We start from the raw sequence: 68,249 nt of genomic DNA, 5'->3' as shown, positions 1-68,249 counted from the left end.
CTTTGCTGACAGGAGAGAGCCACATGAGGGGCTTTAACTCATGAACCATGAGATCATGACCTGAGCTGAAGTCAGACGCTTAACTGACTGGGCCAACCAGGCGCCCCAGAAGAATACTTTCTAGATGTGTATATCCAATCTCTCCTAGATCCCCCCACAAGTAACTCAGATACCCAGTCATCTCCTAGATCTCACGCTGTGCTCTCCAGCCCAATCCATTTCCATCTCTGTTATCAGCACCCAAGTCAGAAACCCACCTCTTACCTCAATGGATTCACTTGTCTGAACTGCCTTTTATTGTTTCAACCACTCTCACTTCGTCATGCCAGGCACTGAATAGTGGCTGCGGATACAGAGGTAAACAAAAATCCCAGCTTTCCTGAAGCTGACATGTGTGGACTGGGAGGAGCAACCGTACATGCCTCAAAAAGAAAAAAGGTTGAAGGACAGGAATCCCCAGGGCTGCCTCTTGGGGCCTGTCCTCATAACCACCGTGCGCCATTTGAACCATCCCCACATGTCCTAATCCCAACTCAGGAGCTCCTCGGGCAGAGGGAAGAGAAGAATCCAGAAAGACTGTCAATGCTGAGGAAAACACGAAATCACTTCACTGTCCTGAGGCTGCTATTTGGAAATGCAGTTCTTTGTTCTGGATGAGCTCAGAAGTGTAGCTATGTAAGCTTAAGCCATGGGCTTATATGTGCACCACGGTTTATTTGTGAAATGGAGGGTTTTTTCGTTTTAATTTGAAGATCTAATTGGATCTATTAAATGATTGCTGAATTGGGCAGCACCCCATCTAGCAAATAGGTGCTCCTAAAATGGAGGATTTTAAAAACAATTTTATTAAGATATAACTCACATACCATATAAGTCACTCACTCTTTTATGACTGGTTTCACTCACTCAGCATTGTAAGTATTCAAGGTGTATCCGTATTGTAGCTTGCATCAGTACTTCATTCCTTTTTATTGCCAAACAGTACTCCATTATATGGACGTACCACATTGTGTTTATCCATTCTTCAGTTGCAGATGTTTAAGTTGTTTCTTTTAACTACTATGAATAATGTTGTGAATATCCGTGTACAAGTTTTGGTATGAACACATTTTTTTTCTAATTTTTTTAACGTTTATTTATTATTGAGAGACAGAGAGACACAGAGCATGAGCAGGGGAGGGGCAGAGAGAGGGAGACACAGAATCCGAAGCAGGCTCCAGGCTCTGAGCTGTCAGCACAGAGCCCGACACGGGGCTTGAACTCACAAACCGCGAGATCATGACCTGAGCCGAAGTCGGACGCTTAACTGACTGAGCCACCCAGGTGCCCCGAACACATTTTTTACCTTAGAGAGAGAGGGGAGAGGGGCAGAAGGAGAGACAGAGAATCCCAAGAAGGATCCATACTTGATTCTGCCACCCTGGGATCGTGACCTGAGCTGAAAACAAGAGTTGGACGCTCAACTGACCGTGCCACCCAGGCGCCCCAATATGAACACATTCTAAATTCTCTTAGGTATGTACCTTGGGTTGGAATTATTGGGTCCTATGGTAACTCTTAACTCTTAGTTTATCATTTTGGGGAATCGCCAAACTAGTTTCCAAAGTGGCTGCACTATTTTACATTCCTATCAGCAATGTCTGAAGATGGAGTTTTAATGGGTTCTCCTAGTATTACTGTGTGAATTCACTAAGTTAACTAGCACAAACTTCTTAGAACAGTGCCTGGCACAGAGAAGGTGCTCAAAAACTTATTGCTGTCCTGATCGGTGATGCCTTTCTGATCAGAAACTCTTAGAAGCAGATCTTAGAGCTCAATCAAGGAGAATGTTTACTTACATGCCGTTTGTTGGGAAGGCACGTCTTCCAAAACAGACTTTGAGGTGAGGAGCACATATGTAGTGGCACAGAAGGAAGAAGGAGCCTGAGCCAGTGAAGAACACAGATTAAGAGCCTTCTTCATCAGACAGATCAGAGTTTAAGTTTGGTCTCCACCAACCAGCTCTGTGAATTTGGTCTTTAGCTGGTTTCTACTTTCCAAAGAAAATGACAGTTCCAGCCCCCAGGTTCATTGTGATGGTTACATAGAATGATGCAGACAGAGGTACTTAGCACAGAATTGAGTACACAGTGGACGTTCACTAAATGAGAGTGTTGTTACTGATCGCAGTGGGAAAGATTATAAACAGGTTCCTTACTTCAAGATGGGTAGGTTGACGTTCAGAGAAATTTATTTATTTATTTATTTTTTTTCAACGTTTATTTATTTTTCGGACAGAGAGAGACAGAGCATGAACGGGGGAGGGGCAGAGAGAGGGAGACACAGAATCGGAAACAGGCTCCAGGCTCTGAGCCATTAGCCCAGAGCCTGACGCGGGGCTCGAACTCAGGGACCGCGAGATCGTGACCTGGCTGAAGTCGGACGCTTAACCGACTGCGCCACCCAGGCGCCCCCAGAGAAATTTATATGATGTATGGAGTTAGAAGAAAGACATACATATTTGGAAAGATTTAAAAAATAAGCTTGATTATTTTTTATTCTTTTTTTTTTTTTTAATTAGAGGTGGGAAGAGAGGAGCAGAGGGAGAGTGAGAGAGAATCTAAAGCAGGCTCCACTCCCAGCATGGACCCCCACGCAGGGCTCAATCCCATAACCCTGGGATCATGACCTGAGCTGACATCAAGAGTCAGACGCTCAACCAACTGAGCCACCCAGGTGCCCCTAAACTTACTATTAGAACACTCTTAGATGTACAAAAAAAAAATGGCAAAGATAGTAAAAGAGTACATAGATTTTTTATATCTCCTAAACTCAGTTTCCTGTATTAACACCTATTAACATCTCACATTTAAAAAAAATTTTTTTAAATGTTTGTTTTGAGAGAGAGAGAGAGAGAGAGAGAGAGCGCATGCAAGGTCGGGGGGGGGGGGGGGAGAGGCAGAGAGAGAAGGAGACACAGAATCCGAAGCAGGCTCCGAGCTGTCAGCACAGAGCCCGACACAGGGCTTGAACCCACTAACCATGAGATCATGACCTGAGCCGAAGTCGGACACTCAACCAACTGAGCCACCCAGGTGCCCCAACATCTCGCATTTGTTAGTTAATCAGTATTGATGTATTATTGACTTAAGTCCATACTTTATTCAGATTTCCTTAGCGTTTTTTTGTTTTTGAGAGAGAAGGTGTGAGGGGCAGAGAAAGAAAATCTCATGAGGGGCAAAGAGAGGGTGAGAGAGAGAGAGAAGCGGGGCTTGTGTTCACCCAAAGCGGGGCACGAACACACCTGAAGCAGGGCAAGAGCTCACCAGATGTAGGGCTCAGACTCATGAACCATGAGATCATGACAAGAACCGAAGTCAGATGCTTAAACAACTGAGCCACCAAAGCACCCCGGTTTTGTTTTGTTTTGTTTTGTTTTAATAATTTCATTCATGGGGCACCTGGGTGGCTCAGTCAGTTGAGCGTCAGATTTTGGCTCATGGTCTCACAGGTCGTGATCTCACAGTTTGTGGATTCGAGCCTCTGTGCTGACAGCTCAGAGCTTGGAGCTGTTTCGGATTCTGTGTTTCTCTTTCTCTCCGCCCCTCCCCTGCTCACACTCTCTCTCTCAAAAATAAATAAACATAAAAAAAACTTTCATTCATTTTTTTTGAGAGAGAGAAAGAGGGCGTGAGTGAGCAAGGGGCAGAGAGTGAAAGGGACAGAAAGAGAAGAGAGACAGAGAGAATCTCACAAGGGGCAGAGAGAAAGGGAGAGAGAGAGAATCCCATGCAGCCTCTGCACTGTCAGTGTGAAGCCCGAAGAGGGCTTAACCTGATGTGATGATCAAACTCATCATGAGATCATGACCTTGGCTGAAGTCGGATGCTCGCTCAACCAACTGAGCCACCAGGCACCCCAGATTTCCTTAGTTTTACCTAATATCGTTTGTGTTCCAGGATCCCACCACAAGGATACCACATTACACGGAGTCATCATGTCTTCTTAGACTCCTTTTAACCATGACTTTTCTAGACTTTCCTTGTTTTTGATGATCTTGACAGTTTTGAGGAGTATTCGTCAGGTATTTTAGAACATGTCCCTTACTTGGGCTTGTTGTCTTTCTTAGGATTAGACTGGAGTTACGGGTTTGGGGAGGAAGCAGAGGTAAAGTGCCGTTTTCATCACATCGTATGGACGGTACATGCCTTCGAGATGACTTATCACTGTGGCTGAGGGAGGGCTTATCAGCTTCCACTGCAAAATACTCTTTCCTCTCTTCTTTGCACATTTTACTCTGAGAGGAAGTCGCTCTGCACAGCCCTTACTATAAGACTTGAGAAATTATGGTCCACCTCCTTGAGGGCAGAGTATCCACACAAATTGCTTGGAATTCTTCTGCATGGGAAAGTTGTCTCTTCTTGCTTTATTTATTTATTCTATCATGTATTTATGCTATGATGGATTCATGGGTATTTCTTTTCTGCTTTAGGCCATACTCCAGTATTACTTTACTTATTACTCCCCAGTTTTCAGTTGGCTCCTATGCCCCCCCCCTTTCATTGTGGGGCTTTTTGCTTTTTTGGTATTTTTAGCCCAGACTTACTTTTTACTGTTTATCCTTTTGTATCTTTGGGTCTTTGTCTCCCAGTGTATGTATTACCTGTTCTTAAAAGTTAAAATAACTGCCAGTGTAATTAACATAAAAAGTCTTGTAGCTTGTAACAAAAGACAGAGTCAAAAGTGTCCTTCCTTCCCCTGATACCCTCCTGCCTTGCTCCATTTCTCCTTTCCAGAGATACCATGTTGATTTCCTGTTTGTTTCTCCAGCACAATTCTTTTTTTTTTCCTTCTTTTAAACAAATGTTTACATATAGTACACACTGTTCTGTGTGCTGCTTTTCTCAAGTAACTATCTCTTGCGGGTTATGGCTCGCCTTTGTAAGGCTATACCATAATATATTTAGCCATTCTCCATTAGTGAACATTTAGGTTCTTTCCAGTCTTTTACCACTGGAACAAGGAGTGCTGCAGTGAATACCCACCTCTTTGTGTACCTGAGCAAATAAATCTGCAGGATAAATTTCTAGGCAGAGATTTGCTGAGCCAAAGAGTCCATGCTTTCAAATTTTAGATGCTGCTGAGTTCCCCTGCACAAACCTTGTGTCAACTGCCAATTTTCATGCTCAGCGTTAAGAGAGGACCTGTTTTCCCATACGCTTGCTAACACAGAGAACTAACAAGCTTTTTGATTTTTGCCAATTCCACAGGTGAAAGATCGTGCCCTGTAGAATTTGAATCTGCATTTCTTTTAGTGTGAGTGAACCTGAACATCTTGCTGGACATTTAAAATTCTTTTGTGTTTTTGTTTTCTGTGAATTGCCTCTTCAAATGTCTACCCATTCCCCTCTCCCCCTGCTCTTTGGGTTTGTTTGTTTGTTTGTTTGTTTAATAACCTTTGCTTTTTTGCCTCAGTGAAAGCTACTCATTCATTTCTTCCATCAACAAATACTTATTTACCTACTGTATATCAGACTCTGTTTTAGCAATGTGACAGTGACCAGAAAGGGCAAAGGTATTTTTCTCTGGGAGATTAAAATTCTAGAGGGGGTAGATGGAGAGTAAAGGAATAAATACACGTTGGTTGGCAATACATGTTATGGAGAGAAAGTAAGGTATGGGCTAGAAAGTTCTGGGGTGCTGTTTTATATACAAGGATTAAAGAGAGTTTCTCAGAGGGATTTTAAGGGAGCAGAGGTGGGAATGAAATGAGGAAAGGAAGCGTGCAGTCATCTGGGAGAGGAATGCTTTAGGCAGAGGGAACAGCAGTGCGAAGTCCCTGAGGTGGAAATGTGCTAGGTGGGCTGGAGCCTGAGGGCTAGCATGGCTGGAGCAGGGTGAGCCAAGGGGTTTGGGAGATAAGTGGAGACCAGATCATGCAGGGCCTTGTAGGCCTTTGTAAGGACTTTGGCTTCTATTCTGAGTGAGGTGCTAGCCACTGCAAAGTTTGTTTATTTTGGCTGTACCTTTTTTTTTTTTTTTTTTTTGGAGAGTTTTAGAGCAGAGGAATGACATTATCCAATTTAGCTTCTTTTTTTTAAGTTTATTTATTTTGAGGGAGAGAGAGAACACGAGCAGGGGAGAGTCGGGGGAGGGGGGAGAAAGAGAATTCTAAGCAGGCTCCATACCATCAGCACGGAGCCTTACGCAGAGCTCAAACCCACGAATTGTGAGATCATGACCTGAGCTAAACCAAGAGTCGGAAGCTTAACCCACTGAGCCACCCAGGCAACCCCCCATAATTAGATTTTTTTTTAAATTTTTTTTAACGTTTATTTATTTTTGAGACAGAGAGAGACACAGCATAAACGGGGGAGGGGCAGAGAGAGACAGAGACACAGAATCAAAAGCAGGCTCCAGGCTCTGAGCCATCAGCCCAGAGCCCGACGCGGGGCTCACGCGGAGCTCGAACTCGCGGACCACGAGATCGTGACCTGAGCTGAAGTCGGACGCTTAACCGACTGAGCCACCCAGGCGCCCCAGATTTTTAAAGGACCATACAATAGCATGGTCTGTGAATTGAGACATTACAATACACATGTCACTGGGGCATTTCTCATCATTAGCCTGTTCTAACTGCAAAATGTAGGGGGATGGCCTGCTTTAAGCAAATCCAGTGTGTGAAATTTCAGATGGACCTGATTTTCTCTAAGGGAGTGGGCAGTCATTGCCATAGCCATGTGCTCAATTTGGCAGGGCTAATGTGGAGATCCCAAGCTTCTAGGCCCAGGGTTTTTGCTTGTGGATAACAAATAACCTACCTTTTTCCCCATTGGAAGGAATCGTCTCCCCAAAGCTCAGCAACCACTCTCTAGAAGTGCCTCCTGCTGACACCTTCATACAAAGCCATAAAAATTTGTGTTCAAGAATGTTCCCCGAATTAGTGGTAATAATTGAACAACTTTGTGAATATACTAAAAATGCTTGAGCTGTATACATGAAAGGGTTGGAATTTATGGTATATGGATTATAATTCTGTAATAACAACAACAATAAAGAACATTCCCAGAAACCCTGTTCACCGTAGCACGAAGACTGGGAACAACCCAAATGTCTATCCACAGAGATCTATTAAATAAACTCGTATGACCATCAGTGGGTAAACATGGAGATGTTAAAAAGAATGAGGTGTAAAAATTTTTTAAAAGGTGGGGGAACGCCTGGGTGGCTCAGTTGGTTGTGTGTCCAACTTTGGCTCAGGTCATGATCTTTACAGTTCGTGGGTTCGAGCCCTGCGACAGGCTCTGTGCTGACAGCTCAGAGCCTGGAGCCTGCACCAGATCTGATTCTGTGTCTCCCTCTCTCTGCCAGTCATATTCTGTCTCTCTCTCTCTCTCAAGAATTAACATTAAAAAAATTAAAAAGAATGATGTGTGTCTGCATTTGCAGAAACAGAGAAAGCTCTCTGTGATGTACTAAGTTTTTAAAAATTAAGTTGAGGAATGCCTGGGTGGCTCAGCTGGTTAAGCGTCCAACTCTTGCTTTCAGCTCAGGTCACGATCTCATGGTTCGTGGGACTGAGCCCTACATCAGGCTCCATGGTGACAGTGCAGAGTCTGCTTGGGATTCTCTCTCTCCTTCCCCCTCTGCCCTTCCCCTGCTGTCCAAATAAATAAATAAATAAATAAATAAATATGGGGCGCCTGGGTGGCGCAGTCGGTTGAGCGTCCGACTTCAGCCAGGTCACGATCTCGCGGTCCGGGAGTTCGAGCCCCGCGTCAGGCTCTGGGCTGATGGCTCAGAGCCTGGAGCCTGTTTCCGATTCTGTGTCTCCCTCTCTCTCTGCCCCTCCCCCGTTCATGCTCTGTCTCTCTCTGTCCCAAAAATAAATAAACGTTGAAAAAATAAATAAATAAATAAATAAATAAACAAACTTAAAGAAAAAAAGGATTACTGCTAATATTGGTCTACCTCCAGCACTGACTGCTTGGGTTGCCTATTTAATAGTAAGAATATAATCAATCTCACACTTATATAGAGAGGCAGGCAAGGCTGGTCTGATCATGTCCATTTTATACATAAGTACAATGAGGCACAAAGATGAAAAGGGCTTACAAAATTAGTGAAAAATTCAAGACAGGCAGAGTTTAGGGACGTACAGAATACAATTTTGAATCCTTGCTTTGCAGGCTATTTGCTTTGAGACTTTAGGCCAGTTACCTCTCTGAGCTCGAGGGACAAGGCTTCAGACCTCACAGGGCTTCAGGGATTAAGAGCTGCTGGAAAAGAAAAAGGCCTCCTATAGTGCTTGGAGCATGGCAGCTGTCCAGGAAATAGCTGCTATTAGGGTAATTATTCTGTAAATGTTCTGAATGATTATAATATTTATGGACTGAGGCATCGCCCGTGTTAGGAGCCGAGGTCAGATGAGAAATCAGGTCTTTGCGGTCTCTGACTCTTTCCCTAATACCAGTTCCTCGCCCTCCCGAGCCCCACTGTGAATGAGGAGGAGAGGCCCTCAGTGATGCAAATGAATGTTGACTTTTCATTAACAAAACAATGAGCCCGCTGACACAGACGAGGGAAATGTTTAAAACTTTGAAAGGAGAAAAATCAGTTCGCAAATGTGTGTTGATATACTCACACCCTGCTCTACTCCTCAATAAACATTTCCCAAGACCTGCTGAGACAACCCCAGGTTGATCTCCGGTTGAGGTCTCTAAAATGCTCTATGAACTGGGGTCTCACAGTGTCTCAGGCTAATGACGCTAACCCCTCAGGTTCGCTGGTGGGGGGCTTTGAACTGTGTAGGAAGAGCCTGGGAACTCTTAGAAACAAAGCAATTTTTCTTGTCTAAGGAAATCAGTTTATTTTACCCCAAACCTCCCCATCCCACCGTTAATTTCAGGAGAAGCGACTGTAGAGTCCCTGGAGGATGCTGACCTCAACATCTGGAGGTCACAGAGCCACTGTCAGTCTCCTGGGGAAGACCTGGGGGAGGAACATGGGGAGGAACAAGGAATGAGGACACCTACAAGCCATAGTGCGGGGGCGCAGGCCAGGCTGGTTAGGTAAGCCACAGAGAGATACTAAAACAACCCCACAACAAACCAAATACTGTTTTTCATATACGTGAAGATATTCACTACAAGTGTATCCACTAAAGTATTGTTTCTAGAACCTAGAGAATGAAAACAATTCCACTGTCCAAAATGGGAGATTGATTAAACACATCATTTGACATTCACAGAATGAAAGGACCAATATGGCTTTAAAATTTTTTTTAATTTTTAAAATTTTATGTGAGAGACACAGAGAGACAGAGAGAGAGAGAGACAGAGACAGAGACAGACAGACCATGAACAGGAGACAGGGGCAGAGGTCGAGAGAGAGAGAATCTCAAGCAGGCTTCATGCTCAATGGGGAGCCTGACACAGGGCTCCATCCCACGACACCGGGATCACAACCTGAGCCAAAATCAAGTCAGACCCTCAACCGACTGAGCTACCCAGGCACCCCTGGCTTTTAAAAATATAACATAGATCTGGGGCACCTGGATGGTTCGGTCGCTTGAGCGTCCAGCTCTTGATTTCAGCTCAGGTTGTGATCCCAAAGTTGTGGGATTGAGCCCTGCATCAGGCTCCATACTGAGCTTGGAGCCTGCTTGGGATTCTCTCTCTGCCTCGCCACCCCCCCCATCCCTTTCTCCTGCTCATGTACTCTCTCTCTCTAATAAACAAACAAACAAACAAACAAACAAACAAAGAGTTTTAAATATATGGTAGATCCTAACATGAAGATCTGGACTAATCTTCAAGATTTATTATTAAGGAAGTGGAGATATCTTGTGTTCATGGAGAAGAAAACTCAGGATTGTAAAGATACCATTTTCTCCAAATTGATTTGTAAGAGTCAATACAATGCTACTAAACTTAAAACAGGATTTTTTTTTTTATGAAACTCAACAAGTCAGTTAAAAAATATATAGGCAGTGTGGTGCCTGGCTGGCTCAGAAGAGCACGCGACTCTTGATCTGTAGGTCATGAGTTCAAGTCCCATGCTGGGTATAGGATTACTTTAAATAAATAAATAAATAAATAAATAAGAGAGAGGGAGAGAGAGGAGTAAAGGGCTAAGAACAGGAAGATGTTTCTAAAGAAGAATAGAGAAGGCTTGTTCTCTCAGGATTGTTAAAAAGCTATAGTAATGAATGGGGCGCCTGGGTGGCGCAGTGGGTTAAGCGTCCGACTTCAGCCAGGTCACGATCTCGCGGTCCGGGAGTTCGAGCCCCATGTCAGGCTCTGGGCTGATGGCTCAGAGCCTGGAGCCTGTTTCCGATTCTGTGTCTCCCTCTCTCTCTGCCCCTCCCCCGTTCATGCTCTGTCTCTCTCTGTCCCAAAAATAAATAAACGTTGAAAAAAAAAATTAAAAAAAAAAAAAGCTATAGTAATGAAGACAAGACAAGTTGGTGTTGGTAGCAATAGGAATTCACCAAAATCGACTAATGAATGTAAGAAGCTCTGACAAGTGATGGGGGGTGGCATAGCACATCAAAGAAGGGACTATTTGGGGCGCCTGGGTGGCTCAGTCAGTTGAGTGTCCGACTTCGGCTCGGGTCATGATCTCACGGTCCGTGAGTTCCAGCCCCGCATCAGCCTCTGTGCTCACAGCTGGGAGCCTGGAGCCTGGAACCTGCTTCCGATTCTGTGTTTCCCTCTCTCTCTCTGCCCCTCCCCTGTTCGTGCTCTGTCTCTCTCTGTCTCAAAAATAAACATTAAAAAATTTTTTTAAAAAGGAGGGATTATTTGATAAGTGGAATTTCTAAAGGGAATTTCTTTCCAGACTTGGGGTAACAAAGAATCTCTTAATTAAAACACAAAAGAGTAATCATAAAAGAAAATATTAATAAATAAAAATATATTAAAATTAAAAGAATTAAATTATAAGCTACAGATTTGAAGAAGATATGTGCAAACACATGTAATCACTCAAGGATACATATCGAGATACTCTGAACACCTTCTGCAAATCAATAAAGAGCATTAAGCCAGTGAAAAACAATGGGTAAAAAACTTGAATATGCACGTGAGAGAAGAGGAAACACGGTTGAAAATCGCATGAAGAGATCCATGCTCAGCATCACTAGTAATCAAGGAAGTACAAGGCACAACAAGCTGCTTTACTGGTTTATATGCAGTCTGTGGCACAAATTAAGAAGTCAAATAACACCAGGCGTTGGAGAAGAGAAATACGTCTTCTGTACATAGGGGGTGGGAATGTATATCCATTCAGCCATTTTGGAAAGGCAGTTTGTCATTTTCTTGTCAAATTGAATACTTACATACTTAAAACCCAGCAATTCCACTCTTGGGCAAATATCCAGGGGCAAGTGTTGCACCTGTGCTCCATGAGACATACATATGAATAATCATAACAGCAGTGAATAAATGGCAAAAAAAAAATAATAATAATAACACACTACCAGCAAAAGAAAGAACTCAACTGCCCTTCAACAGAAGAATGGATAAATACAGGAGTGCCTGGGTGGCTCAGTTGGTTAAGCGTTCCACTTCAGCTCAGGTCATGATCTCACAGTTCATGAGTTCAAGCCCTGCATCAGGCTCTGTGCTGACAGCTCAGAACCTGGAGTCTGCTTCAGATTCTGTGTCTCCCTCTCTCTCTGCTCATGCCCTGCTCACACTCTGTCTCTCAAAAAGTGAATAAACATTTAAAAATATTTAAAAATTGGGGCGCCTGGGTGGCGCAGTCGGTTAAGCATCCGACTTCAGCCAGGTCACGATCTCGCGGTCCGTGAGTTCGAGCCCCACGTCAGGCTCTGGGCTGATGGCTCAGAGCCTGGAGCCTGTTTCCGATTCTGTGTCTCCCTCTCTCTCTGCCCCTCCCCCGTTCATGCTCTGTCTCTCTCTGTCCCAAAAATAAATAAACGTTGAAAAAAAATTTTTTTTTTAATTTAAAAATTAAAATAAAAACAAGTTTTTTAATTCAGCACAGCTGATGTTTTCCAGCAGATGTTTGTTTTAAGAGCTTGCTAATTAGTGGTATTGATGAGGGAGGGGCAAGCAGGCACCCTTCATACCCTGCTGGTGGCAGAAAAGTGCAGCTACTTTGGAGGACAATATTTAGTAGTGTCTATGGAAATCTTAGATGCACATATTCTGATCTAGCAAGTCTCTTCCACTTTAAGAATTTTCTTTATGGGGCGCTTGACTGGCTCAGTCAGTAGAGCACGACGAGACTCTCAATCTCAGGGTCATGAGTTCAAGCGCTATGGTGGGCATAGAGATTACTTTAAAAAAAAAAGAATTTACAGATTCACTTGTACAGCTCAAGATCAAGTGTACAAGGTTGCTCATCATAGCGCAGTACAAAGTTAGCTACACACATGGTATATCCACCTATATTCAGCACCTATTTAAAAGTAAGAGATAAGTCTGTATGCATCAACCTGGAGAGACATTACACCTATTGAGTGTAAAAAGGCAAAATGTAGAACAATATATATAGTATGACATCATTTGCAGGCACAAAGACACAGATACTCATGGAAAATTGCTGAGCAAATTCAAACAATTGTTAACACCGGTACCTTCTGGGGAGTGGAATTGAAAAGGTGAAGGGAAGGACATACTGTCTGTTTTATATTTAATACTGGATTTTATTTTTTATGAACAGCATACACTTATTACTGCTATAATAGAAAAAATTTAGGGGCGCCTGGGTGGCTCAGTTGGTTAAGCGTCCAACTCTTTGTTTCGGCTCAGGTCATGATCTCACAGTTCATGAGTTCCAGCCCCAAGTCGGACTCTGTCCTGACAGTGTGGAGCCTGCTCCGGATTCTATCTCTCTCCCTCTCTCTGCCCCTCCCCCGCTCATGCGTGCATGCTCCCTCTCTCTCTCTCTCTCTCTCAACAAATAAACTTAAAAAATCTAATTTAGAAGTTCAAAACAAAATATTATATGTCAATTATATCTCAGTAAAGCTGGGGCTAGTTCATAAATTATAAAGAAGCAATGTGGTCCACCTGGCTGGCTCAGTCAGTGGAGCATGTAACTTGATCTTGGTCTTGGGGCTGTGAGTTCAAGCCCCATGTTGGGTGTAGAGATTACTTAAAATCTTTAAAGAAGAAGAAGAAGAAGAAGAAGAAGAAGAAGAAGAGTAAAGAGAAGCAATTTTTTTGTTAAGGAAAAACAAATTTAAAGAAAATACAGAAGCATATGAGGAAGAAAAGATGAGTTTTTGCCTTCTTATCCTCAACAAGATGTCACATTTAACAGTTTGGGTTATAATCTTTTAAAAATTTTGTCTGCTTGTGTGTGTATTTATATATACATATATATATGTATATATATTTTTTGTATATATATGTATATATATATATTTTCAAAATGAATCATCTAGGGGGTACCTGGGTGGATCATTCAGTTGAACATCGACTTTAGCTAAGGTCATTATCTCATGGTTTGTAAGTTTGAGGCCCGCATCAGGCTCGCTGCTGTCAGTGCAGAGCCTGCTTCTGATCCTCTGTCTCTCTCTCTCTCTCTACCCCTCCCCCACTCAAACCCTCTCTCTTAAAAATAAATAAAACATTTAGGGGCGCCTGGGTGGCGCAGTCGGTTGGGCGTCCGACTTCAGCCAGGTCATGATCTCACGGTCCGTGGGTTCGAGCCCCGCGTCGGGCTCTGGGCTGATGGCTCGGAGCCTGGAGCCTGTTTCCGATGCTGTGTCTCCCTCTCTCTCTGCCCCTCCCCCGTTCATGCTCTGTTTCTCTCTGTCCCAAAAATAAATAAAAAAAAAACGTTGAAAAAAAAAATTTAAAAAAAAAAAAAAAAAAAAAAAAAAAAAAAAAAAAAATAAAACATTTAGGGGCGCCTGGGTGGCGCAGTCGGTTAAGCGTCCGACTTCAGCCAGGTCACGATCTCGCGGTCCGTGAGTTCGAGCCCCGCGTCGGGCTCTGGGCTGATGGCTCAGAGCCTGGAGCCTGTTTCCCATTCTGTGTCTCCCTCTCTCTCTGCCCCTCCCCCGTTCATGCTCTGTCTCTCTCTGTCCCAAAAATAAATAAATGTTAAAAAAAATAAAATAAAATAAAATAAAATAAAACATTTAAAAAAATGGAATCATCTATGTTGTTAGTTTTTTTTTTACATTTTACCATGTCCACAGTTTATCTCTACAATATCATTTATTTCCAAAACCAGAAATAATTGTACATTTTTCTGATTAGACAAGTGTGATTCACAAAGAAAATATCTCTATAACTGTGTTGCTAAATAAGAAATGCAAGTTGTAGGACAATATGTACAGTATTATCTCATTTTTGTTTAAAAAAAGGAAGAAAACAGAACGTGTGTGCGTGTGCGTGTGTGTGTGTGAGAAGGTGTGAAAAACCAGTCTATGAGGATAGCCATTAAACTCTGTTCAGAGTATTTAAGTGTGGGGGAGATTGCAATGAGGTGGCTTGGGATATTTATAGTGTATTGCTTTCATAATAATGATGCATGTATGTGATCACAATTGTTTTAAAACTTCAGACAAGCATACAAAAATCTGAAATTCTCTCTAAATCCTACCACTCAGAGATACCCCCAGTCAATATACTAGTGCACATGCTTTCTTCTTTTCTTCTTTGCCTATAGAAAGAGCCCTGTGTCGAGCCCTGTGTCGGGCTCTGTCCTGACAGCTCAGAGCCTGGAGCCTGCTTCAGATTCTGTGTCTCCTTCTCTCTCTGCCCCTCACCCCTTATGCTCTGTCTCTGTCTCTCTTTCTCTCTCTCAAAAATAAACATTAAAAAAAACCCCACACAACTCTGTGCCCTGCTGTTTTCAATATGTTCCATGTCAGTACATCATTGTAATGACTACACATTATGCCATCATAACAACCATCCCATAATTTAATCATTCGATCCCTTGCTTTTGACGTTTTGTAAACTTTTTAATTGTAAAGTGTAACACACATTAGAAGAATGTATAAAATACATGTATTTTTTAAAAAGAGTAATAATTATAAAGCAAACATTTATGTTACCTCTTCACCAGAAAATTTATTTATTTATTTATTTGAGAGAGCTCGAGGGAGGGAGAGGGGCAGAGGGAGAGACAGAGAGAGAGAGAGAGAGAGAGAGAGAGAGAGGGAGGGAATCTTAAGCAGACTCCATGCTCATTGCGGCACCTGACTCAGGGTTCAATCTCACAACCATGAGATCACGAGCCAAAATCAAGAGTCGAATGCTTAAACGACTGTGCCACCCAGGTGCCTCTAGAAACATTTTAAAATTGTTTTTGGGGCGCCTGGGTGGCTTGGTCTGTTGAGTGGTTGACTCTTGGTTTCCACTCAGGTCATGATCTCACAGTTCATGGGATAGAGCCCTGTGTGGAGCTCTGTGCTGACAGCAGGAAACCTGCTTGGGATTCTCTCCACCGCCCCGCTCCTTCCCTGCTTGCGCGTGCGCTCTCTCTCTCTCTCTCTCAAAATAAATAAATAAACATTTAAAATGTTTTTTAACTTAGAATGCAAAGTATTTTATTTTTAAACTTCTAAATTTGAAAACAAAACAGCCTCGGTTAAATAATAGTTTTTCCAAAGCTCAATGTGTTCATTTGGAGTTCCATTTTTCTGCTTGCAGCACAAAACAACTTCCTACAACTCCTAGGCAGGAACACTACTGTTTTTGATGATCTGTGATTGGATGAAGGGATCAATCTCAGTTGGTAATATACTTTTATCCCCCCTTGGTAAGGGCTTAAAAAATTTCCAGAACAGATGCATTTTTCTAGTCTTGCACACAGACACTTTGATTCCAAATGTCTTCTGAGAGGCATATACCATATACAGAAACCCAGAAACCCATGTTCGTTTCTCACGTTCACATACTTCAGAAATTGGCGTGGACACACTCACCGTGCTGTGTCCATTCACTAACAGGAAGAACGCCTGATGAGCGTTGAGCTATAAAAGCCTCCTAATGATCTTGAGGAGCTCACGCAGGTTGACGTGATCAGGTACAAGGAACTTGGTTCTGTCCAGTACAGGAAGTTGCTTCTCACCCTTGAATCGGGTCTATTATCACCGGGATGTTCCTAAGATGCGGCTCTCGGATAAGTCGGACATGTACTCTTTGTTGGAAGGTGCTGCGCTGCTTGAAGGTCTTCTCCGACGGCCCTGCGCGGGAGGTGAGGTGGAGGGTCCCGGCTTTTCCACGCGGCGGCGGTGGCGCAGACTCGAACTGTTAGAAATTGTTTTTAAGTTTAGGGGCACCTGGGTGGTGCACTGGTCAGGGTGGAGGGATCGAGCCCTGCAACAGGTTCCGTGCTGAGCGTGGAGCCTGCTTAGGATTCTGTCTCTCCCTTTCTCTCTCTCTGCCTACCCCCACTGCTCGTGAGCTCTCTCTCAAAACAAACAAAAAACTACAATATTTTTAAAGTTTATTTACTTTGAGAGAGAGAGTGCGAGAGAGTGCAATGGGGGAGGGGCAGGAAGAGAGAGAGAAAGAGAGAGAGAGAGAGAGAGAATCCCAAGCAGGCTCTGCACAGCCACCACAGTGCCCAATGCAGGGCTGGAGCCTACAGACCTCAAGATCATGACCTGAGCTAAGATGGACTCTCAACTGACTGAGCCACCCAGCACCCCCCCCAATTGTCTTTTTAAAACATTTTTAATGTTTTTTTTTTTTAACGTTTATTTATTTTTGAGACAGAGAGAGACAGAGCATGAACGGGGGAGGGTCAGAGAGAGGGAGACACAGAATCTGAAACAGGCTCCAGGCTCTGAGCTGTCAGCACAGGGCCCGCGGGGCTCGAACTCACGGACCGCGAGATCATGACCTGAGCCGAAGTCGGCCGCTTAACCGACTGCGCCACCCAGGCAACCCCCAAAATTTTTAATGTTTTTAATGTTTATTTTTGAGAGAAAGACAGACAGTGAGTGGGGGAGGGTCAGAGAGAGAGAGGGAGACACAGAATCTGAAGCAGGCTTTAGGCTCCAGAGTTGTCAGCACAGGGCCGGCGGTGGGCTCCAACTCAGGAGCGTGAGATCGTGACCTGAGCTGTAATTGGATGCTTAACCAACTGAGCCACCTAGATGCTCAAAAATTGTTAAGTTTAAAAAAAATGAGAAAAGCACAATGAACACCTGTGTACTTTTCTCCTAGAATTAACAAACATGAATTCTGTTATTTTTTACTTCGTTTTTTTAAATTAACAAGACAACAAAATATAATGTATTTTATTCTTTTAAAAATTAAACAATTTGTTTTTATTTTTATAAGTAATCTCTACACCGTATGTGGGACTTGAACTCACAACCAAGAGATCAAGAGCCACATGCTCCACTGACTTAGCCAGCCAGGCACCACAGAATTTATTTTATTCTAACACCTTTAAAATTTATTTTTATTTTTTATTTTAGAGAGAGGGGAGGGGCAGAAGGAGAGAGAGAGAGAGAGAGAGAGAGAGAGAGAGAGAATCCTAGGGAGGCTCCACAGTCAGCTGTGTGTTGGGCTCGATCCCTTGACCCAGTATCACCACGAACAGAAATCAAGAGTGGGATGTCAACCGACAGAGCCACCCAAGTGCCCCATTCTAACACCTTTTTTAGAATAAAGTACTTGATGTTCACTCTTTTGTGAATACTTCAATGGACCAAGCCCAGTATTGACCTCAGCTCAATAGTCTCCTTTTGAGGTTTCAATAGCATTAGAGTTGGTCCTTTTAGTGAAGGTTCTTGTGTCTTTCCAACAAGACTTCATTAATCTTTGAAAAATTCTTGCCTCCAGAAGATATTATAGACTCACCTTGTACCTTTCAGCGTTAGTCACAGACTCGGCCTTTTCTGCAACTAGCCCTTATTCCTTTTAGAGACTATACTCTGGATGCTAAGATGCATTGTTGAAGTGCAGAATTGTCAGAATAAATGCAACTTGACAAATACAGGCAAAGTTCTCTTTGCTCTGAGAAATTATTGTGATCACTTTTACATTTCCCTGTTTATCATGAGGGTAACCGTCTTTTCGACATATTTACTGGCCACCTGAGTTTCCCTGCCTCCCAACTGCTGCTGCTTTGATCGTTTTTTCTGTTGTTAAACTTTTATGTCATGCCCAGAGGCGCCAGGCTGGGTTAGTAAACACAGCATAGGACTCTTAATCTCAGGGTCATGAGGTGAGTTCAAGCCCCTTGTTGGGCATGGAGCCTAGTTAAAATAAAATTTGAAAAGTCTCATGTCCTATCCATTTTTTTCCGTTTCTAAATAATGCTGTGATGAACATCTTTGTACATGCATATTTGCTCATCTTACTGACTAATTCCCTAGAGTGAGTTTCTAACATGGAATTTCTGGGGCAAAAGGTATATATTAAATTTACAATTTTTTTCTTTTTAAGAAACAATCTTTTAAAACTCAAAAAAAAAAAAAAAAAGATGCGTACATGTACACTCCCCCTGCAGCAGCCTGTGATCGCCTGTCTTCCCACACCCTTTCTAGAACTGAGTGCCACAATTTTAGTTTCCTTCTTTGAGGGTTGGGGATGTTTTCAGTTGGGGTGTTTGCTTAAGATTCAACATGTAAAGTCCCTGCACAGCGTTGGCTGTGTTCTCAAGAGGTCCCAGTCCTCTCAGAGAGAAGAGACGTGTTCTAGCAGCTCCCCACCCTCTCCTAGCCTCCTGGGACCTCAGCCACTTTACAGCTGCCTTCCGGAAGCTCCTCTCAGAGGTCCCCCCGGAAGAGCTGTTTGCTAAATCTGGCAACCCTACCCCCAGGTTCCCGTTCTACTCCCACCTAAACTGCAGCAGTCGCCTCCAGATCTCACCCCTACAGTCCATTCTCGACATGGCCTCTGCTCAAAGCCGTCCTGCTACACTCAGAATTCCATGGGAACTCCTTAGCTTGGCCTTCAAAGCCCCCGCCAAATCCAGGCCTGACCCTTCACTCAGACCTCACTGCCAACTGTTCCCCCTTCCCCTGCAGCCCCCTGGGCCTCCTGGTTGTTTCCTGTTAGGATAAGCTGGGCTGGCCTCAGAGTCTTTGTATTTATTTACCTCTGCTTAGAATGCTTTTTCCCCAAAGCATTCTCTGTTCAGATGTCACCACACCAGAGAGGGCCTTGCCAGACCCCCTTGTCTAAAACAGCACCTCCCATGCCCCAAACCTGCTTTATTTTTTTTTTCATAACACACAGTACCGCTCATTATTTTATACTTTGACTTGGCTGATGTATTTGTTCTTTGCTTTCCCTCACCAGGAATGTAAGATTGATAAAAGCTGGAACTGAGAGCATTTTCCTGGTGTGTTTTTCCAGTATTATCTCCCTGGTGCCTAGGATGATGCCTGGCACTTCTCAGACCTGGATCTGACAGGCTGTCCTGCACAGCAGTTAAGGGGATACCCGTGAGTCACTCTCTCTGGGTTCAAGCCCCTGCTCTGTTTGCTGCTTCCCAGCTGTGTCACTTGGAACAAATGACTTAACCATCCTTTGTACCATCTGTAAAACAGGGATGATAATCTACTTTAATTGGGTTATTGTGAGGGTGAGGGCAGGCCAAGCTCTGCCTTCTTTTTTTCTTTTCTTTTCTTTTTTTAAAAGTAGCCTCCACATTCAATGAATGTGGGGCTTTCACTCACGTCCCTGAGATCAGGAGTCACATGCTCTACTGACTGAGCCAACCAGGGGCCCCAATTGGATCATTGTGAGAATTAAACTAGTTAAATCATGTAAGAACATAGGCTGGTGTTCAGTGTTTGTCACTATTATAGTTTTTGAGTGGATTTAACACATGGGTTATTGCTATTATACACACATGCAAATATCAACCAATCTCTATCTATTGATATTTAGTATGTACCTGTCACTCCCCCAGACAATGGGTATAGGCTCATACACAGAAGTTAAGACAAATGTGACCTCTCTCTTACCATGAGTCTCCGGAAACTCAAGTAATTATTCCTAGTGTTAAAGTGTTGAGAGGCAACAAAGCACAGAATTTTTCAGGAGATACAACTTAGTCTGAGGGCCAGGAAGAGATTCTGGAGGCAGTGATGTTACTCTGTAAGTTCTGACTGGGTGGAGAGGAAAGAGAGAACCATGTGTGAGGAAGGCCAGAGTGGAGAAGAGCCTATATAGCAGGATGGCCAGTGTGGCTGGAGTGCAGGGGCTGGGAGACAGGAAGCTGGAGGATCTGGCAGGGACTACCATGCGGTGTTTTGGTGGCCTCAGAAAGGCCCATGAAAGGACTCAAAGTTGGAGAGTGACTGTCAGCTAAGCAGTTAGCACAGTTTCCCTGGCTGGTGCTGTTCAATGACCTCCAGAGATCACCTTGTCTAAAATGGCACATCTCCTGCTGCCCCCCCCCATCTCTGTCTCTCTGCACCTGATTTATTATGTCATAAGCCCTGACATTCTCTCATACTGTCTTATGCTGGTTCTGGATTCACCCATACTGGAATGGAAACCCCCACAAAAGCTGGGACTTTGGGGAGGGGGAGAAACTGGCTGCAGGGAGACTGATTAGGAAGTTGGTGTAGATGGCCCCAGCTCTAGAACTTGTACTTGCTAGGAGGGTTAGGATCAGCCAGCCATCTGGCTGGTAGAGAGCAGGAGGCTAGAGGACTTGACAGCTTGAAGCCTCATTTGCATAGCACTTTACAGAAGACTGAGCAAAAGGCAATTGTCCCTATCAAAGAATGGAGTGTGGAGGCAGTGGAGATAAGGGTAGTGAGGAAGGGGGACTAAAGTCCAGCAGTCTCAAGGTGCCTGGCTGGCTCAGTTGGTGGAGCATGTAATTCCAGTTCTCAGGGTCATGAGTTCAAGCCCCACATTAGCTGCAGAGCTTACTTCAAAGAAAGTCCCAGCAGTCCCAAAAAGCCAGTTCTTGGTACTGTCCTTGCTTTTAAGTCATCAAGGGCTAAGGATCAGGTGTGGGGCTGGGGAGAACTAGAATAGAGAAATATTAAGATGTAACTGACACATCTGGTGGCTGGATGTGGGGCATGAGGGAAAGGGAAGGTGATGGCTACGTTTCTAGTTTAAGTAACCGGGTGGATACTGGTGCCATCGCCTCAGAGCAGATTTTGTGGTTCAACTCATGAGTTCAGTTATGGATGTATGAGTCTGAGGTGCCTGGGAGACCAGGAGGAATCCAGGAGTTAGATGGGAATGCAAGTTCTGAGCTAGGGAGAGTGCTTGGCTTAAGAGATGATAATTGGAATGCACAGTGAAATCATGACAAGATGCCTTTTTCTTATGAGATCTCTTTAGGCAAATTACCAGAAATGCTTACATGCAAATGCTTTCTGGTTGCAAGCTGGCTTCTCCACTTTACCTACACTGCTCTATAACCCCCAGATACTTCTAGCAATGGAGGGTACCTGTAAAGAAGGGGTCCAGAAGCTAAGCTTCCTTAGCTTCAGGGTATCTGTCTCTGCCCTTGTGGATGTGTTGGATGAGAGAAGGCAATTGAGGGGACAATCTTGAGGAATGCCTACAATTGATGGAGGGGTCCAGGAGAAGTGGCCTGTGAGGGAGACTGAGAGGGAGCATTCAGGGAGGTAGGAGGTAGAGGAGACTGGGGAAAGCTTCACAGAAGGCAAGAAGAATGGCTGTTTAAAGGATCGTTATCATCAGCAATCAACTGTCTGCCAAGTTCTGCTAATTCTTCCTCTGCAGAGTCTCTCCCTCTATCTCCACTGCCACCTCCTGGCCAATAGTCCCCATTACAACTGGGTAATTCTTTTGGCTTCTCTATTTCCAGCCTCTAGTGGAGCCTGGATCATGCCAATCCCTCCTCAACAACTTTCAGTAGCTCCCTGTCACCTCCGAACTAATCCCCCGCTACCTAGCCTGGCATGCTGGGCCTTTGGCCACCTAGTTCCAGGTGACTTATCTGTCTCAGTCTGCTCCCTCATAAAAAAGAATAAGCTCACATATTCACTATCCCCCCAACCCTCAACCTTGTTGCATCTATGTCATCTTCCTGAAGTGCCCACCCTTGTATGCCTAAGTTTTTCAAGGCTAGGCTCAAACGACATCTCATGTACCCACTGGATTGGACCTTACCTTTGACCACCTCCTTTTGTGGCATCAGAAACACTGCCCTGATTTTTACTAAGCTCACAGATCATCCCCCGATGAGACTAAATTCTTGAGAGTAGAGACTGTCATCTTCCCTCCTGTCTCTCCCATTTAACCTGGCACAGGGCCTGACACTCAGTGGGCAGAGAAAATGCTGGTCAGGAGAGCATACCCACTACCACTCGTGTGTAGAACAGGAGGTCTCAGATTCAACTGCCTCCGGGAACCAGACAGATAGGACAAATGCATGAAGTTGCTCAGTGCAAGACAATTGGGAATGGTGGGGCCTATGGCAAATAGGAATCTTCATTTTTCTGCCTAACGTATTACTAACATTCAGAACATTATATAAATCTGAAAACTGAACTTGACCTGAAGATCATGAGTTTCAGACTCTGAAATATGGGTCCAAAATACACCCCTGCATTAAGGTGGTTCTTTAGAGCTTTCAAAGCAATTTTATATCAACAACTCCATCTCCACCTTATATGTGAGAAAAATGTGGCTCAGACAAATGAGGTGCTTAAGGAGATATAGCAAGGAATTAATAGCACAAGGCGAGGTCCAACCCATTCAGACTCTGGCCTGGCCTACTGTCTTCTGAAGGTGTTGGGAAGAGGGTCTAAAAAGATGGGCTTCATTCACTTTTTAAAAATTAAGACTAATTTTTTTAGGATAATATTATGTTCACAGCATTGAGGGGAAGGTACAGAGGTTTCCTATATACTCCCCATCCCAACACATGCACTTTTTCTCCATTGTCAACATCCTCCATGACGGTGGGACATTTGTTATAATTGATGAACCTACATTGACACACCATAATCACCCAAAGTCCGTGACTTACATTATAGTTCACTCTTGGTGTTGTACAGTTTATGGGTTTAGACAAATGGGCAATGACTTGTATCCACCATTATGGTATCATAGAGAGTATTTTCTGCCCTAAAACCCCTCTGTCCTCCTATTCATCCCTCCCTCACTGACCCCTGACAACCACGATCTTGTTAGTCTCTGTAGTTTTGCCTTTTCCATAACGTCATACAGTTGGAATGATACAGTAGGTAGCCTTTTCATATTGGCTTCTTTCACTTAATAATATGCATTTAAGTTTCCTTCATGTTTCTTGATGGCTCAATAGCTCACTTCTTTTTAGTGCTGAGTAATATTCCACTGTCTGCATGTATCACAGTTTGTTTATCCATTCACCTACTGAAGGCCACCTTGGTTGCTTCCAAGTTCTGGTATTTGGAATAAAACTGTATAAACATTTGTGTGCAGGTTTTTCTGTGGACAGAAGTGTTTTTTTTTTTTTTCAACTCCTTTGGGAATAAAAAACGGACCATGACTGCTGCTTTGTATGGGAAGACTATGTTTACTTTTGAACAGTTAAAAATTTTTTTTCTATTGCGTTTTTATTTTTGAGGGGGGGGAGGGGCAGAGACAGAGACAGAATCAGAAGCAGGCTCCAGGCTCTTGAGCTGTCAGCACAGGACTCGAACCCACAAGCCCTGAGATCATGACCTGAGCCAAAGTCGGACACTTAACCGACTGAGCCACCCAGGCACCTGAGTATGTTTACTTTTGTAAGAAACCAGCAAACCATCTTCCAAAGTGGCTGCACTGTTCCCACCAGCAATGAATGAGAGTTCCCACTGCTCCACATCCTCCTCAGCATTTGCTGTTGTCAGCGTCCTGAATCTTGGTCATTCTAATAGACATGTAGTAATATCTCATGTGGAGCATCTTTTCATATGTTTATTTGCCATCTGTGTGTCTTCTTTGGTGAGGTGTTTGCTATCTTTGGCCCATTTTTTAATCAGGGTGTTTTCTTATTACTGTGTTTTAAGAATTCTTGGAATATTTTTGAATATTCCTTTACCAGATGTTTTTTATAAATATTCTCTCCCAGTCTGTGGCTTGTCTTCTTATTCTTTTGTCGTCTTGTCTTTCACAGATACGTTTTTAATTTTAATGAAATCCATATGATCAATTATTTCTTATACGGATCATGCTTTTGATGTTGTATCTAAAAAGGCGTCAAGGGGCGCCTGGGTGGCTCAGTTGGTTGAGCGTCCAACTTCAGCTCAGGTCACGATCTTGCAGTCCGTGAGTTCGAGCCCCACGTCAGGCTCTGGGCTGATGGCCCAGAGCCTGGAGCCTGCTTCCGATTCTGAGTCTCCCTCTCTCTCTGCCCCTCCCCCGTTCATGCTCTGTCTCTCTCTGTCTCAAAAATAAATAAATGTTAAAAAAAATTAAAGTAAAAAGGTGTCAATACCATAGCCAAGGTCATCTAGGTTTTCTCCTATGTTATCTTCTAAATTTTTTTAATGTTTATTTATTTTTGAGAGAGAGAGAGAGAGAAAGAGAGAGAGACAGAACATGAGTAGGGGAGGGACAGAGAGAGAGAGGGAGACACAGAATTCGAAGCAGGCTCCAGGCTCTGAGCTGTCAGCACAGAGCCTGATGTGGGGCTTGAACTCATGGACTGCGAGATCACGACCTGAGCTGATGTCGGACGCTCAACCAACTAAGCCACCCAGCCCCCCCACTCCTATGTTATCTTCTAAGAGTTTCACAGTTTTGCTCTTTACATTTAGGTCTGTGATTCATTTTGAGTTAATTTTTGTGAAGGGATGTAAGGTCTGTGTCCAGACTAACATTTTTGCTTGTGCATGTCCAGTTGTTCTAGCTCCATTTGTTGAAAAGAGTATTTAATTTTTTTTTAATTTGAGAGAGAGAGAGAGAGTGAAAGCAGGAGAGAGGGGCAGAGGGAGAGAGAGAATCCCAAGAAGGCTCCATGTTCAGCATGGAGCCTGATGTGGGACTTGATCCCAGGACCCCGGGATCGTGACCTGAGCTGAAATCAAGAGTTGGATGTTCAACCAACCAGGCACCCTGGGTGAGCCACCCAGGCACCCTGGACAGAGTATTTTTGCTCCATTGTATTCTTTGCTCCTTTGTCCAGATCAGTTGACCATATCAATATGGGTCTATAACTGAGCTCTCTATTCTGTTCTAGTGATCTATTTGTCTATTCTTTTGCTAATATCACTCTATCTTGATTACTGCAGCTTTATAGTAAGTCTTGAAGTCAGGTAGTATCAGTCTTCCAACTTTGTTCTCCTTCAATAATATCTTGGCTATTCTGGGTCTTTTGTCTTCTGATATAAACTTTAGAATCAGTTTGTTGATATTCACAAAATAACTTGCTGGGATTTTGATTGGGATTGCACCAAATCTATAAATCAAGTTGGGAAGAACTGACATCTTGACAATATTGAGTCTTCATCGTTCACTTTTCATTCAACCAAGATTTCATTTGGCAAATGGAACAATCTCCTTTTCACAGGATTGTCTGAAATATTTTTCATCATTCAGTAATTATCTAGAGTACTATAAACCTGTGACAATGCCCCTGCTCTCAGGGAGCTTACCTTTTGGGGGGAGGGGAAGACAATAAACAAGGATACAAATAAATCAGTAATTGCAAGTAAGTGTTGTAAAGAAAGCGTGTAATACGTAGTGACTGGCAATCAAAGGGCTATTTAATGTCAGGAACTTCTCTGAGGAGGCAACATTTGAACTAAGACCGTCATGAAAAGGGAGAGCTAGCCATGAGAAAAAATGTCAGAGGGAACAATAAAGATGAAGGCTCTGGAAGCAGAAATTGATGGATGTTTTGGAGTAGGGCATGATGGCTACAGTTTAGCAAACAAGGGGTAAATGAGGTTTTTTTAAAAAAAAGGAGGCAGGGGTCCTATCTTGTAGGGTTATTTATTTTTAAAATTTAAGTATAAAATACATGCTTTGAGGTATATAAAGTATACAAACTTTAAGCACGCAGCTCAGTGAATGTTTACACCTGTATATATACCCATGGAAATGACCTCATCCACATTAAGATGTGGAATAATGGTCAGCAGACTTTTTTTGTAAAGTACCAGATAGAAAATTGTTGACTTTGTGGGCCTGTGGCCTCTGTTGCAACTACTCAGCTCTGGTACTGTAGCAGGAAAGCAGCTATAGATGCCATGTAAATGAATGGGTATGGTGGGGTTCTGATAAACCCTTAGTTATGGACACTGAAATTTGAATTATGTATATTTTCATGTGTCACAAAAGGAGTTTTCTTTTGGTTTTTCCTCAACCATTTTCAAATGTAAAAACCATTCTTAGACTTGTGATTTAGACTTGTAAGCATTCTTAGTTTGTGGGCTGTACAAAAACAAGTGCTAGACAGGACTTGTTCTTTGGACCATAGTTTACCAACTCAGGACACACATTCCTAGTATCCCCATAGGGAGCTGTGGCTCTTCCCAATTAAAATCCCTCTCTCTCTCAATGGTTATATTTTATTTTTAGCAACATCAATTACTTTTGCCTGCTTGAACTTCATATAAATGGAATCGCATGTGTATACTCTTGTGCCTAGATTCTTCATAATGTCAGCCCTATGGAGATTTTGTCACGACACATAATTTGGGCTTTCATTTAAGTTAGCTAAGATGCCATTTGGGGATCTTAAGTGTGACAGCAATATGATCTGATTTATACATTACGGTCACTCTGGTTGCCATGCAGAGAATGAAGTAAAGGGAGACAGGAGTGGATGTGGGAAGCTCATGGGTAATCCAAGCAAGAGATGATGATGGCTGGCCCAGGATGATAGTCATGGAAATAGAAGAGATTTGAGGTTTATTTTCAGTTTGTGCTCATGAATCCAATACCAGTTATTTTGTTTTTAATCAAGTATTATAATACAAGTAATTCACACTAATAAATTTCCTGAATAATCTTTCTGAGAGTGGCATAGTGAATTTACATGTATAAACCATGTTCCTATCCTCAAGGGGTTAATAATACTTTTTGGGGTGGCGTGGACAGACCATGAATCCAGATACAATGCAATCAATTAGTACTCTATGAAACCCAGGAAGCTATGGGAGGAGTATTAAACCAGCCTAGGGGTGGTCAGAGCAGATCACCTGGGGCTTGTGGCTCTTGAGCTGAATTTTGGAGGAAGAATAGCTGGAAAAGGATGAGAACATTTATGGGAAGGCTCTTCCCATAAATCTCTTATGGGAAGAGATGTGAGAGCTCTTGGTAGCTCAGTGTGGTTCTATGACGGGATCTCAGAAATTTGTAAACTTGGTGTGAAAAAAAAAAAAGACTTTGAACTGGACCTAAGTGGATGGACATTCATCCACTTTTTCAATCAAATTATCTGTCCTGGATGCTTCCATATGTCTTGAGGCTTCAGCGTAGGCCAGAGGTAGTAAACTGGCAGCCTGTGGCTGAATTTGACTCTTAGATGTATTTTGGCCCCCATTTCTGCAGGGTGACTGGAACAGTCGTTTGAACAGCGGCTGTTCTCTCTGGACAGAGCATGTGGTCTCCAGTTCCTCATATTCCTCACCTGACCCTCTTCACTTTATTTACATGACGTGCCTGGCTCTTTAAGGTTTTTGAACTTTCTTTAAAAAAATTTTTTTTTATTGAAGTACAATTAACATAGAATGTTATGTTTGTTTCAGGTGTACAGGTTTTTGAGTTTTCAACCCCTGATCATTGCTGTAAGAAAAATATGGCTCCAAATCAGTGACACAGATTCGATCAACTCTTTGAGTAAAATGGGTTAAGAGCTAAACCGGGTGGACGAAGAGGAGCTGAAGAACTTTTTCAGGGCTTCCTAACCTGACTCTTAGGGTGGGCTTTAGGTGGCAAATTGTGTGTGTGTCTCCTTGTGATTTAGGCTGTGTGGCTGTGAACCCTGGCTTTGGGCTCTGTCACTGGTTAATCTAGGAGCCTCAATTCATTTGTAAAATGGAGCATTGTTGGGATTAAAAGAGAATTAGTGCACAAAGTGGTCTCAACAGAAGGTAGCTGTTATTATTCTTTCCTGGGGTGAGGGTATCTCAAAGGAGTTCTTAACCTAGAAGTTGGCCAACAAATGGCATATAGTTGCTTGGGAGCTATTGGGGATACCACCCTTGCGCAAAACGAAGCAGCTTTCTATAAAGTGGACTGCTTTGGGAATCCAGAGGCCCAAGCTCTACTGCTAATTTGCTGAGAACACCTGACATATTGCTTCAGCTCTCTGGGTGATCTATTAAAAAACGGGGGACTGGTCCGAATTGGCAGCCGCAATGCAGCTCCACAGGCACCTTCTCCGGTGGAGGATAAAGACGCTATGCCGCGGGGCAAGCTCGGAACCTCCAAGCGGACTACAACTCCCAGTATGCTTTGCGCCTCGGGCAGCGCCCTACGCTAGCACGCGAGCCTTCCCGTTCCCCAACGTCCAGTTACTGCCTCTCGCGAGAGGACGGGCCGCGCCGGCGGCAGCGATAGAGAGCTGTGGTGGTGGTGGTGGTGTTGGTGGTGGCGGCCGAGACGGCGGCGGCCATTTTGGTGGGGCCTCGGAAGCGGCGGCGGCGGTTCGCCGAGAGTAGCGTCTCCCATTTTTCCCACCCACCGTCCGCATCTCTGTGGCGTGAGAGGAGGCAGTGGAAGCAAGGCGGCGGCAGTAGCCGCGAGCCCCAGGGGAATTTAAAGGCCGCGAAGGCGGCGGCCAAGAGGGGGCCCTCCCCCCTCCTCGGCGGGAGGGGGGGTGGTGCGCACGCCCCCGAGGACGCAGGTAAGGAGAGGGAGACAAGATGGCGGACGCCCCACAGTTCCCCCTCCCCTGACGGGTGACTGCGCGCGCATCTTTCCGCCACCGCCTCTCCTCCCACCTTCCCGGGGTGCTGCGCGCGCACCTTCGGCCGGGGCCCCGGGGCCGGTGCGCGAGGCTGTCGGCGCGCGCCCATAGAGACAGGCTGAGGGGGGCCAGGCCGGCCAGCACTGGGCCCGGGCGCATCTCCTCTCCCCTCACGCCCGTCTGCGCACGCGTGCCTGAGCGAGCGAGCGAGCCCTGAGAGGACGGACCCAGGTGCGCTCCTGCCCGCCCACCAACCCCAGGCACCCCCCTCCCCAGGGGCGCGCGGGAAGAGGAAGGGGGGCGTGGGATGAGGAGTCGGGGCGCGCGCCCACCATATCCAGTCAGTAACCAGGACCTGGCGGCACGAACCCTCCCTTATGTCAGCCTTTCGCGATCTGGTGTTGGGGGGCTCCCTGACGGGTAGGGATGAGAGACTTCCAGCCTGCGACCCTTGCGTGCGTGGGTTTGGGCTCTGGCGGGAGCCCCCGGGCGGTGCGCGCAGCCGGCTCTCTCCACTTCCAGTCGCGCACGCGCGGGCCCCTCCCCCAGTCTGTCGCGCACGTTGGGTGGGGTGGGAGTCCGGGAGGGGGCGGGGTTATGTTAGGGTTAGTGGCGACTTGGGGCAGAGGTCAGGGGTCACGTTGGGTCAGTCTGTTGGAAGGAGTTGGGAGACAGCAGTGAAGCTGGGGGTCAAGAGTTCAAGCTTCTTGGATTCTGGTTAGTTCGGGTCCTGTGAATCTGTTGTGGAGGAAGGAGTGAATCGAAGGCTGCTCCGTGGTTAAGGAATTTCCTTAAACACTGGGGAAACACTTCCGGGCCTTTGGTGGGTTTACCCTGCCTGTTTCCGGGGCATGGTTCTTTGCTAAGCGGTCTTTCTTCTGATTTCTCCTCTAATGTCTCCTGCTGCAGTTCTTGTGTTTGGGGAAGTGTCTCATGGCGCAGGTATAGGAGTTACGGGGTTCTGCCCTGAGGAAGGGTGGATTCTGTGATTCTGTTCAACCCTCACTGGAAAGGAGAGCAGGCTGCCAGGCAGCCAATGTCTTTTTGAGCTTCTGGATGTGACAGGTTTTTTGTTTGTTTTGCTTTGTTATTTACTCTTTTATTCAGTGGTTGTAGCCTTTTACACTTAAGCTTTTTAAACTTTTTTTTTTTTTTGCTTCACTACAGTGCTCCTCCTCTAGCCAGAATCTTATGTCTCTAGGGAGTTCTGTTTTCGCAAACCGTGATTTTGCTTTTATTTTTCTGAAACATGAGCCTTTCTTACTACTGTTTAATTCTCTTGTTTTCAGCCTTTGATTCGGGTATGTTTAAAAGCTTCAAAAGTTACCGTAAAGAAGGTTTTGATGGATGTTGTTGGTAAATGTGGATTCGTTTCTCACTCTGTTTTCCTTCCCTCTGTTTGTTTCAGGCGTGATTTCCCTCAGTACGGCGGCACCGTGGAAGTACAGACTTTCACAGGGGGTGTGGTCTCAGCTCACACAGGTGAGGGTTCATACACCATTTTTTGTGTTGATGCTAATAGAAGAGATACTTGAGATGAGAGAAATTATAAGTCAGTATTTTTGGTTCGATGATATTTTTGCAGCAACAAAAGTGGGAGTGTGGATAGAGAAAGGCCTGATCACCCTAGCCCTACCAAGGAGAGTAGCACATTTTCCTTGGTCTTGGCATCAGACTACCTCAGCTTAAGTTTTTCTGTTAGCTTATTACTGTGTGACCTTATGCAAGTTACTTGGGTCTCTTTGTGTGCTGACTTCCTAAATTATAAAAGAGGGAAAATGTTACAATGCCTCAATTAGGTTAGGGATCTTTTCTGTATGCTTCTATTCTCAGTATATGGAAGGAACTAAATAAAGATTTATTAAGGTGTGAGAAGTGTTTAGGTCGCAAGATAGTTGTGAGGATTATAGAACGTATCAAGTCAGTGCTTAGGAAAGTATGACACATAGTGGATGCTCAAGAAATGTAGACCATAATCATTGTTCATTTATAGATTCTTCAATGTGATTGTGGGGTTTTTTTGTTTTTTTTTGTGGGGTTTTTTTGGAGAGTTGCTTGCATGTGCGTGTGAGTTGGGGGGAGAGCAGAGGGAGAGGGAGAAAGAGAATCTCAAGCAGTCTCCATGCTCAGTGTGGAGCTTGATGTGGGGATTGATCCCACAACCCTGGGATCATGACCTGAGCTGTAATCAAGAGTTGGACATTCAGGGCACCTGGGTGGCTCAGTTGGTTAAGCATCGGACTCTTGATTTCAGCTCAGGTCATGATCTCATGGTTGGTGAGGTTGAGCCCCATCTTGGGCTCTGTGCCGATAGGACAGAGCCTGCTTGGGATTCTCTCTTTCTGTCTCTGCTTCTCTTCTTCTTGCTCTCTCTCTCTCTGTCTTTACAAATAAGTAAACTTAAAAAAAAAAAACTTGGATACTCAAAGAACTGAACCACCCCGGCATCCTTTTTTTCCCAAGGATTTATTCATCTTTTTAAAACCCATTTCTACTCTTTTAACCCTACCTAAGGTGCTCCAGAGGCCGGTGGACCTGAGCGGAGGCTGGGACGCCCTAGTGGGCCCCGGGCCCTGGAAGGCGGGTCCCGGTGGCCGGTGGCCCAGAATGAGGCCAGCTCCCAGCATGCCCTGCAGCCGGACGCCAGCCCCTCGGCCAGCAGCAGTGGTGATAACGACCCAGTCATTCTTCAGGCGTCCAAAGAGGAGCCTGGGAGTGGGACCATGCAGAGCAGCCCCTCCCCTGCTCACCCTCAGCTCCCAGTCCTGCAGACACAGGTTTGAAAGTGGGGAGGGTTCCTTCTCTGCTTCTGCTTTTGTAAACTATCAGCTCGGATGCAGAAGAAATACGGCAAGTTTTAGCCACATTTCCATGATCCTAACTGTGTTTGGAAAATTTTTGGTGGTCAGCTTGACCATCAAGCCTGTTAGATATGTTCTATTTGACATTTAGTGTAATGTTGATTTCTGAGTTTGGAAACCCTTTGTTACCTGAAAAGGGTTGAATTAGGCCAGGTTGGATATGGAGGTTGAAACCACATGCTCCTAAGACTGTGAGCTTTGAGAATAGATAATTTTTTAGAAGTTGGAGCAACGTAAACATTATGGATGGTGTGTGGTATTTCTTCTTTTCTCATACCAAGGAAGTGCAGGAGTAGAAGAAACATGGATTTTGAGAGCAGACATACCTAGATTTGCATAGAGTGGCTTTTGATGGGTATGGATTTAATACTTACAATTTTTCTGTGTACCTGGGAAATTTTGTGACATACAGTTGTTTGTCATTTAACTGAGGTAGGAATTTTAGTGGCACCCTGTGAGGCTAATATGCTGGAGTGATTTTTATGAGTGTCCTCACTATCAGCATTTAAGTGAGACCATGTTCTCTACTTATTATTGTTTGTGCAGTACCTTGCAAAGTAATAGGTGGGTGTTTGAGAACAGTTACCAGCTCCTCTCTCCTTCCCTTCCCACCTTCCTGGTAAAGGAAACTCCCAAGATTGATGAGGAACCTAAAGAGGTTTAGGTGATCTTCGTTTTTGTTTTCTAAATGTTTATTCATTTTTGAGAGAGCGTGAGCAGAAGAGGGGCAGAGAGAGAGAGAGAGACAGAGAGACAGGATCCAGAGTGGGCTCTGTGCTGACAGCAGCAAGCCTGATGTGGGGCTTGAACTCATACGAGATCATGACCTGAGCTGAAGTTGGACGTTCAACCAATTGAGCCACCCAGGCGCCCCTGTTGTTGCTTTTTGAACATGGTGATAACTTAAATTTATTTTAATAGGTGAATCTGCCATACTTGCTGTGTAAATGAGGGAAGAATAGAGAGTTGTTTATGTGAGTGAAATCATTGAGGCTCTGAAAGGATCATTAGCGTTTGAAGTTATATGCTGTAATATTATTCTTGAATTTGGGAACTGTGTAAATGTCAGGTTCTAACTCCTCTCGCATGCCAAGTATCTGTGAACTTGGCTCTGTTATCTTTAACATTTTATGAAAAGATCGTCCCAAATATTTGTGTTTATAAAAATGAGGTTGATAATTTACTCCGTAGTTTTTTCTTGTGAAGATAGAATGAAATAATATGCTTAGAACTTCTGGCACAGTGCTAAGCATTCATTTTATTTATGTTTTTCTAGATGGTGTCGGACGGCATGACAGGCAGCAATCCTGTGTCCCCTGCCTCATCCAGTTCCCCAGCCTCTAGTGGGGCAGGTGGCATCTCTCCCCAGCATATAGCTCAAGATTCCTCTCTGGATGGACCTCCAGGGCCCCCAGATGGTGCCACAGTGCCCTTGGAGGGACTCAGCTTACCCCAGGCTGCTGACCTTGCTAACAAAGGCCCAAAGTGGGAGAAGAGCCATGCTGAGATTGCAGAGCAGGCCAAGCATGTATGTATTGGAAATGCCTATGAGAGTTTTTGGGAGTCTTCCTTCTTTAACTCCTCTGTCCCATGGGCCCTTTACATTTCTTTCCTTGTGGATTTAGAGTATAGGCTTTGCCTTAACTTACATGATCTTGAGCAAGTTGTTTGATCTGAACCTAATTTCCTTTTCTATAAAGTAAACATCATGTAATAGTTCACGGACTTACGACATCTGTGTTAAAGGAGAAAATACACGTAGAAGTGCTATGTCAAATACAAAGCTCTGAACATTTGCTGGTTTCTGCTTCTCATTTCTGTCCTCTAGCCCCTATTATTTACCCAGCAATAAGTGTAGTCTCTGAACCAGCAGCATCAGCATCACTTGGGAAATTATAGAGATGCAAGTTTCTTGGTACCTCTCTTCTACATATCCATTTAAAGCTTGAGGGGTAGGCTCCAGCAATCTGACTTAAAAAGCACCCCAGATGATTTTGATGCATGCTTAAATTTGAGAGCCATTGGTCTAATACCCAGGTCTTTCTTAATGTTTCCTTCACTGTCAGGCCATTTAGTTCCCTGTCTCGTTTCTGGCTGTGATTTCCTCTGATTTAGTTTTTGTCAGGAGAGGCCAAGCATAATAAAGGCAATTGTCTTGAGTTTTTTTAAGTTACTTCTGTTAAGTAAAAAAAGTTTCAAGTGCTTTCATCGTTTTGCTTATGAAATTTAACCATTACAGAAAGTTAATTTTTTTATCACAAAAACTGTTGTTAATCTTTTAGTATTTTCACAAAAAAGTGTACATGTTATAAAAGTATTTTTCAAAAACAAACAGGATTGTGTATGTGGGGTAGGTAGAAATAGGGTAACCTATTTCTAAGCATGAACATACTCTTGGGCAAGCAGATTTCTACAGTGATGAAGATCCTTTCTATCTAGTCTGTAAGGAAGCATATACTCCTTGCTTCCATGGATTTCATTTTTCTAAGTCTTTCCAATATTCAATTTTTTTTTTTTTTTAACGTTCAGTTTTATTTTTGAGAGTGAGCGGGGCAGGGGCAGAGAGAGAGGGAGACAGAATCAGAAGCAGGCTTCAGATTCCCAGCTGTCAGCACAGAGCCTGATGGGGGGCTTGAATTCACAAACCACGAGATCATGACCTGGGCTAAAGTTGGACGCTTAACCGACGGAGTCACCGAGGTGCCCCATGTCTTTCCTATATTCATGGGGTGTGGAGATTGAGTGAAATAATGGAAAGAATATGAATTCTGGTGTCTAGAGTCATTTAGATGTATTTTGAATTCCCAGCTCTTACCACTTTCTGGTTGTGTGATCTGAAGTAAATTGCTTAATCTCTTTGATTTTTTTTTTTTTTTTTTTAATTCACCTGTGAAGGTTGTAATACCTACCTTGTAGTATTGGTATGTGGACTTAAGACAGACATAAAACACTCAGTTCAGACCGTGCCTGTACGTAATCAGTGCCCAGGAATTCCCCTATGTTCCTGAGGTGGACTTTATGTCCAGTAACTTGATTGACCTAGCTCTTCCTCATTAGGAGGCTGAGATTGAGACTCGGATTGCTGAGCTGCGGAAGGAGGGTTTCTGGTCACTGAAGAGGCTGCCTAAAGTGCCCGAGCCTCCCCGCCCCAAAGGCCACTGGGACTATCTGTGTGAGGAGATGCAATGGCTCTCTGCTGACTTTGCTCAGGAGCGTCGTTGGAAACGGGGTGTGGCCCGTAAGGTATGTCCTCAACTGAGCCTACCTTCCATATTTTTTTTCTAGGTTTCCTTTTCCTTTATACGTGGGTTTGTTGGAAGGCAACCAAACAGAACAGTGTAGGGTGCATATTAATGTCCATAGTCTCAAGAGGCAAGCTCTGACTTCCCAAATGTCTTGGACTTGATTTTTGTTTTTGTTCTTGACGTGAGGAGGGGATAGGAGACTGGCCTTGGAGTTTTCACTCTGGTTCCTCATTCCCACAGGTTGTGCGCATGGTCATCCGGCACCACGAGGAGCAGCGGCAGAAAGAAGAGCGGGCTCGGAGGGAAGAGCAGGCCAAGCTACGCCGAATCGCCTCCACCATGGCCAAGGACGTCAGGCAGTTCTGGAGCAATGTGGAGAAGGTCGGCAGCAGGGATTGGGAAAGGGAAATGCCTTAGGTGTCCTAGGTGGGTAGCATGGTAGCAGGAATGGTCGAAACTTCTCCTTGAGAGAGTGAATATTCTAATTTCAAGCAACTCTAATGACATTTCTGGTTTGTATTGGATGTCTCTAGTGTTGAGTGCCAAGAAGAAAGACAGTGGAAAAATATGGCCCTGCCTTTGGGTAATATTAATAGGACTTTTTGATGCCTCTAGGCCATCTGTCCTTTGCAGGGCATTCAGCATGCTTTTTCTAAACCTCTGCTATTTACCTGCTTAAATGTTTACATCACAGTTTTCAAATTGTTCTTATATATTGTTTGTTGTTTCTTAAGTACTACCAGGTTTCTTTCTGTATTTTAGTTTTGTCTCCTGCCAGCTCCTTAACTTCTCTTTTCCACTTCAATTGTTCTTTTGTTTTGTACATTTCTGGTAATTTACCTATGGTCTTTTTGCTGCCAAGCAATGCCTTTCTTTTCATTTCCACTTAGGGAACACGTACTTAGTCTTTAAGATTCAGCTCCAGATACACTTGTAAATCTTCCCTGCTGCCTGAAGTTAAACTGGTTCTTCTCTTTCTTGTGCTCCCTTTGTGCTTTCGTCAAAAGCACCTTTAGGGTCATTTAGCTATTCCCTCTTGGAAAGCCAGCTCAGGGCCTAGCATAGAGGAGGCTTCCCTAAATATTGGATAAAAGAATACATGAATATTTTAGTGACCGTCCATTTCATGCTGTGGCAGGTGGTGCAATTCAAGCAACAGTCCCGGTTGGAGGAAAAGCGTAAAAAAGCTCTGGACCTGCACCTGGACTTCATTGTGGGGCAAACTGAAAAGTACTCAGACCTTTTGTCTCAGAGCCTCAACCAGCCACTAGCATCCAGCAAAGCTGGCTCTTCCCCTTGCCTTGGCTCTTCCTCAGCTGCCTCTAGTCCTCCACCCCCGGTTTCCAGGCTGGATGATGAAGGTGTGTGTCCTCTTTGGCTCTGTTACTCTTCCTCATGTACCCTTTCCAGAGCTGAAAACCCACCCTGTGGCTTGCAGGGCCCCGTGGACTTTGTGACCTTGTTCTCCTGCTATAGATGGGGACTTCCAACCCCAAGAGGAGGAGGAAGAGGATGATGAGGAGACGATTGAGGTTGAAGAACAACAGGAAGGCAATGATGCAGAGACCCAGAGGCGTGAGATTGAGCTGCTTCGACGTGAGGGAGAATTGCCATTGGAAGAGCTGCTCCGTTCCCTTCCCCCTCAGCTGCTAGGAGGGCCTTCCAGCCCCTCGAGAACCCCCTCATCTCGTGACAGTGACACTCGAGATGGGCCTGAAGAAGGTGGTGAAGAAGAAGAGCCCTCTCAGGTGTTAAAGGTATAGGGAGAATGGGTAGAGGAAGGGCTCAGAGTGGGAGCAGAGGTAGAGGTTCAAGGACTGAGTTCTGGTCTGTAAGATCATTTGTGGTTTTCAGGAGTCCTCCCTGGTTAAGGGCGATTGGCTCTCATTTGGGGATGGATATGGAAGAGCCTGGGTTTGGGGCAAGTTGTATTTTGAGATGGGCATTTCCTAATGCTGTAATGGAAGAGTATACTGTACTCTTTAATTGCCTCACAGTCTTGAAAAGATAACTCTGGTTCTTGCCACTTCTGTGAAATGGTCCTAATACTCCCTATTGGTTTGTAGGTTTGGACCTGGGATGATAATCTTGAAGTCTTTTCTGGACCTAAGCTCTCTCTTTCTCCATATGTGTGAGCGCATGGGGATGGTGTTGGGGGCCTTATCTAGCACTTTCACAGGTCCTCCCCCAGGGCAGTGGGGCCAGGATTTGGTAGCTGGTGCTGAAAGAAAACCCTTGATTGCATCTTTGCCCTGGGACTGTGCCAGTGGCAGCTGTCACTCAGTGGGACAGAGAGACTGTTCTGTGATATCATGTTCAACATTGTACCTTTCTCCTGCTGCTCTAACCTTAGGTCTTCTTCCTTTTTATCTTTTGCCATACAGGTGAAGCCCTCACCCTCTGTCACACGGCGCAACAAACAGCCCTGGCATCCAGATGAGGATGACGAAGAGTTTACTGCCAATGAGGATGAAGGTCAGACTTGTTCTCTTTGTCCTGTTGCCCTTTACTCTTTGAATCGTCTGGACCTACCATTGCATGTTTTCTCTTGTCTTGCACTGGGATTGTGTTCTATGATTCTGTTGCCATTGATTTTGCTTTATTCTCTTTCCTAGCGGAGGATGAAGAGGATACTATAGCAGCTGAGGAGCAGTTGGAAGGGGAGGTGGATCATGCCATGGAACTGAGCGAGTTGGCTCGAGAAGGTGACATTCAGCAGACGTTTACTGAACATCCATTTGGTGTCTCCTCTGTGCAGAGTGCCAGGGATAAAGAGATGAATAAGACACTTTTTATCCCCCTTGGAGGAACTCCAGGTCTAATGACAGAGACAGATGTCAACAAATAATTATAAATAGAATTTGAGGACTGGTTGTGATGAAAGTTTGAACAAAGTGATGTGACAGCTTAGTGGAACTAATGTAAGAAGCTTATTTGACTTGAACCTCAAAGGGAGATTTAGTTTGATATTATCTTTCACAGTGGGAGGCAGCAGCATCCATGGTTCCAGCCCAGGCTGTGGGGCTTGGCTTTAGTAGCTGGTGCTGAAAGTAAACTCTTTCACCTCCCTTCAGACCTGGGCCTAGTAGTGTCTATAGAAACTTAGGTAAAATGATTTGGCACCACTCAGACCTCCCTTTCTCCTTTGCCCCCTTTCCCTTGAAGTTCCCAAAAGCTTATCCTTCGTTTCTTCTCCAGGTGAGCTGTCTATGGAGGAGCTGCTGCAGCAGTATGCAGGAGCCTATGCTTCTGATGCCTCTGCCCCAGGCTCTGGGAGTAGTGAAGAGGAAGATGAAGATGAGGTTGAGGCTAACAGCTCTGACTGTGAACCAGAGGGGGCTACAGAAGCTGAAGAGGTTCCTCAAGAGGATAGTAGCAGTCAATCAGGTGGATGTGTGGTCATGGGCACATCGGAGGGGAGACACTGGAGGAGTAGGTATGGTGATCACTTAGCCTTCGTTTTGTGTTTTAGAATCTGCTGAGGAGCAGAGCGAGGAAGAGGAAGATGAGCATTCAGAAGAGGAAGAAACAAGCGGGAGTTCAGAATCAGAGGAATCTGAGTCTGAGGAATCTGAGGAGTCTCGATCACAGAGCCAAGCAGATGAGGAAGAGGAAGAAGATGATGACTTCGGGGTGGAGTACTTGCTTGCCCGGGATGAAGAGCAGAGCGAGGCAGATGGGGGCAGTGGGCCTCCCACCCCAGGGCCTGCCACTACTCTAGGCCCTAAGAAGGAAATTACTGACATCGCTGCAGCAGCTGAAAGTCTTCAGCCCAAGGGTTATACCTTGGCCACTACGCAGGTATTCCCAGGCCCCAGCTTCTGTTTTCTCTTATCTTGACTTTGCTGTTTCTCAGCGACTGATACCTCATTTCTACCCTGATGCCTCTCTCCCTCCTACCAGGTGAAGACCCCCATTCCCTTGCTCCTGCGGGGCCAGCTCCGAGAGTACCAACACATTGGGCTGGACTGGCTGGTTACTATGTATGAGAAGAAGCTTAATGGTATTCTTGCTGATGAGATGGGGCTAGGCAAGACAATCCAGACCATCTCCCTACTTGCCCACTTGGCCTGTGAAAAAGGTAACAAGGCAGGGCCTTTCGTCTTGGGCTGCTTGGCCAGCTCCCTGCAAAGCTTGTTTAATGGTGACCCTAGCTGCAGGATGGTAAAACACTCACTGTTTTGCTGCTGTCCTAGTAGCTTCATTGATTCTGGTTAGTAACTATAAAGATGTTCGCTTAAGTGCTAGGATTCTTAGGAAGGACCATCAGGACAGAGTGGTCAGGGTTATACCTCAGGAACCAGAACAGAACCCCAAAGTTTGGGGCACCTGGGTGGCTTAGTTGGTTGAGCGTCTGACTTCGACTCAGGTTATGGTCTCGTGGCTTGTGAGCTTGAGCACCATGTCAGGCTGACAGCTCAGAGCCTGGAGCCTGCTTCGGATTCTGTGTCTCCCTCTTTCTCTCTGCTCCTCCCCACTCATGCTCTGTCTCTCTTTCAAAAGTAAACAAACATTAAAAAAGAAACCAAAAACTCCCAAAGTTATATTTCCTTACCATCTTTCATTCTTTTTTTTTTTTTCTTTTCCTGCTTAAAATCTTTCTAAGTTTATTTTATTTTTTTAACTGGAGGTGTAATTGACATACAACATTATGTTTCGGGTATACAACATGATTTTTTGATACTGGTGTGCATTGTGAAGTGATTAGTACAGTAAGTCTCGTTAACATCCACCACCACACGTAGTTAACAAAAATTTTTTTGTGTGTGATGAGAACTTTAAGATTTATCCTCTTAGCAACTTTGAAATATGCGATCCAGTATTATTAACTATAGTCACCATGCTGTACATCTCTCATTCTTTTGCTAAACAGGTAACTGGGGTCCCCATTTGATCATTGTCCCCACCAGTGTGATGCTGAACTGGGAGATGGAGCTGAAACGGTGGTGCCCCAGCTTTAAAATCCTCACTTATTATGGAGCCCAGAAGGAGAGGAAGCTCAAGCGGCAGGTTTGCCCCTCCATGTGATCACTTCCCCCTGAATGATTGCTCTTTTACTCTTAGGCCCTTTCCTCAGAGGAGCTTTTCCCCCTACCCTTTCTGTTGCTCCCTTCTGCTTCTGGGACTTTGTCTTTCTCTCAGTCTGATTTATGTTCCTTGAGGACCTTAGCATATCTTCCCTTTCTCCTTTCTTTTCTTTTCACCCCACTATCTGGTGCTTTCTCCTAATACCTTAGGGCTGGACCAAGCCCAATGCCTTCCATGTGTGTATCACGTCTTACAAGCTGGTGCTGCAGGACCACCAGGCCTTCCGCCGCAAGAACTGGCGGTATCTCATTCTGGATGAGGCTCAGAACATCAAGAACTTCAAGTCGCAGCGTTGGCAGTCATTGCTCAACTTCAACAGGTAGAGATGGAAATGGGGGTTTGTAGGAGGGTTGACTTGACCTGAAGGGTGGGATGCTTGGAAGGTTGGGACCTTGCTGACCATTTTCCCTCTAATTTCCTCTGTTTCTTTGCAGCCAGAGACGCCTACTCCTCACAGGAACTCCCTTGCAGAACAGCCTCATGGAGCTGTGGTCTTTGATGCACTTTTTGATGCCCCATGTCTTCCAGTCTCATCGCGAGTTTAAAGAATGGTTCTCTAACCCCCTAACTGGCATGATTGAGGGCAGCCAAGAGTACAATGAAGGTCTAGTCAAACGTCTCCACAAGGTAGGGCCTATAACAGTTTGTCAGGGGTATTGGGAATAATGAACGAAGGGCAATACCTAGAAAACCTTTATGGAGAGAAAGTCAGTGCTGGGCTAAATTCACTGTTGTCAAGTGACTAACCCAATGCCAAATTGAGTGGCCTCATTTTAGTCATCATTTTACCTGTTTTTTCCTAATGGTGACGTTTCTGTCTTTATTCTCTGAGTAGAATGACACTGCTGATCAGTCTTGCTTAGATTTTTTCCTTGCTGGGCTTTCTTCAGCTTTCATCGGGATCTCTTTTTTCTTTGTTTTTGTTTGTTTTCTTTTTTTCTTTTGTCTTCTCTGGCTCCTCTTCCTTTGTCCAGCTTTTAATATTCTCAATATTGTCTCAATAACATCTCAATATTCTTATTTTTATTTTTTTCTCAATTGACATATCTTAAGGCCTAAAGATCCTCCATGTATTTTTATTCTCGTGACTCTCTATACCAGTCAACTTGTATTTAAATTTGACTTGATTTCTTTAATTGAAAGTTTCTCTTGAACTCATTCTGTTCTAAGTCAAACAATTCAAGTCTTATAACCTACTATATCTACTCCATGTTGTTCAATCATACCATCATTTTCGTAAATTAAACTAGAAACCAAAAGGTTGTTTTTAGTTATATCTCTTTCCTTCATTTTATTCCTATTTTTTATTTCTTCCATAGCAATTTAAAGACTATGTCCTAGGGCTCCTGGTGGCTCAGTTGGTTGGGTGTCCGACTTTGGCTCAGGTCATGGTCTTGTGGTTCATGGGTTTGAGCCCCACATCGGGCTTCATGCTGGTGATGCAGAGCCTGCTTGGGATTCTCTCTCTCTCTCCCTCTCTCTGTACCTTCTCCACACTCCCTTTTTTGAAAATAAATAAATGAACATTAAAAAAATTTTTTAAAAAAAGAATAAATACACATAAAGACAATGTTCTCTCCAGTTTTACCTCTTGGGATTTTCAGATTTGTTTTTTGTTTTCTATGGTGTAGTCACTGCCACAATTTTTGTTTTCAGCTTCTCTCCTGGATTTACTTTCATAATATTGCAGATTTATAGTTACTCCTTGAAGTGTAATTTGAGCCATCCTTCTTGCAGAGTTAGTTGCTCTGCCCTCATTGTTTTTGTAATAATTTTTTTTTTAATTTTTTTTAATGTTTATTTATTTTTGAGACAGAGAGAGACAGAGTAGGAACGGGGGAGGGTCAGAGAGTGAGGGAAACACAGAATCTGAAACAGGCTCCAGGCTCTGAGCTGTCAGCACAGAGCCTGACGCGGGGCTCGAACTCACGGACTGTGAGATCACGACCTGAGCTGAAGTCGGACGCTTAACCGACTGAGCCACCCAGGCGCCCCTGTAATAATTTTTTTAAGGTTAGTGTCGTCATCATCATCTTTATGCATATCTCCTTCAACAGGTAGTAAAGTCCTGGGAAGAGGGCTTACTTTTGACTCATCTTTGTGTGATTGGTTCCTGGCATGCTTCATGGCTTCATGAGTGTTTACTGAAGGGTTAAGCCAGTGCTCTGCTGGTCATCAGGCCAAGACCCAGCTAGAGGGGCTGGGTTGGGGCTCAGTGCCCATTTTTCTCCTGTCAGCCACCTGCTTATTTGCTTTTAGGTTTTGCGGCCTTTTTTGCTGCGCCGAGTTAAGGTGGATGTTGAGAAGCAGATGCCTAAAAAATATGAGCATGTTATCCGCTGCCGGCTCTCCAAGCGCCAACGATGTCTCTATGATGACTTCATGGCACAGACCACGTAAGGGAGGACAGAGGGTGGGCCCTGTGATGCTGTGTTAGAACAGATGTGACTGTCAGGGTGCTTCATGTATTTTTTTCCTCTCTCCCAGAACTAAGGAGACACTAGCCACAGGCCATTTCATGAGTGTCATCAACATTTTGATGCAGCTGCGAAAAGTCTGCAATCATCCAAACCTGTTTGACCCTCGACCTGTTACCTCCCCCTTCATCACCCCAGGAATCTGCTTCAGCACCGCCTCTCTGGTGCTAAGGGCCACTGATGTCCATCCCCTCCAGGTAAGTAGTTGCTCCCAAGATAATTGGCCCTATTCCAATCCTGCATCTTTTTCTTTAGGCTGCCGTCCGATCTTTTGCATCCTTACCTCCCTGTAATCTCAGCACTATTCCCTCAGTTTCATTGTTTTCTAGCTGTGTGATTTTTGGGCAAGCTAATTATTAATCTCTAACCCTAAGTTTGCTTGCCCTTGAAAGTACTGATTACAAGGTCTATTATCTGTGGTATGTTTGTGAAAATTGTGTTAATGTTTTTGGAAGTGCCTAGCATATTACTAATACTTACAATGTTTTGTTTTCCTGTTCCTTTCCCTCTTTTTGGTTGCTTCCCCCCCAACATTTGGTTTTGTTACGGTAAAATACACAACAGGTTTTACCATTTTACCCATTTTTAAGCATATGGTTAGTGGCATGAATACATTCACATTATCAGCTACTGCCACCATCCAACTTCAACACTTTTTTGATCTTTCCAGATTGAAACACCATACACACTAATAGTAACTCTGTATTTTCCCCTTTCCTCCAGCCCTTGGCAGCCACCATTGTACTTTGTAGAAGTTTGACTATTAAATAGAATCATATAGTATTTGTTCTTTTGTGACTGGCTTATTTCTTTTAGCAAAATGTCTTTCAGGTCCATTCACATCGTAGTATGTGTCAGAATTTGCTTCTTTGTTTAAGTTGGATAATTCTGTTCTGTATCTTTGTGTATCTATGTGTAGTCACACATATGTGTGTGTATATATATTGCATTTTGTTTATTTATGTGTTTATTCATCAAGGGACAGCTGGGTTATTTTCATCTTCTCATTATTACAAATAATGTTACTGTGAACGTGGGTGTACAAATATCAGTGTGAGTCCCTACTTTCAATTCTTTTGGGTACATACCCAGACATTGAATTGCTGGATCATATGGTAGTTTTATTTTTAATGTTTTGAGGAATTTCCATAGTGTTTTCCATAGCGCTTTCTCCATTTCACATTCCCACCAGCAGTACACAAAGGTTCTAATTTATCAACATCATTGCCAGCACCTTTTATTTTCTGTTTTATTATAATAGCTATCTTTTTAATGGGTGTGAGGTGAGGGTACCTCCTTGTGGTTTTGATTTGCATTTCCCAATGATTAGTGATGTTGAGCATCTTTTCATGTACTTACTGTATATTTCCTTTGGAGAAAGGTCTACCCAAGATATTTGCCAATTTTTTAATTGGGCAATTTTTAAATTACACTTAGTTGAGTTGTAGGAGTTCTTTATATGTTCTGGATATTAACCCCTTATGAGGTACATGATTTGCAAATATTTTGTCCCATGCTATGGCTCGTCTTTTCACTCTGTCAATAGGATCCTTTGATGCAGTGCAGTTTATCAGTTTTTTTTTCTTTTGTTGCCTGTGCTATTGGTGTCATATCCAAGAAATCATTGCCATATTGGTCCCTTTGACACCATGCTTTTGTGTTCCTTCTTGTACCAGCGGATAGACATGGGTCGGTTTGATCTTATTGGCCTGGAGGGTCGTGTCTCTAGATATGAGGCTGACACATTTCTACCCCGGCACCGCCTCTCCCGCCGGGTACTGCTAGAGGTGGCTACTGCTCCTGACCCCCCACCCCGGCCCAAACCAGTCAAGATGAAGGTCAACAGGTACCAGGGCTGAGGGATAAAGGGATGGGTTCCTAGAAAAAGTGGCTAAAGCTGGCTGGGGGCAGAAATTGGGGTGGAAAGGAGAGAGTTGGAGGCTAGGCTGGAATGTTTATGTGGGATTGATGCAAAATACTGTGAAGGATTTGGGGGAGAGAATAACTAGAAGAGGGAACTGGGAGGGGCCCTCATGTTTGTCACTGATCTTTCTCCATTTCTTTGCTTGGTGCTTTTCAGTCATCTCAAGTTTCTTTCCCTTTTTCTCCTTTGTGTCCTTTCCCTTTACCCCCTTTGCTTTTGTTACCTTGTCATATATTTCTGCCTCATTTTCCTTGTTCCTTTTTTTTCCCCTATACCTTATTCTCCTTCTCTCCCTACCAACCTTCTTCTTTTTGTCCTCATAGGATGCTGCAGCCAGTGCCCAAGCAAGAAGGCCGGACAGTGGTGGTGGTCAATAGCCCACGGACCCCCCTGGGCCCTGTCCCGGTCCGACCCCCTCCAGGCCCTGAGCTCTCCACCCAGCCCCCACCTGGCCCAACCCCCCCAGTGCTGCCAGCACCACTGATGGTGTCAGCCTCGCCTGTTGGGCCCCCACTTATTCCGACATCGCGGCCTCCTGGCCCCGTTGTGTTGCCTCCACTGCAGCCAAACAGTGCGCCTCTGCCCCAGGGTGAGTTACCAGGGGGCTAAGATGCTGGGGAGTACCTCATGTATATTATTCAGATTGGGGAAGAAATAATGAAATTGGGAGTGATGAGGAAGCTGGATTGGAGATAGGTGTGCTGTTTGATGGGTTGGCAGCGTGCATGGAGGCTTTTGGGAGCAGGCTAAGGCTCTAGTTAGGGTATATCTGACAGGTGTTTGCTTTGTGTCTACAGTGTTGCCATCCCCCCTGGGGGTCCTGAGTGGGACCTCAAGGCCTCCTACACCAACCCTGTCCCTAAAGCCAGCCCCACCTGCTCCTGTTCGCCTAAGCCCTGCCCCACCTCCAGGCTCATCCAGCCTGTTGAAGCCTCTGACAGTGCCACCGGGCTACACTTTCCCTTCTGCCGCCACCACCACCTCTACCGCCACAGCCGCTGCTCCCACCACGGCAGTGCCGACTACTACTCCTGCGCCACAGCGCCTCATCCTGTCTCCTGATATGCAAGCTCGCCTGCCCTGTAAGTTCTCAGGAGTCTGTGAGTGAAAGACTTGAGATGGCAGGAAGGTTTATGTGCCACAGGGTTGGAGAAAAGCCAGGAAATGTGAAAGAAAATTTTAGGTAGCTAATGTACATAAAGCATTTTGTCATATGCTGGAAATTCATAATCAAGTAAGAGCTGTCGAGTCCTGAGGCTGATAAGGGAGATGACACAGAGATGTGTAAATTGTGATAAACCTAGCAGCAGAAAGTTATTTGAGGTAAAAGAGCAGCACAGAGTTGGGAGTGGTGATAAACTCAGCATGGTGGCAGACCATTAGAGGACGTAAAGGAGATTGCTAGGCAAACAAGTGGGATTGGAAGGAGTAGCACATCAAAGGCTGAGTTTGTTGGAACCTGATAAATTGAGGGGGAGGATTGGAGGAATTGGAGGCTTGTGCCTCATCAGGTGAAGGAGCATTAGGATGACCCTTGTTTACATTAGACTCTTTCTTTGTTCCTAGCAGGTGAAGTGGTCAGCATCGGGCAGTTGGCCTCACTGGCACAGCGTCCAGTGGCTAGTGCAGGGGGAAGCAAACCTCTCACCTTCCAGATCCAGGGCAACAAGCTGACTTTGACTGGTGCGCAGGTGCGCCAGCTTGCTGTGGGGCAGCCCCGCCCGCTGCAAAGTAGGTAAAACCCACCCCCTGTCCTGCCTTTTTTCTCCACTTCCTTGTCTCTGTTTTTGTTGCTCTTTTCAAACGTCAGCCTTTATGTTTCTTTCCCTAGCTTTTGGTGGGTGGGGCCCAGGGGAATGTTTGGAAGGGGTCTTTTGAAAAAGGGATGAGGTCATTCTAGAGAAGTTATCCCCTCTCTGTTTTTTCCTTTTCCTCTTGCCCTTGCCTCTACCCTCCTCAGGCTGATAGCTGCTTCTCTTTCTTTCTCTCTTCCCTTAACCCAGGGAATGTGGTGCACCTGGTGTCAGCAGGGGGGCAGCACCACCTCATCAGCCAGCCTGCCCATGTGGCTCTCATCCAGGCCGTGGCCCCGACCCCTGGCCCCACCCCTGTCTCTGTGCTGCCTTCTTCGACCCCCAGCACCACCCTTGCCCCCACTGGCCTCAGCCTTCCGCTTGCTGCTAACCAGGGTGAGGCGCCTGGCCTTCCTATTTACTTAGCCCTTGCTGGCCTTGGTCTTTTCAGGCATGCCCTGGGCTACTGTCTGTCCAGCCTTCCCTCAATGTTGTTTTCCCTTGTCAGTATCTCCAGTATCTGTCTGCTGCCCTCTCCTGCCCCTGGACTTCTTCCATCCTTTGGGTCTCTTGTTTCTTTTCTACCTTCCCCTCAATGTAGCTTCCTCTTGCAGTGCCACCAACCATGGTGAATAATACAGGCGTGGTGAAGATTGTAGTGAGACAGGCCCCTCGGGATGGACTGACTCCTGTTCCTCCGTTGGCCCCAGCACCCCGGCCTCCAAGCTCTGGGCTTCCAGCTGTGTTGACTCCACGCCCCACGTTAACCCCTGGCCGGCTACCCACACCTACCCTGGGTACTGCCCGAGCCCCCATTCCCACGTCCACTCTGGTGAGGCCCCTTCTCAAGCTGGTCCACAGTCCTTCGCCTGAAGTCAGTGGTGAGTCCAGGTGGCTTAAGAGCAGATGTTTTTGCCAGGAATGGAGATAGGGTGGCCCCGAGCGGTTTCTTAGTCACAACAGATTCCTTGTTTAACAGCATACTGACTTGCTTTGTAGTAGGCCCCAGAACTAGGTTGCTGAGCCCTTGCCTTATTTTAGAATTTACTTCTTAGAACATTGGAGGGAAAGGAAATGTTAAATTGTCAGATTCCTTGAATCTTTGACTTCATGGTGTGGGAGTGAATGTTTTCTGGGAAACATGTGAAGTGTGGGGGTAAGGGAAAAGATAATAGGGCAAGAAAAGAATTCTGGGGCTAACTCATGCTCTGTCTCCACAGCTTCAGCACCCGGAGCTGCTCCCTTGACCATCTCTTCTCCTCTCCCCGTGCAGTCCCCACTCCCTGGGCCAGCTTCTCCAATGCCGGTTCCCAATTCCTCTCCCCTTGCTAGTCCTGTGTCCTCTACGGTCTCCATCCCAGTGTCATCTTCACTTCCCATCTCTGTGTCTACCACGCCTCCTGCCCCGGCCTCAGCTCCACTCACCATCCCCATTTCGGCCTCCTTGCCTGTTTCGGCCTCTGGCCCGGCTCTGTTGACCAATGTGACTCCAACACTGGCACCTGTTGTCTCAGCGACTCCTGGACCTCCCTCTTTGGCACCAGCTGGGGCTTCCCCATCAGCGTCAGCTTTGACTCTGGGTTTGGCCACGACTCCATCCCTGTCTTCATCTCAGGCAACTGGTCACCCTCTGTTGTTGGCTCCAGCCTCTTCACATGTTCCAGGGTTGAACTCAGCCATGGCCCCAGCATGTTCACCTGTATTGGTACCAGCTTCTGCTCTGGCCAGCCCTTTTCCGGCAGCACCAAATCCAGCTCCAGCTCAGGCTTCCCTTCTGGCTCCAGCACCTTCTGCATCTCAGGCTCTAGCCACCTCTCTGGCTCCCATGGTGGCTCCACAGACAGCAATCCTGGCTCCTTCTCCAGCTCCTTCTCTGGCTCCTCTTCCAGTCCTGGCCCCATCGCCAGGTCCTGCTCCTGTCCTGGCTCCATCACAGACTCCGGTTCCAGTTCTAGCTTCTTCATCTACTCCAGGAACTCCTTTAGCTTCAGCTTCTTCACTGGTGCCAGCCCCAGCTCCTGTGTTGGCTCCATCATCAACTCAGACTATGGTACCAGCCCCTGTTCCGTCACCTCTCCCAAGCCCGGCTTCTACACAGACACTGGCCTTAGCCCCAACTTTAGCATCCACCCTTGGGGGCTCATCTCCATCTCAGACCCTCTCTTTGGGAATGGGGAACCCTCAGGGGCCTTTTCCAGCTCAGACATTGTCATTGACTCCAGCGTCATCCCTAGTACCAACTCCAGCCCAGACACTGTCTTTGGCACCAGGACCACCACTGGGTCCATCTCAGACGCTGTCTCTGGCTCCCCCTTTGACGCCAGTTTCTCCAGTGGGCCCAGCCCCAGCTCACACGCTGACTTTGGCTCCGGTATCGTCATCTGCTTCACTCCTAACCCCATCTTCAGTGCAAACATTGACCTTGAGCCCTGCCCCAGTTCCGGTGCCCACCTTGGGTCCAGCTGCAGCCCAGACTCTGGCGTTGGCCCCAGTCTCAACACAGGCCCCAGCTTCCCAGGCATCTTCCCTTGTGGTTTCGGCATCTGGCGCTGCTCCCTTGCCTGTCACCATGGTATCCCGGCTGCCTGTTCCCAAGGATGAGCCTGAGACACTGACGTTGCGCCCTGGTCCCCCCAGCCCTCCTTCCACTGCTACCTCGTTCAGTGGTCCCCGGCCTCGACGCCAACCCCCACCACCACCTCGTTCCCCTTTCTATCTGGTAAGTTTTATTGCCTCAAAGGAGAGGGAAGGCAGTTGGGTTTCTTTGGAGTGTTGGTAGAGCGGATGGAATAGAATAATGTCATTTTTATCTTGGTAAATTACAAAGCCTAGTTTTGTAAACCTGATGCTTGAGTGTGCGGTTGGACAAGTCCCTGGGCCTGTACTCTTATCTGTATAATGGGAATAATAATCCATATTCTGGCATGGTGGCTCAGTTGGTTAAGCGTCTGACTTTGGTTCAGGTCATGATCTCACCATTTGTGGAGTCAGGCCCCACATCGGGCTCTGTGCTGACAGCTCAGAGCCTGGAGCCTGCTTCGGATTCTATGTCTCCCTCCGCCCCTCCCCTGCTTGCACTCTTGTCTCTCTCTCAAAAATAAACATTTAAAAAATAATAATCCATATTCTGCCTTTCTCAGAGGGCTACCTGAGGACCTAATGTGCCTTTATTTATTTATTTTAAATACTTTTAAAATTTGTATTTATTTTGAGAGAGAGATAGCATGTGCACAAGGGAGGCAGAGAGAGAGGGAGAGAGAGAATCCCAAGCAGGCTCTATGCTGTCAGTACAAAGCCTGATGTGGGGCCTGAACTCAAAAACCATGAGATCATGACCTGAGCCAGAATCAAGAGTCAGATCCCCAACCAACTGAGCCACCCAGGTGCCTCCCTAATGTGCTTTTACAACTATGAATTACTGATATGTTCAAGGCTGTCTTGTTATTATTGGGCTTTTTGGTACTTGCTCACTGTCGAGTTAGTGTTGGCATCTAATTGCCCCATCTTGTAGATGAAGAAACTAGCCCACTATATGATGTTATAAATTATAAAGGTTACATGAGTTGTGAAAACTCAGATGTGCTGACTCTGTTGCTTTCTCCTTTCCACACAGGAGGCATTCCCCAGAGATAGACTTTTTTTGGTTGCTAGAACCATTGTGTTTATTAAGTATTTGAATTTCTGAGGGAAGTCATGGAATACAGTTCCCTAAAGATGATCCTCTGAGTGATGGTCATGTTTTTTGTTTTTTTTTTTTAAACCTTCACGGCTGTTCCCTGTCCTTTCATGAGCTTTGTGATAGCTGTTTTTTTTCCTGTCATATGTATGGTTCCGTATATGTTTGGTTAAGTTCAGCTTACGGTTCAAATGAGAGTAAATAACACAGGAACTAACAGGAAAAAAGATCTAAAAAATCGTTCCAGGCCTTCTTTGTCTTTTTCTTCTTTTCTTCCCCTTTTTTTTGTTTTCTTTTTTTTAAGTTTATTTATTTTGAGAGAGATGGAGTAGGGAGGGACCGAGGGAGGGGTAGAGAGAGAATCGCAAGCAGGTTCTGCGCTGTCAGTGCAGAGCCCGCTGGAGGGCTCGAACTCACAAATTGTGAGATGATGACCTGAGCTGAAATCAAGAGTCAGAGGCTTAACCAACTCAGCCACCCAGGTGCCCCTCCCTTTATTTTCAGAGCTGCTTCTTATTCTTTGCCTTAGCCCCAGTCGCCCACTCCATCAGTGCCACTGACTCCACCTTTCATCTTTTTCTAATGCTGTCAGGTTGGTCTGGCTTGTTCAAAGTAGAAGAGAGCTAGATTCTTGCCCAAGGATGGTAACCCTATGGTCTATGTTAAATTTTGTTTGCTCTGCAAGTAGGTAGAAACTTCTTAACGGTTTTTTTCTTTAAGCAGCTTGAGATAAAGATTACATACCATACAACTAATCCACGTAAAGTGTACAGTCTAGTGGCTTTTAGTATATTCACATACGTGCAACCATCATTGCAGTCAACTATAAAACATTTGCATGTTCCTAAAAAGAAACCCCACACCCTTAGCCATCATCTTCCAGCCATTCTCTCCTAACCTTTGGCAACCATTACTTTCTGTCTCTTTAGATTTGCCTGTGGAGTCGTATGGTGTATGGTCTTTTGTGACTAGCTTTTTTCATTTAGCTTAGGGTTTTTGGGGTTCATCCACATTGTAGCATACGTTGGTACTTCCTTTTTTTGTTGTTGAATAATATTCCATTGTGTGGATATACATTTAATATGTCTATTCATCAATTGATGGGGTCGCTTGGATTATTTTTACATTTTGGCTCTTATGAATAATACTGCTATGAACATTCATGTGTAAGATTTTGTGTCTTTCATATGCTTTTAGTTCTATTGGATGTATGCCAGGAACAGAATTGCTGGGTCAGATAGTAACTGTGTTTAACTGTTTGAGGACTACCAAACTGTTTTTCAAAGCAGCTGTACCACTTTACATTCCCACTGGCAGGATATAAGGGTTTCAAGTTCCCCACATTTTTGCCAACGTAGCTATCCTAGTGGATGTGAAGTGGTATCTTGTGGTTTTGATTTGTGTTTTCTTTCTTTAAAAAAAAAAAAAAATTTTTTTTTAACATTTATTTATTTTTGAGAGACAGAGAGAGACAGCATGAGCAGGAGAGGAGCAGAGAGAGAGGGAGACAGAATCTGAAGCAGGCTCCAGGCTCCAAGCTGTCAGCACAGAGCCCGGCATGGGGCTCAAACTCACAAATTGCAAGATCATGGCCTAGGCTGAAGTTGGATGCTTAACCAACTGAGCCATCCAGGCACCCCTTTGATTTGTGTTTTCTTAATCGCTATCGCTAATGATGTTGAGCATCTTTTCAGTGGTTGGCCCTTGTGTATCTTCTTTGAAGAAATGTTAGATATTCAGATCCTTTGCATTATTTTTAATTTTTTTTAATGTTTATTTTTGAGGGAGAGAATGCAAACAAGAAAGAGGCAGAGAGAGGGGAAGACACAATTTGAAGCAGTCTCCAGGCTCTGAGCTGTCAGCATAGAGCCTGATGCAGGGCTCGAACTCATGAACTGTGAGATCATGACTGAGCCAAAGTTAAGCCAAAGAATGCTTAACCAACTGAGCCACCCAGGCACCCCTGATTTTTATTTTTTAAATTTTTATAATTTTTTTGAATTACTTTTTTTTTTTTTTTTTTTTTTAAGTAATGTCTATAGTCAATGTGGTTTTGAACTCAAGACCCTGAGACCAAGTGTCACATGCCCTACTGACTGAGCCAGCCAGGCACCCCTGACCTTTTTAATTGGGTTATTTTATTTTATTTGAAAGAATTCTTTATATATTCTGAATACAAATAGCTTCTCAGAAATATGATTTGCAAATTTTTTCTTCTTTGCTACTACTCTTGAGACCCTGGCCTGTTCTGCTATGATGCTTTCCTTTTTCACTTTGATCACCAGGAGCCAAGAGGTCAAGTTTAAAGGGAATAGTCAAGAAGGGAAATTTGGGACACTACTTTTATTCAGGACTGTCTGCTAGGATCCAGCCTCCTTCATCTGTTCATTCTAATAACAACTATTTATTGACAGCCTACTAGGTGCCAGATAACAGCTAGATAGTGGGTGAGAATAGCAAAATCAAATATGTTTTGTGTTAATATGGGGCTACAGTTTCGTGGATAGAAAACATTAATCAAAGAATCATACAAATGTGGTAAGTGCTGCAGAAAAGAGTTCTGTCACAACCTGTGAAACCGAAAACGCTAGTGATGGGGAAGAACTGGATCAAAGTTCTATAGATTCCTATCTGCCAGGGCACTCCCCTTTTCTCTCTTAGGGTGATGATACCTAGATGTCTGATTAGCTGTTGCCATCCTACCCCATTCCAGTCTGGCCCTTGGCAGAAACTTGCCATGGATTTGATTAGCCCCTCTGTGTCCTGGTCAGGAATTTGAGGAAGGCTTTTAATAATTGTTTTGGATCCACTTCAAGGAAGTAAATTAACTTGAGTGTTGCAGAGTTATTTAAGAAAATTCCCAGAAATCCTCTATTTTATAAGCTTGTTGGATATGCAGGTCTTAATTTTAAATATTCAGGCATTCTGCTTTGGTAGCATACAAGGGAAGATCAGTTTTTTCTTGCAGAGAAGTTACTTCATTTAACCTTATGAGAGGTATAACATTCATTATTGACAACTTGGAAAACCACTAAAAACATAACGTAATTTTGAGTCTTACAGTTTACATCAGTTATGGTTAATTCGGGGAGGAATGGTCAGGTTTTCTGTGAGGATACTGATTACTTTTTCTGTGTGTGTGTGTGTGTGTGTGTGTGTGTGTGTGTGTGTGTGTGTGTGTATTTTTCCTCATCCCAGGACTCTCTGGAGGAAAAGCGGAAGCGGCAGCGGTCTGAACGCCTGGAACGGATTTTCCAACTTAGTGAGGCTCATGGGGCCCTGGCACCTGTGTATGGGACTGAAGTCCTGGATTTCTGTACCCTGCCCCAACCTGTCGCCAGCCCCATCGGCCCTCGTTCTCCTGGCCCCAGCCACCCCACCTTTTGGACTTATACCGAGGCTGCCCGCCAGGCTGTACTGTTTCCCCAGCAACGACTAGACCAGCTGTCAGAAATCATTGAGAGGTTGGCAGGGCTAAGTGTTAATGGGAAGCGGGTCTTGGGGCCTCCGAGTGGATGTAGTGGTTAGGGCTGGTGAAGGTGCACTTCTGGGGCCTTTCAGAATTCCACCTTTTATACTGCTTACCTTCTTTCTTCACAGGTTCATCTTTGTCATGCCTCCTGTGGAGGCACCTCCCCCTTCCCTGCATGCCTGCCACCCACCTCCTTGGCTGGCCCCACGTCAGGCAGCCTTCCAGGAGCAGTTGGCCTGTGAGCTCTGGCCCCGGGCTCGCCCCTTGCACCGTATTGTGTGTAACATGCGCACCCAGTTCCCTGACTTGAGGCTCATCCAGTATGATTGTGGTAAGTTCATTGTCCAGTGAGGATCCCTTGACCTCTTCCCCTCTTTTAGTAGCGATACTGCTACTTCAGAGAGCTGCTGTACATGAGGTCTTTGTGAATTTCATTAAACATTAGACAGTTGTTCAGGTTATGCTTATAGGCAAGACAGAGAAATGTAGGCCTTTATGCTATATTCTTGGCATTTGTGCATTTGATGAAAGTTGAAAATGTGTGCTAACTCATTTATTCATTGATTCAGTGATTGTGAATATCTGTTGTATTTTGCTAACCATTTGGGATACAGTGACAGATAAGATAGTACAACAGAGTTTTCAGATTCGTGGGGAAAGGTGTGTGGTGGTACAAGACTGCATGGTAACCAGTTTTTCTTTTGGGAAAACACAAGGAACTTTTTTCTTGGTTTTGGTTAGGATGCATTTGACTGCAAGTAAGAGAAAACCGACCAATAGTGGCTTAAACCACAAGAACATTTAGTGTTTACTTAATGAGAAATTCTGAGAATAGTGGTTTATGACTGGCTCAGCTTACTGGTGTTTTCATGGACCCAGGAACCTTCTGGTCTTTCTCCATTGCTTATCATCCTTAGCTTTTATCTTTGTAGTCTCATGTTTATTTCTTAATGGTCTTACCATGGCTGCCATAACTCCAGGGAGCACAGCAATGCTTTGAGCAAGAAGCAGGGGTTGAGACAAAGACTCTAAGCAAGTTTCTCTTTTTTGGGGGGGTGGAGGGCCGAGTTCTCCCCGCTGACTGTGCTTCACAACTCATTGGTTTGAATTGGGCCATTTGCCCATCCCTAGATTAATCACTAAAAAAAGGGAAATGGCAAAGAGGAACTGTGGCTCATTTAGACCAATCATGATTTATCTTTTAGGATTGGTTGGGGCTCTCTGGGATCAAGGGCTCTCTGCCAGGTGTCCACAGTGTTAAATCAGGTTCTGTTAAGCAAGAATGTCTTTTGGACACAGGAGTGAATTGTTTCTGCCACAACGCTGCAGAGATATTTCTTTCTTTTAAAAAAAAATGTTCATTGGGGCGCCTGGGTGGTTCAGTTGGTTAAGCATCTGACTTCAGCTCAGGTCATGATCTCATGGTTTGTGAGTTCGAGCCCTGCTCTGGGCTCTGTGCTGACAGCTTGGATCTTGGAGCCTGCTTCAGATTCTGTGTCTCCCTCTCTGCCCCTCCCCTGCTCATTCTCTCCCTCTCCCTCTCCCTCTCCCTCTCCCTCTCCCTCTCCCTCTCCCTCTCCCTCTCCCTCTCCCTCTCCCTCTCCCTCTCCCTCTCTTCCTCTCCCTCTCTTCCTCTCTCCCTCTCTCCCTCTCTCCCTCTATCTCTCTCTCTCAAAAATGAATAAAAGTGTTTATTCACTTTTGAGAGCACAAGCAGGGGGAGAGAGAGAGAGAGGAGAGAAAGAGAATCCCCAGCGGACTCCTCGCTGTCAGTGCAGAGCTCCACAAAATGTGAGATCACAACCTGAGCCAAATCAAGAGTTGGACGCTTAACGGACTTGAGCCACCCAGGCGCCCCTTAATATTCCTGTAGTAACGTTTTTTGGGAATTTCTTAAATGCTTTAGAACATCAGACAACAAAATTTTTATCAATGTGTACTCAAACATTTTATTTTTTTAATATTAAAAAATTATTTTTAATGTGTATTTTTGAGAGTGGGAGAGACCGAGCATGAGTGGGGGAGGGACAGAGAGAGAGAGAGGGAGACACAGACTTGGAAGCAGGTTCCAGGCTCTGAGCTGTCATCACAGAGCCTGACGTGGGGCTCAAACTCACAGACTATGAGATCATGATCTGAATTTAAGACGGGTGCTTAACTGACTGAGCCACCCAGGCGCCCTTCGATAAATATTTTAGTAAAAAAAATAATTTTGTAACGTATGAACCGATTTAGAGTAGATCAATTGAAAGTCTATTAAAAGCATTCAAAATGATTAATCAGAAATGTTATAGAAGTTAACTTTTATGTTTGATGGGAGGTTTAACTAGATAACCTCATAAGATCCTCTCTCCCTGGTTCTGATCTCAGTGCTCTTCAATTCCTGTATGTTAGCCATGACTGCCAGCTGGTGTTGTTGACATTTGTCCTATAAATCTATCTGTTTCAGCTGGCATAATTCATTGTAGTACCTAAGGATTGTAGTACCACCATTGAGGATTGCTTTTTTTCCCCCATGGGTCTGTATGTTATCCTACCTCTGGTTAGACCCAGAGAAATTAGATCCAAGAAAAGAGCAGACTAAAGAGGGGACTCCTTAAGGGAAGAAAATAAAGTTAAATTTTTGATCTCCTAGGCTAATTGAAACCCTGGCCTAAAGCTTTTATTATCTTTCAACTACAACCTTTCAGTACTAAGTGTTCTCCCTATTCCAGCTTATAGCAAATTCCCTGTACCCGTTCATATTTCTTTAGGGAAGTTGCAAACATTGGCAGTGCTGTTGCGACAGCTCAAGGCAGAGGGCCACCGGGTGCTCATATTCACCCAGATGACTCGAATGCTGGATGTATTGGAACAGTTTCTTACCTACCACGGCCACCTCTACTTGCGTCTGGATGGGTCTACTAGAGTTGAACAGAGACAGGTAACCCAGGCATCTGTAGCCCTCAAAGGCTTACTTCAGCTACTGTCTCCCAGAAGGGGCCCCACTAAGCCTTGGGTCTGTTTTGGGGCCTCTGTCTCCTAATACTACCTTTTTTTTTTTTCTCTAGGCTTTGATGGAACGATTCAATGCAGACAAACGCATATTCTGCTTTATCCTTTCAACTCGGAGTGGGGGCGTGGGTGTAAACCTTACAGGAGCAGACACTGTTGTTTTTTATGACAGCGACTGGAATCCCACCATGGATGCTCAGGCCCAGGATCGCTGTCACCGGATTGGCCAGACCCGAGATGTCCACATCTACAGGTATTGCCTAGTCTTCCCTCATGTTGTATCCTCTTTACTGATAGGGTTTTATTAACGTATTTGGCTATTTACACATGCCTTCATCACTCCCTAGACTCATCAGTGAACGGACAGTGGAGGAGAACATCCTAAAAAAGGCAAATCAAAAGAGAATGTTGGGAGACATGGCCATTGAGGGAGGCAACTTCACCACAGCCTATTTTAAACAGGTACTAAGATCTTCCAGCCTATGGAGGAGAGAATTACTTCTGCTTATTAAAGAGGATGCTTTGGCCTCTACCTGCCTTTTCAACTAGTGGCACTTGTGACTATTTCTAAGAGCTGTCATCTCATAGTTGTAGACCGGGGCCCAGCATTCTATTGGCTGACACTTCTTCCTCTGTTCTCTCCAAAGCAGACCATCCGAGAGCTGTTTGATATGCCCCTGGAAGAGCCACCTGGCTCATCTGTACCCTCTGCCTCTGAAGAGGAGGAAGAGACTGTGGCCAGCAAGCAGACCCATATCCTAGAGCAGGTGAAAAAAGAGTGGGCAATCTATAGAGCAGAGCTAATAGTTATGATGTCTGTGGTTTCTCAGCCCATTGAGCTTTTGTAGGGGGAAAGGACATTTTTGCTGCTTTCCAGATTACTGTTGACCTTTTCTTTCTTTTTTTCTTTTTCATGTTTATTCATTTTTATTTTTGAGAAGAGAGAGAACATGGGCAAACAGGAGGGGTAGGTAGAGAGAGGGAGAGAGAGAATCCCAAGCAGCACAGAGCCTGATGCAAGGCTTGATCTCACAAACCATGAGATCATGATCTGAGCTGAAAGCAAGAGTCGTAAGCTTAACCAACTTTAGCCACTCAGGCACACCCCTACTGTTGGCCTTTGATGGTTGGGAGTAGATTGTTTATTGGTTCACAAGATTTCATAGAAAAAAGGCTTTGGACTCCTCAGTTACAAGTTTGAATTCTAACAGTACTTGTTAATAATTGTGTTTGTTAAGTCAAGTGTGTTTAATCTTATGAGTCTCACTTTCCACTTTTTGAAAGTTAATGAGAAGGAAGTAACTGAGGTTTTGTTTTTTTTTTTTTTAATTTTTTTTTCAACGTTTATTTATTTTTGGGACAGAGAGAGACAGAGCATGAATGGGGGAGGGGCAGAGAGAGAGGGAGACACAGAATCGGAAACAGGCTCCAGGCTCCGAGCCATCAGCCCAGAGCCCGACGTGGGGCTCGAACTCACGGACCGCAAGATCGTGACCCGGCTGAAGTCGGACGCTTAACCGACTGCGCCACCCAGGCGCCCCAGTAACTGAGGTTTAAATGGCATAATGGATGTAAGAAGTGCTTTCTATGTGGTGTAACCTCTTATTTTTCAAACACCAGTGCATAGTAGAATCACTTGGAAAGCTTTTTGGTTTTTAATTTTTTTTAAATAGGCTCTACACCCAACATAGGGCTTGAACTCATGACCCTGAGATCAAGAATCACACATTACACCAATTGAACCAGCCAAGTGCCCCGAAAAACTATTTTATTTTATTTACTTTTTTTTTAAATAATTTATTTTTCAGTAGGCTCCATGCCCACTTGAATGTGGGGCTTGAGTTCATGATCTTGATCTTGACATTAAGAGTCTCATGCTCTACTGACAGAACCAGGCAGGTGCCCCTGAAGAGCTTTTCATTTAAAACTGTTTTTATTATTATTTTTTAAATATTAAAAAAATGTTTTTAATGTTCATTTATTTACTTCTGAAAGATAGTGTGCTCCTGTGCAAGCAGGGGAGGGACAGACAGAATCCCAAACAGGTTCTGTGCTGTCCACACAGAGCCTGACATGGGGCACAATCTCACAAACCATGAGAACATGACCTGAGCCAAAGTCAGGAGTCAGACACCTAAGCCACTGCGCCACCCAGGCACCCCTTAATATGTTATTTTTTTTAATGTTTATTTTTGTGAGAAAGACACAGAGTGTGTGTGGGGGAGGGGCAGAGAGATTGGGAGACACAGAATCTGAAGCAGGCTCCAGGCTCCAAGCTGTCAGCACAGAGCCTGATGTGGGGCTCCAACACATGAACTGTGAGATCATGACTTGAGCCGAAGTCGGACGCTTAACTGAGTGAGCCACCCAGGTGCCCCAATATGTTCTTTTTTAATGTTTGTTTTTTTTTTTGAGAGAGTGCATGCATACAAGTAGAGGAGTGGGAGAGGGGCAGAGAGAGAAGGAAGACAGAGGATCAGAAGCAGGCTCTGTGCTGACAGCAGAGAGCCCAATGTTGGGCTTGAACTCACGAATCATGAGATTATGACCTGAGCCAAAGTCGGACACTCAACTGACTGAGCCACCCAGGCGTTCCCCCCCTCGGCTCCCTGAGAGGTTTTTAAAGGATTGATTCCTGGGACCCCATCTCAGAATATACTAAGTTGTGATTTTGGGGGGCAAGGGCTGGGCATTTGTATTTTTTCAGAAGTAGTAGAGACCATGGAGATGTTTTTTCCCTACCAAGTGCCTTGCCCTCATTGCTGAGCACACTCCAGGTTGCATCTCTTGGTGACTTTGGTATGAGCTTCCTGGATATTCATTTCAAGGAAAAGACAAGATGTAGTGTGTTGTCAAGATGGATCTTGAGGCAAAGAAGAATTGGGGATTTTTGTGTATTTAAAGCTTTCTGGGGGCACCTGGGTGGCTCAGTGGGTTAAGCGTCTAACTTTGGCTCACGTCACGATCTCACAGTTCACAGCCTCAAGCCCTACATCAGGCTCTGTGCTGACAGCTCAGAGCCTGGAACTTGCTTTGGATTCTGTGTCTCCCTCTCTCTGCCCCTCCCCCACTCATGCTCGCTCTCTCACTCCTCTCTCTCTCTCTCTCTCTCTCTCTCTCTCTGAGAAATAAACATTAAAAAAATAAATAAAAACTAAAGCTTTCTGGGACTTTTTTTTTTTAAGGTTTACTTACTTTGAGAGAGTGAGAGATCACCACTGGAGGAGGGGCAGAGAGAGAATTCTAACACATCCTACACAATCAGCACAGAGCCCGATGTGGGGCTCGAACTCACAAACTGAGATAATGCATAACCTGAGCCATAATCACTTAACTGACTGAGCCACCCAGGCGCCCCTCTGGGACTGCTCTTTAAAATTATTTTTATTCTTATTATTCACGTATTTATCTTGAGTGAGAGTGCACATGCACAAGCAAGGGAGGGGCAGACTTAAGCAGGCTCCGCGCCCAGCGTGGAGTCCAGCTTGGGGTTCAGTCTCAAAACCATGAGATCACAACCTGAGCCAAAATCAAGTTGGACCCTTAACCACTGAGCTGCCCGGGCCGCCCTGGGACTTTTTTTTTTTTTTTTCTCTAGATGTTTATTTTTGAGAGGGAGAGACAGAGGGCAAGTGGGGAAGGGGCAGAGAGGGACACAGAATCCAAAGCAGGCTCCAGTCTCCAAGCTGTTGGCACAGAGTCTGACGTAGGGCTCGAACTCATGGACCACGAGATCGTGACCTGAACTGAAGTCGGCCACTTAACTGACTGAGCTGCCCAGGCAGCCTAGGATTGTTTTTTTTGTTTTGTTTTTTTTTTAAAGGAGATCTAAGGCTGACTTGAATGGAAAAGGAAGCAGAGCTAGAGGTTTCTAAAAACAGTTCGTCACTGGTGGGCCGCCAAGTCAAATCTGTTTCATCCTATGTGGAAATACTGCATTGCTTTGGTAACTCTGAGGGCCCAGAAGAGAGTTGAGTTCTGTTGTAAACCTGGTTTGGTGTAAACTTGGCTTCAGATTCTTGCCAGAATCGAACTACAGGATATACAGTTCTTTAATTTTTGTGGTTTTTTTGCTTCCCCACATCCTTGCAGGCACTGTGTCGGGCAGAGGATGAAGAGGATATCCGTGCGGCCACCCAGGCCAAAGCTGAACAGGTGGCTGAGCTTGCAGAATTCAATGAGAATGATGGATTTCCTGCTGGTGATGGAGAGGAGGCCGGCCGGCCTGGGGCTGAGGATGAAGAGATGTCCCGGGCTGAGCAGGAAATTGCTGCCCTTGTAGAACAGGTCAGTGTCGGACCCACTAGTTCTTAACCTCACCCTTCTCAGCTTCTTCCTCTGGACCTTGTGATCCTCCTCCTATCTTCCCTGGTGAAAATAATCAAGGGTGATGGGCCCTGGTTGCCAAGTCCCTATGTTCATCACTGCTTCTCCTTCCCACAGCTGACCCCCATTGAGCGTTATGCCATGAAATTCCTGGAAGCCTCACTGGAGGAGGTGAGCCGAGAGGAGCTCAAGCAGGCAGAAGTGAGTATTTCTAGGGGGTGAGGATAGAAGTGGGAAGTTGCTTCTTTCTAACCAGTCCCAGTCTGCTTGCCTCCCTCTGACCACCCACTGTTCGGGCTCTGTTGTTGGTAGGAGCAAGTGGAAGCTGCCCGCAAGGACCTGGACCAAGCCAAGGAGGAGGTGTTCCGCCTACCCCAAGAGGAGGAGGAGGGGCCAGGGGCTGGGGATGAGGTTTCCTGTGGGACTGGTGGAGGCAGTCACCGGCGCAGTAAGAAGGCCAAGGCCCCTGAAAGGCCAGGGACTCGCGTCAGTGAACGTCTTCGTGGAGCCCGGGCTGAGACTCAAGGGGCAAACCACACTCCTGTCACATCCACCCATCATACCCGCAGCACTTCCACACCCCCACGCTGCAGCCCTGCCAGGGAGAGAGTTCCCCGGCCAGCACCTAGGCCTCGACCCACTCCAGCTTCAGCTCCTGCTGTAATTCCTGCCCCAATCCCTGTTCCAATCCCTGCCCCAATCCCCATTTCAGCCCCAAATCCAATAACCATGCTTCCTGTTCATATCTTGCCTTCTCCTCCACTTCCCCCTTCACAGATTCCTCCCTCTTGTTCTTCTGCCTGTACCCCTCCTCCTGCCTGTACACCTCCGCCAGCTCATACTCCACCTCCAGCCCAAACCTCTCTCTCAACTCCTTCTTCCCCTCTCCTGCTTGGTCTACCTTCTGTGCCCGTCTCCCCCCCAGTCACCAACCTCCCCTTGGGCTTGGGGCCTGAGACAGAACTGTGTGCACAAGCATTGGCATCCACCGAGTCCCCGGAGCTGGCTGATATGGCCAGTTCCGAGACTTCCCCACTTACTCTTGTGCCCCCTAAGGATCTGTTGCCAGTTGCTGTTGAGATCCTGCCTATGTCAGAGAAGAACCTTTCTCTCGCCTCTTCTGCACCTAGCCCAACCCTGGAGGCTGACAGCGTCCCCAACGGTCAAGAGCAGGAAGTGCCAGAGCCTGCTGAGGGGACCATCCTCACAGTGCTGCCCGATGGTGAGGAGGTGCCCTCCTGTCTGAGTGAGAGCAATGGGCTGGAGCTCCCACCTTCAGCAGCATCTGATGAGCTACTTCAGGAGCCGTTGGAGGCTGACAAGAGCTCAGAAGAGCTGGTGGAGGCCCAGACCCCAACCTCCAGCCCAGAGAAGCCACAGGAACTTGTTCCAGCAGAGGTCACAGCCCCATCAACCTCATCTTCGGCCACCTCCTCACCTGAGAGTCCTTCACCTGCCCGGCCCCCTCGGCGTCGCACCAGTGCTGATGTAGAAATTAGGGGTCAGGGGGCTGGTCGGCCAGGGCAGCCTCCAGGCCCCAAAGTGCTTCGCAAGCTGCCGGGACGGCTAGTGACTGTGGTAGAGGAAAAGGAACTGGTGAGGCGACGGCGACAGCAGCGGGGAACTGCCAGCACCCTAGTGCCTGGGGTCTCTGAGACTGGTACCAGCCCGGGAAGCCCATCTGCCCGCAGCATGTCGGGGCCAGAATCCTCACCTCCCACCGGTGGGCCCTGTGAAGCTGCTCCCCCATCCACACTGCCCACCCCAACCCAGCAACCCTTCATAGCTCGCCGTCGCATTGAGCTGGGGGTGACTGGTGGGGGCAGCCCAGAGAACGGAGAAGGGGCACTTCTTGCCATCACCCCTCCTGCTGTGAAACGTCGGAGGGGGAGGCCCCCCAAGAAGAACAGGTCTCCAGCAGATGCTGGGCGAGGGGTGGATGAGGTACCTTCATCCACCTCTAAGGGAAAAACCAATGGGGCTGACCCAGTCCCTGGGGCTGAGACCCTTATTGTTGCGGAGCCTGTCCTGGGACCCCAGCCTAGTCCTGGGTCCCAGCCTCTTGGACCCCAGCCAATTCACAGACCCGAGCCCATCATCCTATCACCTGTGGAGAAAAGAAGGCGTGGGCGGCCCCCTAAGGCACGAGATTTGCCCATTCCTGGGACCATTTCCTCTCCAGGGGATGGCAACTTAGAGAGCCGGACACAGCCACTCCCGCTACCACCTCCCCTGCCACCACTCCCACCACTCCTAGCCTGTCCCACTGCTACTGTCGCCAACACTGTCACCAATCTCACCATTTCAACATCCCCACCCAAGCGGAAACGGGGTCGACCTCCCAAGAATCCACCATCACCTCGGCCCAGCCAGCTCCCTGTCTTGGACCGTGACAGCTCTTCTGTCCTCGAGAGCTGTGGATTGGGGAGGCGGCGGCAACCCCAGGGCCAGGGGGAGAGTGAGGGTAGTTCCTCTGATGAGGACGGAAGCCGCCCCCTCACCCGCCTGGCCCGCTTGCGGCTTGAAGCAGAGGGAATGCGGGGGCGAAAGAGTGAAGGGTCCATGGTGGTGGCTGTAATTCAGGATGACCTGGATTTAGCAGATAGTGGGCCAGGCGGGTTAGAATTGACACCTCCTGTGGTCTCGTTAGCTCCAAAACTGCGCTCTACCCGGCTGCGTCCAGGGTCTCTAGTTCCCCCACTAGAGACTGAGAAGGTGCCTCGCAAACGGGCAGGGGCCCCAGTTGGCGGGGGCCCTGGGCTGGCAAAGCGGGGCCGCCTACAGCCCCCGAGTCCCTTGGGACCTGAGGGTTCTGTAGAGGAGTCTGAGGCTGAAGCCTCAGGCGAGGAAGAGGAAGGGGATGGGACCCTACGTCGCCGGCCTGGCCCCCGTCGACTTGGTGGGGCCACCAACCAAGGGGACCAGCGTATCCTGCGCAGCAGTGCCCCCTCCCACCTGGCTGGCCCTACCGTTAGTCACAGAGGCCGCAAGGCCAAGACGTGAGTGGGCTGCCCCTCCACCTGGGCTTTCCGCCATGGCCCCTCTCCCTCCACAACCAGGCCTGACTCTGTTAACCACTACTTGAAGTCTTTTGAGGGGGAAAGCCTCCAGGGAGACATAGGGGCCTTCTCCCTTCTTTCCACCAAAGTAGGGGGTAGGCAACTGGTTGTCATGGAAACGGGGCTCTTCATATACCCCCTTCCCTTCCACCCCACAAGGCTGGGCAGTGTTAAGGGTGGCAAGATAGTCTCTGTCCCCACCCCCTTGTACTTGATTCCCCAGCTATCTTTCACAGCCCCCACCTTTAGGGGAAGGGGGAGGGGCTTCTTCTCTACCATGAGTTTTTTTTTTTTTTTTTCTTTTTTTTTTAAGAAGAAAAAATAATAAACTTAGTTTCTGTATGAGCATCCGCGTAAGGAGGCTTCTGATTTTCTGGTCTGGTGGAGGGTTGGGTGGGAACTTGGGCATCGTTTTCCTCCTCTCTCTTGTTCTTGCCAAAACCCTAGTACCTGATCTCTAACCCAGAATTATGTGTCTTTGAGGTAGAAATCACCCAAGAGGAGGGAAGATTGGCAAATCTGATCTGGTAGGGTGTCTTTCCCTAAAGTTTCAGTTTTAAGTCACTCCAACTCATACTTTTTCTCTCCTCCTATTCCCTTAGTTCTGGACTTTCCCTCAGAGCTCTCTGATGCCTCAGATTTTCCCCTGCTTTTACTCCTCTTGCTCAGGTGCTTTCACTCCTTTTCCAGAAGGCAGGCATCCTACCTCCAGTTGCTCCATCCCCCTTTTGCTTCCCTCCATCTAGCCAAACTAGTTTGAGTCGGCCACACCCCATTCTGAGCTCCTGGGGCTTTTCAGGAGGTGGCTGGCCACCCAACCCCACCCCTGGGCTTGGCTTGGAGACCTGAGTCAGCTCCTCCACCCAAGCCAAATCAAACCTGAGGCAGGAGCCGAAACTCACAGTCCCTCAAGGCCTATAGCCAGGTAAGAGCCCCTGTTCATTTTTACGTTTCCTTTGATCACTTCTGGACCCTCTCTTTGCATTCCCCCCCAATGACTACATCTGTGTTTACCTCAGCAGTTCTTTTCCCATACCCACTCTTCAGCCTTGTGGTAGAGATTCTTTGCACTCTTCTTATCTTGCCTTTCCTCTTTCCATCTATCCTTTGTTACTTGTGTTCAGAGAACTGCAAATGGTTCTGTTTTGTGTAGGATGTAGGGGGATGGTTGGAGATGAGGGTGGAAAGGTGGTTTGATGCCAGAGCTCAGAGGACTTGAGAAGTGATTAAGCAAGGCATCGTTATGTAGGTTTCTGTGTGGGTTATGAGGTCAGACTGGTCCTGGGTTAAAATGGAGAGTAGAGGTAGCAGGGAGTCAGCGTAGCAAAAGAGGCCCTGATTTACGCAGGTAAGGATTTTCTGGTGTTCAGTGTCCTCAGCTATAAAGAGAACTTGAATGGATAATTTTCCCCTTCCTTTCCGCCATCCCTGTGTTGTCATCCACCGTGTTTTCACATGAAATGGTTGCTTTGCTTAAAGTGGGGTATAGGGCTTAGGGTGCTATTTTGTGACCCCTCAATATTCAGGGGCAGCCTCTGAGGGAGGAACTTCAGGAAATTTTAAGCCCTCTGAAATACAGTTTAAAGTCACTGACATATAGTCTGATTCCTAGCAGCTTTTGAGATGGTTTTTCTCCTGCTGGTCAGTGTGCTCCTGTCATTTTCCTTTCCCCTACATGTCAAAACAGCAAAAACAGATAATGCGATATTCACACCAGCTTGCCTTTAAAGGCTCCAAATCTTAGGCTGAGAAAAAAGGATTCCGGCCACACATTTCCTCTCTTGGTCTATGAGTCACTGGAGGAATTCCGCATAAGGCAACTTACCTGACAGTTGGGCTAGGTCACGAGGACAGATCAGAGAGAGGGGTGGAGTCTGAGCACGCCAGGCCAATGGCTCAGTTGTTGGGCTTACAAGTACCTTGACTGTATCGCCCACAGGTGATGGAGGACGAGGAGAAGGCAGTGGACACCTTGGTGAGCAACATGGAAGCTGCTCATTCTCCATCCCCCATCCGCTGCTGCTGGCTCCGCCTCCGCTACCTGGCAGCTACTAGCATTATCTGTGGCTGCTCTTGCCTGGGAGTCGTGGCCCTTGTGTTTGCCATCAAGGTGAGGAATGCAATTCCTATGGGAGCAGGGGGGTGGGTGTAGTTAGGCAATGGTTTGGTGTATCTGATCTATATCTACAGTGATCACACAGTTACTAAGTACTTGTCAGAGCTTGGCTCTGGGCCTGCTGTCAAAGGGCTCACCGTCTAATGAAAGAGAGAACTGCGAAAATGGATAATTATGACTGGAATGCAGGTCATCAGTACTGTGACAGAGGAAATACAAGGCATTTGGGGAGCTAGGGAGTGTACGTACGTGTGATTACATACATGTGTATAGTAGAGTAGGTGACAGGAAGATAACCTTAGGGAATGAGTGACTAAAGGTGAAAGGGCGTTCTAGGTAAAGGGAACAGTGTGTACCTGGACTATTAGTTCTGCATGACTGGACCACTGAGGTATAGTGACAGATGAAGCCAGAGGGCCCAGATTCCCAGGGGCTTCCAATGCTGTGCTTGGAGTTTAAACTTTATCTTCAGAGTACTGAGGAGTACTTTCTTTTTTTTTTTAAATTTTTTTTAACGTTTATTTTTGAGACAGAGACAGAGCATGAACGGGGGAGGGTCAGAGAGAGAGGGAGATACAGAATCTGAAACAGGCTCCAGGCTCTGAGCGGTCAGCACAGAGCCCGATGCAGGGCTCGAACTCACGAACCGCGAGATCATGACCTGAGCCGAAGTCGGCCGCTTAACCGACTGAGCCACCCAGGCGCCCCCTGAGGAGTACTTTCAAGAGTTTTTGGAGAGGAGAGTGACATGGTCAGGCTTATGTTTCAGTGAGATCTGCTCTCAAGGCCTGCATGGAAGATGGATTGGAAGGGGCAGAACTCGAGGCAGTTGAGCAGTGATTAGAGTGATCTGTAGCAGTTGGGAAGAAGCTGTGGAGTTTTGGAGAGGGCTTCACCATTTCCAAACACCTAACCAAAACTGCACATGGACCTTTTGAAAGGCCACACGGGATAACTTAAACATCATGCTGGAATTTTCTCAATCCTAGTTGGATATTAATTATCAGAAACTGTATTCTTATCATCATGAGAATTTCTGGGCTTCATTAGGTCAAAATCATAAACAGAATCCTTAATAATGAGAGAGTTGAGACTCATGGGGCTAATACGAATGGAGTGTTGTTTGACTGGACATGGAGGTGGGGGGGCGGGGCTAAATACTCCAAGATAGCTCGTTTCTTGCCGAGGATTCCAAATTCTGAATGAACCTGGGATGAGTAGAAAAAGATAGGGAATAAAAGGATTGAAAAGTACTTTCCCATATGTGATCTTGTGAGCTAACAATGGCTACTTGGAGAAGTACACAGAGCAGAGTGGGTACTTGCTTTGCAGATGAGGCTTGAGAGATAGACATTGGAAAGGGAGGTTAGGGGTTTGGGTGTCAGGTTTTGAGCCATGACAAGGATGGAGGATTGGTGTGGGACAATGGGTACTTTGGGTCAGAAGCAGGGGGAGAACCTAACCAAAAACCTGCCCCCACAGGCGGAAGAGCGGCATAAGGCAGGCCGGTCCGAGGAGGCAGTGCACTGGGGGGCCCGGGCCCGGAACTTCATCTTGGCCAGCTTTGCCGTCTGGCTTGCTGTCCTCATTCTGGGCCCTCTGCTTCTGTGGCTGCTCTCCTACGCCATCGCCCAGGCTGAGTGACCCTGGGTGGCCTCTGCTGAGAGTCAGCGAGACCTCCTGGATCCTGCAGTGCGGCATTGCTAGGGTCTGGGGCGAGCAGTGGTCCTTCCTGGCTGGAAGGATGGTGCCTCTCTCAAAGGGCTTTGGAAGAGCTCTTCTAGACCTTTCTAAAAGGAGGCAGCAGCTGAGACTGATGAGGGGAGGCCAGCCTGCTCTGTTCTTTCAGTGCCCACCACCTCCTAATTCCCCCAGCCCATCACATCCTAGGGGCCTCAACCCAGAGGTGGGGTTGAAAACCAGGCCTGATTTTATTAGAATTTGTTTTGTAATAAAAAGCTTTTTTAGTGGTGAAATGCTCCTGTCTAATTGTTGTTCCCCTACTTTCCCCGGGTTCTTGGCGAGAGCCAGACTGGACATGTGACCAATGGCAAAATCTGCATTTCCCTTTACCTAGGCACTCCGAGAGAAAGAAAGGATTTTTTTTTTTTTCTTTCTCTCCACCCCCTCCCTTCTCCTGGTGGTTTCCCTTCTTGGAAACACCCCAGCTTCTCCCGTGCACATCAACAGAGACCCTGTGGCCAGATAGGAAGAGTAATAGCAGCAACCACTATTTACTGAGTGCTTACTATGTTCCAGGCTGTGTTCTAAGCACTTTATATTTCTTAACTCCTTCAGTCCTCACAGTTAATCGATAGCAGGTACCATTATTTACATTTTATAGCTGAGGAAACAAGCACCCAATGTCACCCAGCTAGTGAGAGGCAGAGCTGGGATTGAACCCAGATAGCTTGCTTCCAGAGTCGAAAGAGGAATGGAAGGGTTGGATAGCAGTCA

At 45.9% G+C, this 68,249-nt stretch overlaps 2 protein-coding genes and 1 non-coding gene across 5 annotated transcripts; all 3 read left to right on the top strand.

Annotated features, from left to right (window-relative positions):
* The first annotated feature begins 28,633 nt into the window (after positions 1-28,633).
* SRCAP (Snf2 related CREBBP activator protein) lies at positions 28,634-64,021 on the top strand. Of its 3 annotated transcripts, XM_025920587.2 has the most exons (34): positions 28,634-28,698; positions 30,170-30,243; positions 31,276-31,538; positions 32,899-33,150; positions 34,680-34,865; positions 35,108-35,248; positions 36,006-36,228; positions 36,344-36,624; positions 37,252-37,342; positions 37,483-37,572; positions 38,066-38,254; positions 38,340-38,668; positions 38,771-38,948; positions 39,741-39,877; positions 40,105-40,274; positions 40,390-40,582; positions 42,215-42,351; positions 42,443-42,629; positions 44,109-44,278; positions 44,680-44,945; positions 45,154-45,438; positions 45,923-46,087; positions 46,360-46,545; positions 46,764-47,030; positions 47,370-48,868; positions 53,024-53,289; positions 53,426-53,628; positions 56,051-56,220; positions 56,348-56,544; positions 56,639-56,753; positions 56,939-57,058; positions 60,384-60,578; positions 60,735-60,818; positions 60,930-64,021. In XM_025920587.2, the coding sequence occupies exons 3-34, from the start codon at positions 31,485-31,487 to the stop codon at positions 63,618-63,620; spliced, it is 9,717 nt and encodes a 3,238-aa protein (XP_025776372.1). In that variant the 5' UTR covers positions 28,634-28,698; positions 30,170-30,243; positions 31,276-31,484; the 3' UTR covers positions 63,621-64,021. The 3 variants fall into 3 exon arrangements, with proteins under 3 accessions (XP_025776372.1, XP_086548486.1, XP_086548487.1); XM_086692360.1 differs by lacking the exon at positions 28,634-28,698 and having other exon boundaries at positions 45,926-46,087; XM_086692361.1 differs by lacking the exons at positions 28,634-28,698; positions 46,360-46,545.
* Positions 37,032-37,161, top strand: LOC112857427 (small nucleolar RNA SNORA30/SNORA37 family). The gene has a single exon (XR_003223321.1). It is a non-coding gene; the product is annotated as a small nucleolar RNA SNORA30/SNORA37 family (small nucleolar RNA).
* A 120-nt stretch (positions 64,022-64,141) lies between the features above and the next one.
* On the top strand, positions 64,142-67,768 carry TMEM265 (transmembrane protein 265). Its single transcript, XM_025920708.2, has 3 exons — positions 64,142-64,601; positions 65,616-65,786; positions 67,275-67,768. Exons 2-3 carry the CDS (start codon positions 65,619-65,621, stop codon positions 67,434-67,436), a joined length of 330 nt encoding a protein of 109 aa, XP_025776493.1. The 5' UTR covers positions 64,142-64,601; positions 65,616-65,618; the 3' UTR covers positions 67,437-67,768.
* Positions 67,769-68,249: the final 481 nt, after the last annotated feature.

This window comes from Puma concolor, chromosome E3 (genome assembly GCF_028749965.1).
Source record: "Puma concolor isolate L17-30 chromosome E3, mPumCon1.1.hap2, whole genome shotgun sequence".
In the NCBI taxonomy this organism is placed as follows: domain Eukaryota; kingdom Metazoa; phylum Chordata; class Mammalia; order Carnivora; family Felidae; genus Puma; species Puma concolor.
This window is presented reverse-complemented; position numbering and strand designations above follow the sequence as displayed.

Bases quoted from the DNA above. Each gene is read 5' to 3' on its own strand.
- TMEM265 (XM_025920708.2), top strand. From the start codon at position 65,619: ATGGAGGACGAGGAGAAGGCAGTGGACACCTTGGTGAGCAACATGGAA. The intron at 65,787-67,274 runs GTGAGGAATGCA...CTGCCCCCACAG, and splicing joins CCCTTGTGTTTGCCATCAAG to GCGGAAGAGCGGCATAAGGC.
- SRCAP (XM_025920587.2), top strand. From the start codon at position 31,485: ATGCAGAGCAGCCCCTCCCCTGCTCACCCTCAGCTCCCAGTCCTGCAG. The intron at 38,255-38,339 runs GTGGATGTGTGG...TTTGTGTTTTAG, and splicing joins GGATAGTAGCAGTCAATCAG to AATCTGCTGAGGAGCAGAGC. The intron at 46,088-46,359 runs GTAGGTAAAACC...CCCTTAACCCAG, and splicing joins GCAGCCCCGCCCGCTGCAAA to GGAATGTGGTGCACCTGGTG.